Raw genomic sequence first — 60,948 nt, 5'->3', positions numbered from 1 at the left:
TATACTCAATATTTATTGTTCATAAATAAAAATGAACATAAGGAAAATATTAATATTTGAGAAGTGTATAGCCATACTCCACACTCCACTTGTAATGATTTCATTAGTCATTACTCCATTATTCTCTAACTAATAATTACAATGTTCTAAGCATTTAAATTTGAACTATTACTCTCTCCGTGCAATAATAATTGCACATGTGGGGTACTATTATGGGGTATTTAATACTATTCATTCATTTTATAAATTTATTGGATAATTTCACTTTAGTACCTAATTTGTCTTTATAGTATTTCTCTGTTACATTTTTTGATACATTCTATTTATTATAATCAAAAGTTGATATAGTAAAATTACTCTTTTATTTATAGTTTTTAAGTGTGAAAAGTCAAGTGGACAACTATTATTAGAGAGAATATTATTTATATAGTTAAGTCTTTGAAACATTTTATCACATAATTTTCCCTATATTCCAACACTCCCTCCGTCAATTTTTAATTGTAATGATTTCTTTTTATAGAGTCAAACAATAAGATTTTGATTAATACTTTATAATATAATTTTTTACATCTTATTGATATGTAAAAAAATTGTAATTTATAGTACTTTTTGTATAATTCTTGAATATCTTTTTTTTGTTTAAATAATCGAATTAATGTAATTTATTTTAATTTAAAAAAATAAGTTAAATTAATTTTCAAAAAAAACTCAAAGTAACAATTAAATGTGAATGGATGGAGTATTACTCTACTATCCTCTAACTAATTTCGCTGAATTTAAGGATTAGTAAATGGAGTAAGATCATAAATTATTTGCCCATTTAAATTAATTTTCAAAAAACGCAAAGTAACAATTAAATGTGGACGGATGAAGTATTACTCTACTATCCTCTAACTAATTACGCTGAATTTAAGGATTAGTAAATGAGTAAGATCATAAATTATTTGCCCATTTAAATATAATGTCGTTTGTTTGTTCAAATAAGTAGGCAAATTCTAACAACTCTCTTTGCTATATGATTGATGAACGTTTATTATTAGACTAATTACCCCACAAGGTAATACTTCTACTTAATTATATTACTATCACCTTTCTAAATTAGATGAACATCTTATTAAAAATATTTATCTCATATTATCTGATCACTTATTATATTAGGATGAAATTCATTATTTTTTTCCTATTTTACCCCTATAATTAATATGACTTTGGGAGTTTATTTTGAAGATTTAATTTTTTTTTCAAGAGGCTAATTATATGAATAAAGGGCAAAATAGTAAAGTTGATCAATATATTAATAGTCTCTTAATTATCATTTAAAACAAAAAGTGTCTAACAAATATGGACAGGAGGGAGTATATAGATCTTAGTCTAGAGAAAACAAATGTGGAAAAGTTTAACAACTTGACATATTTAAATTCATAACCGCCGCATAGAATAAGACAATTAGAAAACTCTATAAATTTAATTTGTGTTACTCAGTGGATTAACTCATCACCAATCAAAATTAAAGCTGGAAAAATATATAATTACTTTCTAAAATTCAAAATGTTTGCTAAAATTAATGTTGCATCATTCTTAATTATACTTTTTGTGGTACTAGTTGAGGGTAGTAACATGATGGAGAGTATTTTTGAAGATCATGAGAATTCAATTGGAACTAAATGGGCTGTGTTAGTAGCTGGATCAAATGAATGGTATAATTACAGACATCAGGTAATATATACATATATTTAATATTAATGTGATAATACACGTGCTAATTTCATACGAATCAATATTGAAAACGTTTCATATATTCCCTAGGCACGAGACCCAACTTGTCGAAAAGATAGTTAAGGATGAATAAGTTCACTTATGATTAAAAATAAAGTAATGAAAAGACATAAGTTTGTATGCAAAACCACTAAAAGAATTGTTTCTAAGATGGATTAATTTCTTAATTTGGGTAAAAAATTTCAGGCGGATATATGTCATGCTTATCAATTACTGAAAAAAGGCGGTTTAAAAGATGAAAACATTGTTGTATTCATGTATGATGACATTGCTTACAATTCCGAAAATCCTAAACCTGGAGTTATCATAAATAAGCCACATGGCCCTGATGTGTACAAGGGAGTACCCAAGGTACGTACGTATGAGTTCTGAGTTTTACAATGACGATTTTAAGTGCCACTGGCATATAATATTTGAGCAAAAATTGATGAATTCAACCAAACTCGTAATTGAACTTCTAATTCCACTCTTTGATGGTAATTAATTTCTTAAATCTAATGTGACTGTATATAGATATGATTAACTTTTTTATGAGATTTATATTTGTAGGATTACACGGGAAAACATTGTAATGCTCAAAACTTTTATGGTGTTGTCCTGGGAAACAAAAGTGCTCTAACTGGAGGCAGTGGAAAAGTTGTAAACAGTGGTCCAAATGATTATATTTTTATTTACTATGCTGATCACGGTGGTTCTGGTGTAATTGGTAAAGTTTTTTAATTTTCTTACTCCGACCAAAACAAAATATTGTTCACCAAAGTATTTAATTAATCTAATTTAGTCATATATTTAGATATGCCTATAGAACCATCAATTTATGCCAAGGACCTAAATGAGGTCTTGAAGAAAAAACATGCTTCTAGGACTTACGAAAAAATGGTAAGTATATATATACATATATATGTTATTGCATATATGATCGATGTATGGATAATGAACGTAGGTTTTTAATTAATTAGGTATTTTATCTGGAAGCTTGTGAGTCTGGAAGTATGTTTGAAGGTCTTCCTTATAAAGGTTTGAATATTTATGTAACGACTGCATCAAAAGCCGATGAAAATAGTTATGCTACATATTGTTCCCCAAAAGGTTATGAAAGTACTTGTTTGGGAGATTTGTTCAGTGTTTCTTGGCTAGAGAATAGGTATGTATATGTTTGTTACATTATTTAATTTGACATGCTTATTATAGAACAAAATATTTTTTAAAAAATATGATATATATTATATGTCAAATTAAACTAAACTATACTTCGTGATTTGTATAAATCAGTGAATTGCAGGATCGACAAGTTGAAACCTTGAAGAAGCAGTATCAACGAGTAAGATCACATAGTTGTTAATTTTATAAATGCTAACTTGTCGTTGAATTTTATTTTTTTTTTGGAATTCGATCAGATTCGTAAAAGAGTGTTAAACAATGGTACAGAAGGTTCCCATATGATGGAATATGGTGATCTACATATACATGAGGATGCTCTTTCCATATATATGGGTTCTAATTTCCCAACACATACTTCTTCTACCAAGAATAACTACGCCTCAAACTCGAGACATGTTAATCAACGGGATGTTCAACTCTTGTATCTCATATCCAAGGTGATTAATTAATCTTACATCACTTTAAATTTTGTAACTACGTAAAACAATGTTTAAATATACGACCAATGTTACAGTTTCAGAATGCTCCTGAAGGGTCTAGAAGAAAATCGGAAGCTTATAGGAAACTAAGTGAAGTTATATTAAAAAGAGAACATGTAGACAATAGTGTAAAACATATTGGACAAATTTTATTTGGAGTTGAGAATGGTCCAAAAGTGCTCAACATTGTTAGACCTGCTGGACAACCCCTTGTTGATGATTGGGATTGTCTTAAATCCTTTGTAAGTATATACTACACGTCTCTATGTTATAACAATGATCATATATACGTTGACAGTGTAAAGAAAATTAATGTTACATTGATGTGCAGGTGAAGATATTTGAGTCGCATTGTGGATCATTGACTAGGTATGGTAAAAAATACGTTCGTGGATTTGCTAATATGTGTAATGCTGGAATTCAAAGGGACCAAATGGATGCAGCTGCTAAACAAACATGTTCTTCTTGATTAAGGAATTAATTAATTACTGATCATGTAACTTGTATTAAGCAACTTCATTATTATTAATAAATCTTATGAATATTTATATGTTATAAGCTAAGTCATGCATGGTTTGCTTTGATGATTATGTATATATTGTAGCTTGATTTAGGTCACTCGTTTTAAGAAAATTGCAGCTTAATTAATAATATATTTAATGACCCAACCCAAACACATATTGTTCATTGATGTTAAATGGAAGAGAAAATAAGTTAAGGCCTTTAAGTTCAGTTTAAATAATCATTGATGAGGTAGAGAAAAATTAAACAAACTATAAAATCAGTAATATTTTTTGTGAGTAATTTTTATTGGACTTTTGAGAGAGGAAGTCTCGCTTTAGTCACCTAGTGAGTCTTTTTAACTTTAAAAATTAATGATGATAATAGCTAAAACTTTATAAAAACAAGACTTAACCCATCGGTGATCCCCTAAAATTGGCACTAACTTTCATTTAGACACTAATTAAACTTTGTTCATTTTAGACACTTTATGTAAGGTTCTATTGTGTCATTTTGACCTTTTTTTTTACAATCATCCAAATATAAAGGTGTGTGTAATACACTTGCTGATGATGTGTCGAAGTGACGAATCAAATAAAGACACGTGGTATATATATATATATATATATATATATATATATATATATATATATAAAGTTAATAATCAAATAATGACTTTTGAGTAGAAAAGAAGGCCACAGATTTGATGACATGTGTCATTTTAAAATCAAACAATAAGAAAAAAATAATTACCCCGTGCTCAACCCCGTCGTCTTCTTCACCCCACCCAACCCAGTTTCCCTCTCCACCCTCACCCACCCCAACCCCTACAACTCCTCCACCATACCAGCCACCAGATCTTCCTCTCCACCCCAACCGCAACTATTCCTCCACCCCACAAGCCACCATATCGTCCTCTCCGCCACCCACCACTCCAACTTCAACCTCCACCCACATCAAATTTTCAAGAGATACTTCCAAAAGAACTTAATTAGTTTGAAAAAATTATCTTACAAAAGTATGATGTTTTCTTCTTTGACTACTAGAAATTTGACCTAATGCAATGCTTATTTGGCAACAATTTTACAATCGTGGCAATAGATTATGTGTTGCGACAGTTATAACCGTTGCAATATATCCTTAGATCTAGTAGAACAATTTCTCATATAAAACCGTGGCATCATCTATATAATCACCTTAATAGAGAATCTATGGCCACACACTTATTAACCGTGGCAAAAAAATAGTCTGTGGCAACGGTTTGATTAAGTGAAAACGAAAAAGAATTGCCCAACCCACGAATTTTATGTGAAAATTTTATTTCCCTCCATCAATTTAGTCTGTGTCCTGCTTTTTTTTTCATTTTAGTGAATTAAGTCCTCTAAAATACATTTCCAAAAAACTTAAACACTTCATTTCTCTAAATTTCCAGAACCCAATGACTCCTTCATCTTCCACAACAATGTTTGTGCTTCGGTGAAGAGAATCAGTGGTCGTCTTCTTCGATGACTCCTCCATCTTCTACAAAAAAACATTTAGCTTCTCCTACGGTGGTCATTTTGGTCGATTTGAAGTGTTCATCTTAAGTGGAATTCATCTCCAAAAGTAGTCTTCTTCAACATTAAGCTTCTAGATAAAGAGGTGTACTATTTTAAGGTGAATTCTAAGTCCTCATTGTCACTATTTCGTTTTAGATGTACTATTTTCCAGAATTTGAAATTCCATTGAAGGGGCTTCTAAAAAATTGTAAAGAATAACAAAAAGGTTTGTTGAAATGTCTGTTATTTGTTCTGATCTAGGTGTATTATACATAATCCATTTGTAGTTTAGACTTTGTAACTCAAATTTTGTGAAGATTCTATAACTCTGTGAAAAAATCATTGAGAAGTTGGGTTTCAATTTTATAAAAGAACTGTTGTTTTGTAGGTTATTTTGTCCTAGGACTTTGGGTATTTTGATTTGCATTTTGAGTTTGGCCTATCTATGTGAACTTAAATTTCCCATTGATCGAAAGTTTGAAGTTATTATTGTGAAATTTAATTTTCATATCATTATGACTGGTTCCCAAGCTTACTGGTTTTTGGAGTTATCCCAAACAAACAGAGAATACACAAAGAACAGCTATTAGTGTCTTTCTAAGTGGATTTACGTCTTTACTGCTTGACTTGCCAATTTGTTGCTAACCCTTTGCATGACATGCTATTGAATCAGAAGCAAAGAGTAGAAATGAAAGTAGCCTTTAGAGTAGTTGTATTTGTATCCTATGTGGAACTTGACTTTCAGGAAGATACGTTGGATATTTCTAATTGGAGTATACCTCTACAAATGAAATTCCAATTGAACGGACGGATGCCTTCTTTACAAAAGTAATGCACTAGGTGTAGGATAAAGGACAAGATGCATCTAATCAAACGGAATTCAAAACTGCACATTACATTCAGGCACGGAATCCACTGTGAGTTAAACCATAGGGCATATGCACATCTCACCAGGATTAATGGTATATTCAAGCAAGTCTTGTTCACTATTATAATAAGGGTTCTTTCTCACCTAAGGAGTCGTAGCAGTTACAATAGTAGAACCCCAACATCGTATCTTTTATCATAAAAAGGTGATCTATCTAGCTTTAGTTTCCTCATGTTTTTGGGTGGCTAAGCCATTTTTAGTTTTATTAATGGTATGAAGTAGATGCATCCCTCCTTCTTTCCTCTAGCCATTTGTCCCATTCTTTCTTCTGGGAGTGAATTTTATGAAATTTAGCTCTTGTTATAGTAAATTGGATGATGTTGTAGCTAAGTATCAGATCTTTTTATTTTTGTTTCAAATATTCATGATAAATTACCCAATTCTCTCTTCCAACGTGGTAACCTGTGCTACCTAGATAGTTATCTCGTTGTCATTCATTCATTCGGAAGATTATTATTTAGAAGGACTTGTAAAAAGTAACTTATAAGTCAAAAGTTTAAAAAATTTATATACAAGACTTGTTCAGAAATTTGTTTTTGGAAAATAAGGGACTTCAGATTTAATATAATATCTAGAATTGGTTGTTTATTTGAAAGAATATAAATACTTTTGAAAAGGTAGAATAACATATAATAAATAAAATCTTTTAAAAGATGATAAAAGATAAGACTAATTGTTAAAAATCACTTAATAGATGAGTCACCAAATTTATTCTATTGTTACTCATTAGCTCTATGATCAGTACTAGCTGAAGCATAATACCAATGTACTATAGAATAAATTGAGGAATCAAACTATCAAGTAAAATATATGTTATGTATTGTTGTTTGGTTAGTAGTTTAAAGTGATCTAAAATGATCTCATCAGGACATTTCTACCATTTTTGTGAATTAATTTTACCTTATTATCTATAATAATTCTTCTTCTGTGTTGTAAGGCAGGACCTACCATGTACTATAGAATAAATTGAGGAATCAAACGATCAAGTAAAATATAGGCTATATAACTAAATTTCACTTACCGAATGACATAAATTAGATAATTTACAATCATGATTTAGATAGAAACAAAAAAGTACAAGAATATTTTCAAACTTTGAAAGGTAAAGTTTTGTTCATAGTGCTTGTACTCATGATTTTTTTTTTAATGTTTTGCTCATGTAACATAGGGTATTAAATGGAAGTTGGAGATAAAAGTTGGATGGATCTCCAAAGTTCCACTAATGAGTATATCCATGGAGTTAATGTTTTCCTGGATAAGGCATTTGAATGATCTTCTCAAAAAGATGAAACATTATGTCCTTGTAAGAAGTGCTTTAATTGTTATTGGCATTGTCGAAATATGGTGGAGGATCACTGATTTGTCATGGTTTGTTCATGGATACACCAAATGTGTTTTCCATGGAGAAGGGTTTTCCTCAAGAAATACGCTACATCCAACCAATGATGATGAAACATTCGGCAGACAAGACGGTATTGATAAACTACTTCAAGATACTTTTAGAAATGTAGCGGATGACCCGAGGCATGAAGGACTAAGAGAGGGACCATCTGAAGATGCAAAGCAATTCTCTAAATTAGTTAAAGAAGGGAAAGAAGACTTGTACCCGTGGTGTCAGAACTTTTCTATGTTGGATTTCACCATTCGGTTGTACTTGTTTAAATGCATTCACAAGTTGAGTAATGTAGCCTTTTCAGATTTGTTGGACTTGATAAAAGAGGCATTTTCCTTTGCTCAGATACATGAGTCTTTCTACAAGGCAAAAAAGGTGACAAAAATTTAGGTCTTCATTATGAAAATTCATGCATGTCGTAACGATTGCATGTTATTCTGGAATGACACTGTAAAGTTAGACTAGTGCTCAGTGTGTGGATTATTTAGGTAGAAGGACTTGACTAATAAGGTCACTAAAATTCTAGCAAAGGTTTTAAGGTACTTTCCTTTAAAGCCTAGGCTTCAGAGCATATTCATGTGTTCTGAAACATCTATAGCTATGAGATGACATGATATAGAATGACTCAAAGATTGAAATTTAAGACATCCTGTTGATGGGGAAGCTTGGAAGGATTTTGATTCCTTGCATACGGATGACTTTGCTAGTGATGCTAATAACATTAGATTGGGTCTTTCAAGTGATGATTTTAATCCATTTCGAACTATGATCATTTCCCATAGCACATGGTCGGTTATGTTGATGAATTATAACTTATCGCCATGGATTTGCATGAAGTCGAAGTATATAATGTTGTCAACGATTATTCAAGGTCCATCGTCTCTTGGAAATGATATAGATGTATACTTACAACCACTGATTGCAGAGTTGAAGGAACTATGGAAAGTGGGAATGGAAACATATGATGTTGTAACTAATCAAACATTCATATTGCGTGCATCTTTATTGTCGACAATTAGTGATTTTCTAGCATTGTCAATGCTTTCCGAATGGAGTACCCAGGGAAAATGGGCTTCCCCACTTGCAATCATAATACTTGTTCCCAATATCTCAAACACAGTCATAAGATGTGTTATTTGGGTCATCAAGCATTTTTACCTCATGATCATCCATATAGAGATAAAAAAATCCTTTAATGGTAAAGAGGAGCATAGAGTTGCACCTACTCCCTTATCAGGCGTACAAGTTCTTGAAGAACTTCGTGAATTCAATAATGTTTTTGGGAAGGACCAAAATAAAAGAAAACGAAAGAATGATGGTCCATGGAAAAAGAGATCCATATTTTTGATTTGCCGTATTGGGCGACCAACAAATTGAGGCACAATCTTGATGTGATGCACATAGAGAAAAATATTTGTGACAGTTTTCTTGGGACTTTATTAGATATACTTGGAAAGTCCAAAGATCATATAAATTCTCGCTATGATTCGCATAAGATGGGGATACGCAAAGAGCTTCAACTAGTAAAAGATTGTGATACTAGAAATATTCATTTGGCTAATGTTTGTTTCTCTATGTAACCAGATGAGAAAAGGTTATTTTGCACTGTTTTAAAATATGACAAATTACCAAAAGAATTTGTCTCTAATATATCAAGTCGTGTGCAAGTTGAAGATATGAAAGTATCAGGATACAAAAGCCATGATGCTCACGTCATTTTGCGTTACTTGATCCAGGTTGCTGTTAGAAAAGTGTTGCCCAAGAATGTGTCTTTGGTCTTAATTAGGTTGGGGATTTTTTTAGAGCCATATGCAGTAAGGTTATAAGAACAAGCATTGTTGATAAGCTGAAGGCTGAAATCATTGATATAGAATATGAGCTTGAAAAGTTTTTTCCTCCATCTTTTATTGATATAATGACACATTTGCCTATCTATTTAGTGGATGAAATTAAGCTTGGAGGCCCGACTCGTTTGCGTTGGATGTATTCTACTGAAAGAACTATGTGTGACTTCAAGGGGCTTGTTCGTAATCGAAAAAATCCAGAAGGGGCAATAGTATAGGGTTTTTCAGCTTTAGATTGTTTGACCTTTATTTCGAGATACCTACCTGAAAAGGTGAAGGCAACATTTAGTAGGTACCAAACCGAGGATGATGAGGACAATCAAATAGAGGAAGGTGATGCTTTATCTTTATTTCCTAAGACAGGTCATCAAATCGGAAGTATGAATAAAAGGAACCGAAAGACTTTTAACATGGAGAATCATGAGAAGTCTGAAGCTCATCGATATGTTTTTTTCAATACCAGAGATGAAAAAGTAGAGACATTCATCGAGTAAGATAAAATAGTCATTTGTTTCTAAGCATCATTTATATTTATGATAATGTACTTTACATTGTTTAAATTGCATATCATTCTTGCAGGGAACACAAGAATTTAATTTATAATCTTATCAAAGGAAATGCATGGATAAAAGCACAAATCCATAGTAGAGAATTCAGTGATTGGTTTAGGGATAAAGTTAAAAATATAGAAGTTTCCAATCATTTAATGGCTAGCTAAAGGACCTAATTTTGTGGCTAAAAGATACACTGGATATTTCATTAATGGACATATATTTCATACAAAGACACGGGATGTCCCTTGCAAGACTCAGAATACTGGAGTTACTTTGTCAGCATCAACATAGTTTTGCTAGCGCTAGGGACCAAAATCCTATCGATGGAATGGTTATCTATTATGGAATTATTCAGGATATCATTGAGATTTATTATTGGGGTTGCTTTAGTGTTGTACTTTTTCAATGTGATTGGTTTCATAACGAAGTTGATGAATATGGATTGACTCGGGTATACTTCAATAAACAATGCAATACAAATGATTCTTTTGTACTAGCATCTCAAGTGCATCAAGTTCTTTTTATGTGGAAGACCCAATTGAGAAAGATGTATATTATGCAAGACATAAAGTTCCAGTGGATTTGTATGATTTAGAGGAAGCGAATTGTCCTAATATTAAAGAAACATTTTGGAGAGAGACTAACGATGACATTGGTTCATCAGAAAGAGTACTCGATGTAGATGTTAGATGGTCAAGAGAAGATCTCCTTGTTGATATCATTGATCTGCCTATCTTAGCACAACATTCAGAAGATGTAGCTATAGAAACACTTGAAGAGGAGGATGACTTTGATGATACTGATTGGGATTAGATGGAAGCTGATGATTGACAAAGGATCTTTTGAACTTGTTCAATACTGTCGCTTCTATATTTTTATGTACTGTGTAATAAATTCCTTTTTGAGTTGCATCATATAAAGTATAAATGTCGATTGTACTCTACTTGGTTTCTGCCTATTTGCTACTGCTAGTTGCTTGATTTTTGCTAATTTGTTCTGGAATATTTTCTTGTTAATGTTGGTACTATAGATATATTAGTTATTAACATTCTTTATTTATTTATATGTTATACTTCTCTTTGCATCTTCTATCATTGCTTGTTATTCCTCTTCAGCTTGAATCCATTGCTTGTTATTCCTCTTCCCCAAGATAGAATCTTTCTTGTTGATTGGTTGAAAAGTGATCCACTAACCAACATTTTTTTTCAAATAAGAAACAAAAGGAGCATAGTTCTTTACACACTACTGACCCTATTGTTGTTTGTTCTTCTGACTTTCATTGATTATGTTATTCACTTTTGAAAATTCTGCACTAAGAGGCTTTTTATGTCTTATTTTTACAAAAAATTTGGATAGTCATGAGTCAAAAAGAGTCTTCAAAAAGGAAAAAAAGCAAAGACATATGCTAAAACTGACATTATCATTCTTGGAAAATAAAAAAACGACGGTTATTGACAACAAATGAAATTGTTCAAGCTATAAAGTTAGAGAAATGACAACTGCTTAAGTTAATAGAAGAACAAGCAGTAGCACCACAACCAACGTTGGACCCACAAGATAGTGTCACGTAGGTAAAAAAAGGATAGAAAACTATTATTAGAATAAGTTTAGGAGGATAATAGGACCTTCGTATAGTATAAGTGTGTCTCTGAGATTTCGAGCATAGATTGAGGGGGTACTTGTGCATTATCCCAAACTAATTACTAGGAGTACTTGTAATAAGTTAGTTTGTTTTGGTAACCTATCTGTAATCACTGGTACTTGTGATATTGTAACCACTTAATTAATTATATTATATATAAAATATCCTTTTTATTCAAAAAAAAAAAGGGAAAATGCGCAAGCATTCCCTCAACCTATGTCCGAAATCCCAAAGACACACTTATACTATACTAAGGTCCTATTACCCCCTTGAACTTATTTTATAAGTAATTTTCTATCTCTTTTCAACTTATGTGGGACTAGCTTGAATAAAAACATCAACCAACATTGGGCCCACAAGATAGTGCCACGTAGGCAAAAAGGGTAAAATATTAATAAAATAAGTTCAGGGGGTAATAGGACCTTAGTATAGTATAAGTGTGTCTCTGAGATTTCGGACATAGGTTGAGGGGGTACTTGTGCATTATCCAAAAAACAAAAAACATAAAAAAATAATGTGAAAGTGACATTTTGTTTATATATTCGTCAAATATGTACCGCGTTAATTAATAATAAATATGTATTAAAAATAAATTATTGTGTATATATATTATAGGAAACTTACATAAATACACTATAGTAGAAAATATTTACCATTTATAGTAATAACATATTTTTTCACTTGATCACTTTTAATACATTTGTAATACAATTTTAATACATATTCAAAAAATAATTTATTATTTACATATACTACAAGTTTTATTGATGAATAATATATTTATCACATATTTTAATACATTTATAATACAATAATGTGTCGATTTCTTTTCAAACAAGCATAATATATTCTTAAAAACAATTATAATACATATATATTTTATACGTAATTCACTTTTAATACATATTACAGGTTTAACATAGCGTTGCTATAAATGGTAGTAATAAAAAAATATCGCTAAAATCAGTAATTATTTATTAAAAGGTATCAATCTAAGTAATTTTGTTCTATATTATATTGTTAATTAGTATAAAACATTTTTAAAATTAACGTAAATCTTTTAAGATAAAAAATGTACTTAAAAGAGAGACATGAAAATTCAACATTACATGGCGAATAGTCCAATGGACCTTTATACTTGTATGAGTTTGTATTCTAGCTCATTCTACTTAATATTTTGCCAACTGAACCCTTAAATTCTATTTAATATGAGATTTTTAAATCCTTTGATCATTGATCAATCTTATATGACATTATTTTGTTGATTCAGTTATAGCGCATGGTTTCACATTTTAAAAAGCGAGTGAAAGCAATGAATTTGCTTTAAAATAATTAAATTTAAAAAAAAATAAACTTCCAACCTTTTTCTCCTCTTCTCCCTTTTCTGAGAATACAATGCAGATCTTAGTGTCCCTTGCGAGGTTATTTTCATTTGCATTTTCACCTTTTCTATCCGTTGAACTCCGTTAATGATTAAGTGTTTTAGTGAGTTTTCACGTTATCCATGGAAGTTTCAGATGTTGACAAGAAGCCTGATTTTTCTCCGGTGGCTATAGGTCATCCATGGTTGTTATGTGATGATTTTGCTTCAATTTGAGATATGACAATTCTGTTCATAGATTTTTTTGTGCTGAGATCTGGATTTGGTTGTGAGTGGTCTTCTTCTTCGAATTTCAAAAATCTGCCATAAGATCCAACAATAAGAAAACATTGTTCATATTAGTTTTGAGATCTGGGTTTGAGTTTGATTTTCTGAGCTTCATAGTCATTTTTCAAAGAAGACAAGAATTAGGAAAAAGGAGATCAATGATAAAAAAAAATTATTTTTTAATATTGTATTTATTCTTTTGTGGCCACTTTTTAGCCTTCCCAAATTATCTTTTCAATTGAAGTTTAAGGAAGAAAGAATCATGAGTATTTGGTTCTTATTAGATTATTTTAGTTTTTTTAAAAAATAAATATTATTTGCCTTTGACTTGGTCATTGTTGGACCTTAGTTGAACACTTCTTTATTTTTTACGAATAAATGGGCATGGTCCATTAAAAAAAAGGAAGAAGGAAATTGATTCATCATTTGAGCTATAAATTTTAAATTTTCATTTTTTTCTTTTTATTGGAGGTTTTAGGTCGAGGAAAAGTGAGAGAAATAATAATTATTTTTAAAAAAAAAATTGAAATCTTTATAATTTTTATCTTTTATTTGAATGTCATATTTAGTTAATAATTTAAAAAAATGTTAAAAAATATAGGCTGAAGTCATAGGCAGCCCCTTGAAGTTGTCCGCATAATTCACTTAGACACCTCAACTAGGACATGTTTCAATTGAACACTTAAATTGTTCAAAACATATACCCATTAAACACAAAAAGCTTATGTGGCAAGATAAGTGTAATTTCACTGTCCTTGAGCGCGTGAATAGATCCCAATATTATTATTTTTATTTTTTTAAAATTGATTTTGTAATTTCTTGAAACTTAGATATATTATTAAATAACTAAAATTAATAATTTAGTTCAACAAGGATCTCTTAATAAAAAAAAGGAAAACAAAACCCATTATCCTTCAACAATCTTCTTCTTCAGAGCACTCTGTCTTCTTCAGTCTTTAGAAGATCTTTGACACTTTGTTTTGGTTCCGCTTTGTTTTGGTTCCAATTTTTTTTCTTAAAGAGAAACTGAATTCTTACTGACCAAATTCCTAAGCCACCATCCTCCGCCTCACCCCTTCCCCATATACTTTCTTTCTAGCATTGTTCCGTCATTCTCGATATGATCAGCATTATCTTGGAGTTTTAGAAGAGAATTTCATAAAATAATAATAATAATCAAATTATGTCAAAAATAATTTCGGTAAAACATTATTTTTTCCGGCAAGGCTAATACGAATCTGAAGTTATTTTCTTAAAATTGTTAAAAAAATTAATAAACCTTAATAGAGGAATTAAAAAAATATGTGAATCTGAATTAAAGTTTTTTAAAAAAAGAGGTGAGATTTGGAGAAATAGCACAAAAATGCTAATGAATTTTAGAATGAAGGAGACGGGGCAGGTGTATTAGTGGGAAACAAAATCCTTGTGTGAATTGTGAGGGGAAAAGTGGAGTTACCATTATTATTGAAGTGTGTAACGGGTATGGAGGTGATGTAGTAGGGTTACTGCTATGCAAAGAAGAAACAAAGAAGAAAGGTTCTTTTCATATTTCTATTTTATTTATTTTTTTGGCTAAAAAAGTAGTTTTATTTTATTTATTTTTTTAATGTTATTAAAGGGTCAATGCCATATGTCTTTTTTTATTGGTTATTGTACCATATCATCCGCGAGTGTATGTAACTTCTCTCTATTTTTAATTGATTGTCAGAAAATGTTTAGTAGGAATATATTTTAACTAATAAAAGTGTTCAATTGAAACAAACCTTAGATAAGGTGTCTAACTGAATTATGCGGACAACTTTAAGGGGTTGGGAATGACTTAGGCCAAAAATATACTATGACATGACATTAACATATATGATGTGGATATGATATGTCATTTATGTTAGGGAGAGTGAGCTAAACACATGTTTGGAGGGGTTCAAAAATTTCATTTCAATTAAACTTAAGGATTTAGTTGACAAAAAGTCAAGTAAAAGAGTTCAGAATACAAACTCATACAAGTACAAGGGTTCACCAAACCATTTCGCCACATTACATTAACAATGAAGGAGAAAAAAAAATATATGAAGTGAAATTTTTTTGTCATTAATACTAAAAGTCAAATTTTTTATATTGATATACACCAAAACACATTCTAACCAATAAGTAAACAAAAAATAAATTATATTACTCCTTGCGTTCACTTTTATATGTCATATTACGTTTTTCGAAAGTCAATTTGATTAATTTTTATAGTTAAATTAGATTGCATTAATTTGATATAATTTTTAAAAAATTTAGATATTAAAAAATTATACAAAAAGTATTAAAAATCGAATTATATTACATATTAATATGATAAAAAAATATATCGTAAATATGAATAAAAATTCTTATAATTTAACTTTTTAAAAAAATCATAATAATTAAAAATGAAGAAAGAACATATATATTAGCATAATAACGATGATAAAGTTGTCATGCAAGAAAATTGAAATCATGTCTTTAGTTTCCTAACGACTAACGTTGATTCCTGCAATATAATGTATATTTTTTTTATGTCATGCACGAAAATTGAAATCATGTCATTAGTTGGTATTGGAATTAGTTATTAATTAATATTTAATTATTTTAATTATAAATTTGATAATAATGAATATGAAAAAATGGAAAATTATATTTAATTTAATCTTTTTTTCTTAAAGGATGTGAAACATCTTAACAATTGAAATAAAGAGAGTGTAGTGTTTTAGTTTTATTGATGGATGAACTTTAAATGTTATTTTTTAATTTCATGATATTAAATATCGGGAAACTTTCACATATAGCTACTTAAAAATAATTAATTACTCTCCATAGCTATAGTTTGATTATTACAATTTGTAGCTACATGTTATATGGAGGAGAGAGGAGAGAGATGAGTGAGACTAGGAGAGAGAGAGAAGAGAGGTGCGAGAGAGGGGGAAAAGAGTGGGAGAAAGGTGAATTGTATATGAATATTGGTTAGATAATAGGAGAGAGGCGCGAGAGAGGGGGAAAAAAGTGGGAGAAAGGTGAATTGTATATGAATATTGGTTAGATAATTGTATATTATACATATGTATTTGTATATATGGCAAGAGAGGGAGGAGAGAGACGAGCGTGACTGGATAGGGAGGAGAGAGGCGAGCGAGATCGAGAGAGGGAGGAGAGAGGCGAGCGAGAGAGAAAAGAGAGTGGGAGAGAGGTGAATTGTATATGTATATAATTCTATATTATACATATACATTTGTATATAGGGCAAACGAGATTGGAAGACGGAGGAGAGGCGAGCGAGATTGGGAGAGGGAGAAGAGAGGCGAGCGAGAGAGGGCAGAAAGTGGGAGAGAGTTGAATTGTAGATGTATATAAGTTAAATAATTGTATATTATATACATATTGTATTTGTATATTCTGGCGAATTATACATATACTAACATGACTAATTATACAAAATCGAAGTCAGTTCGCGTAATTAATGTATAGTGTTAGTTGCAAGTGATAATTATAACAAACAATAATTATGATGAATAATTAAATAATATAAATTTACTTTGTTGAATGATTTTTCCAAACTTAATAATTTTACTAGTAATATTATAATTGCGAAAAATGGTGAAAACATGATTTTAATGTTTTACACTCTCCCCATTTCAGTCACGAACCCTCTTTCTCAAAAAAAAAAAAAGCCGCCGCCGCTCCACAGTCGAAGACCTCCGTTCAGCCATCGACCCTCTGTCGCTACTCCACAGTCGAAGACCTCCGTTCAGCCATCGACCCTCTGTCGCTACTCTACAGTCGAAGACCTCCGTTAAGCCATCGACCCTCCGTCGCTACTCCACAGTTGAAGACCTCCGTTCAGCCATCGACCCTCCGTCGCTACTCCACCGTTGAAGACCTCCGTCGCTAATCCACAGGTACGTCATAATCTGTCAAATTTGTTTTTGTTTCATTTGGGATGTGTTTGGTTTTTGCACATTTAGTTGGTTTTATGTTAATGTGCTGATAAAAATAAGTGTTGTTGTTGCATTCTGGTAGCTACCTCTACCTCTAGAAATGTGTTAGTTGAGTTTGGATCGATGTGTTTTTCTCCTTTTCTGATTGTTTTATTCACTTTTTCTTACTTACAAGTTGCATCTTTTTGCCTTATTTTTCAATGTTTGCTTTGCTGTTAGATGGATTGCTCTATCAGACTTCTTTTAGTGGGCTGTGAAAGGCCTGGAGATTGCTCGGTCAGACTTGTTTTTGTTTGGGGGGGGGGGGTTGGTTGTTTGTGGAAGGCCCTAAACATTACATTGTGTTTATGATCAAGCCTACCGGTCCTTCGGAACGAACAATCATTCCCTTGAAACTAAAGTGAAAATGCCTCTTTAAGATTATAGGACACACAAGAAGATGCCTAACCTTCGGTGTGGGATGAGTTACAACTTAAAACATTTGATGAGTACAAGTGAAAAATATGAGTACTCATGATTAATTGGAGCGTGCATAGCGTAACATGAGGTCTGACATTATAAAAGAGAATGGGTCTAACTTCGACACCATGAAGATAAGTGAATTTTGAGTATAGCTCAACCTCAAAATTTAGCTCACAAAACTTATCCAATAAAATAAAAATAAAAAATACGATCAAATTTTTGAGTTTGTCCAGTAAATTGATTGAATAGTGATAGCCACAATTAAGTTCATCGAGAGGATTATGACTATTGTTAATCAAGGATTAATGAACGCTTAATCATTATACCAATTGAAATCAATATTCACTAATCACTTTCTGACTTTCCAATCTTGAGTAACCTAATGATCTTATAAATTTGGCCACATGTAAGTAAGCTCTCCCCATTTTTTAAAGTTATTTATTAATTAAAGAGAACAAAGGAAAAATATAACACAAAGTACAAACAATATTGACAAATATCCTTCATAAAAAATGAAAGAGTCTTTTATCTTAAAAAGGACTATGCATTTTTGTTGACAGTTGCAACGACAAACATGTGATGTCGTAATTGTTTTAAAAATAATTGAGGAGTCAATGTTCTTGAAAATTGGAGTTCACAGGAAGTTGACAAAGCTATCAAGAGTATGTCGATGATGGTCCTTGGTGCAATCTTTTGGTGTTCATGGACAGGGAGGAACAAAGATGTTTTGATGGAATTTCAAATTCTAGAAATCTTTTGCTAAACAAATGTCTTGTTAGCCTTTTTAGTTGTTCCAAATTGACCACCTTAAATAATATAGAACTCTTCTTGGATTTTGTTAGCTCTATAGTTTAGAAAGAGGCTACAAATCCTTTTCTTACGAGCTTAACTAATCTATCCTTGTAAAGCTTGCATCTTCTTGATGCCTTTAAATGTATCTACTTATTCATAAAAAATAAAAAATAAAATTGAGTATTGAAATTTAAAATATAGTATATCCTACTATAAAAGAAAATAAGATGGTCAATTATGGACAACAAAAGAATATCCTTTAAGGTAGAAAATTATTTAATGAAGGAGATGCCAAAGGTTGGCATTTATTTTATGTTTGGTAATAATAAATACAATATTTGTCCTTTTGCCGTGGAGTTATGTATTGGGTTTTTTTGTAACAGTCAAAAGTCTCCAACAATTTACTTTATTTATGATGCACATCTTGCTCTCTATATGGATTGTCTTCTTTTTGTCAATCATTCTTAAATCTTTATGCAAAATCTCACCTTTTATTGTTTCTTTTGGCTCCTTAAGGTTCAGTTTTGGACTAAATTTTTTAACATTATACTTGCTTCAATTTCATGTATAGGGAACAAGTTGTAAGTGCATAGATATAGTTCAATTAACGGTTCCAATATCCAACAAAGTCGAGCCTATTGGCGCCAACCTCTCCATCTCCTTAGTTAAAAAAAAAGTCAATGTATTATTTCTTAGAAAATCATAATTATTGTATTCTAGACTATTTTTTTGATTCAATACACTTGTATTTTGCTTAGAGTTTGTTTGATTTTTTATAGAGTGCTTTAGTGATAATGAGTTTGTTTAGTATAAGTACCAATACTAGTTAATCCTATTAATGACAATTGAATTTCTTGCAAGATCAATTTGTGTCCACCTAGTGTTGTCACTTAGCTTTAATTTGGTAATAATGTGTTTGTTTAGCATAACTATCAAAACTATTTGATTCCATTGATGACAAAATTGATTTCTTGCAAAATCGAATGTGTCCACCTAGTATTGACATTTAGCCTTAATTTGCTGATAATGTGTTTGTGTAACATAAGTGATAACAATAGTTGAAACTATGACAAAATTGATTTTCTTGCAAGATCAATTTATGTCCACCTAGTGTTGAAGCTTAAGTTTTAATTTGGTGATATGAGTTTGTTTAGCACAAGTGTCAACACTAGTTGATCCTATGATGATAAAATTGATTTTTTTGAAGATCAATTTATATCCATCTAGTATGAACACTTAGCTTTAATTTGGTGATAATGTATTTGTTAAGCACAAGTACCACCACTAGTAGATCCTATTGATGACAAAATTGATTTTCTTGTTAGCTTAATTTGTGTCCGTCTAGTGTTGTTGCCACTTAGCTTTAATTTGGTTTAACTGTTGGAGTTAGTTTGTAACAAAGTATATTTGTTTGATTTGTCCTAGACTTCGGTTTAGTTGTTGACATTAGTTTGGAACTAGTTGGTTCTATATTAAAAAATTTACGTTATTTTTTTTGTACTTAATAACATAACGTTCACAATTTGTTTTTTAATTTTACATATATTTATTATTAATTAACGCAATATACAAGTACAAAACATGTACACTTAAATAGTAATCATAAAATATATAACAAGTTTATTAAAAAAACTATTCTATTTACTTTATACTTAGATGCAAATAAAACATATACTCAAGATTTACCAAGAGCGATTTGGAAAATTGTTGTGCAGGAATAAAATAGAAACATATAGTACTAATTTTGAGCTTCAAGTTTCAGCTCTAAAACCCTAAACCTCAAATTCCATCAAAATTCTGGAGAAGAAATGGCGTTTAGATCCAAGGAAATGATGAAAAAGATAGTGAAGAATATAGGTGGAGAGAAGAACTTGGCATCTGGAGTTAAAGAACGGCTTGAGAAATGCGTGCCAAATGCAAAAGTTGTCATGGGTCGTGCTCAGCGTGGCCTCTTCGCTGGCCGTCACATTCAGTTTGGCAATCGGGTCAGTGAGAAAGGTGGAAATACGTGAGTTTCTTCTTCTTCTTCTCAATTTGAAAAGCGATTTTCTATTTTCTATTTCTAGGCTAAATGTCAGATTTTGATTTGTTGTGCTCTGTAGATTCTGTGATATCCTTGCTCAAATGTTCTTCTGATTTTTTACTTCACATATTATTATTAGTTAGATATGTTTAGGAATATCTCCATTCTCCCATTCCCTCAATTGAAAGAATATTATTAGTTTGTTTTATAGTTGTCAATGGCACTATATTGTGTCAAACATAGTGGTTTGAATAGTTTTCATCTAAAATGTACATTTATTTTTTGAAAGTTTGTGGTAAACTGGAAGTTGGGTGTGACTCTGTAAAATATAGTTCTAAAAGTGAAGTATCCTAAGGGGCTAGAAGTTGTTATCAGAAGACATCTTCTGTTTTACAGTGTAAAGTCATCTTTTATAACGCTTACCATGAATACAGTGGCAACCACTTCAAACAATTTATTTATAGCCAAAAGTGATTTTATGTCTTGTTCTGCTCAAGACTATATGAGAATTCAGGAGAATTGAAAGGATTGCTTGGGTAGCAAAGACACTGTTTATCACCTGTTTCACATCATCAAGAGAGTTTCATGTCATAGTGCTAGGGAACTCCTAGTAGTTCAACCACATAGATCATGTAAAGGCATTTGAACTGACTAGCAAATAATAAGTTTGGGTTTGGGTCCTTGATCACAAGGCGATCATCTTTTCTCATAAGGACGCCATTTGAAAAGGAATATCAAGCCATACACAAACCTGCAAAGCCTTAAATTTTTTTTGTAGGCCTCCAATTTTCATCCTCAGGGTATAAGTTCTGATAGAAGGCCAGTATTCTTTGATATGTTGTTTATCCTCAATAACTGTGTCTGCAACCTTCAATCTTTCGATGCAGTTATATCTCCTGTAGGACTTGGAAACACTTTGGAAAAACATAATGTTTCTACCTCCTTCCTTAAACTACAAACATCTATTTTTGTCTCCAAGAAACCTCCTCTACCTTTGCCAGCTGTTGGACTTCGGTTTCCAAGTTCATCATGTTAATTTTCTCAATTTAATTTGGTATTTATAGTTGTTTGCTCTAGAATCAGCAGAGGCTCCAAAGCATTATTTTTCTTATTTCTACTTAACAAAGACTTTTCTGTTTCATATGGAGGAAATATCCTCCTTCTGATGTTAAGAGTTTTTTAAAAAAAATACAAAAGCATTAGGGCTAAGTAATAAAATGTGAAGCAAGGCAGAACTAAACAACATGAACAATAAAACAGCTGACTGACCGATGACTACAACAGATATACTGAACAATATTCTAGGGCTGCAAGTGATCCTTTAGCTAAAAGAAGTGTCCATCAATGCTTTGGTTTGATAGATGTTCCAATCAATGCATCTAGAATACCGTTGTCTGTCCAGATGATATAAGGTGACTTTGCTGATTTAGGAGATGCAGAACAAGGGGAAAAAGATTCACAAGCCCGATTTTCCTCGTATCTACAAATATGATCATAAAAAATCAGTTCTGGCATCTCTTCCACTTTGACATAATGCTTCTTTGGGCTTTCTGGATGATATGCTGATGACTTTGACTTCATTTGATGGTTGAAGTGCATGTGGAGATTCTCCAATTTGCACTGGGATATCATCGTGATCTAATCCAATTTCCTTCAGAAAACAACTCATGTCCATGGCCTTTCCCTGTGCTTTGTCCCAATTTTGATGATTATGGAGAAATTCCTCTTCTGCAACGAATGGCTATTTGCTTGAGTTTGTAAGATCAGCTAGTGCTTGCCTGCCATCCTTTTTCTCCAGAGCTTCAGAATAGTTCTCTTTTCTTCCTGCACCAAATTTGTTTCTAGAGGTAAATACGATCTTTCCCAATAGAAATCAGATTCGCGGAAATATTCTTCTTTGATGCTTGTACGGCAGAAGGCTTTGCCGAGTTTGATATATCCATTATCAACTAAGTGCTTTTCTTCTACCTATCCCTCCTCACTTAATTCAGATGTAATTGCCTGTAGTTGCTTGAAACTTTTAGTTGGCTTGCAAATGCTGGTATTTGTAGTCTGCTGCCTTTGGATTGTAGGTCATATTTTTAACTGCAGTGTCATATGTGGTGAATCATAATAAACTGTCATTCTTTACTTCCCCCAAAAAATAAATTGTGATTTGTTTATTTGAACAGGTCTAGGAGGACTTGGAAGCCTAATGTGCAAGAGAAACGGCTTTTCAGCTACATCCTCGATCGCCAAATTCGTGTGAAGGTTACAACTCATGCCTTGCGATGTATTGACAAGGCAGGTGGTATTGATGAGTACCTGCTGAAGACACCTTACCATGAGATGGACACTGAATTAGGCCTGTTCTGGAAAGCTAAGATTGAGAAGTTGTACGAGGAGCTTGGTAAAATGGAGGTAGTTTTCTTTACACCCGAAGAAGAAACAAAACTTGAAGAGCAATTTAAGGAAGTGAAGTTGGAAGAAAGAGCAGTCCGTAGGGAAGCCAGAAGGAAGATGTATGGTTGGTCACCAAAATCAGAGGTAAAAGCAGATTCTGAAGGAACTGACGGAGAAGGAAGCTTACCAACTGATTTCCATGAAGGGATGGTCGCCAATGCTTGAAAACACAGAGAAAATGTTGTTGGCTTCCAAGGTACTTGCTGATATGAAGGGCTTCTTTTGTTGGTCGTAGTGTCTTCGTGTTCCTGATATTTATTCATATCCATGAATTTTGCCTAGCATCTGCTTTAGTGTAATGTTTTTCTGGATATATAATAACCAGAAATTCTGCAGCTATCACAATACATGTAGTTGGCTTAATTAAATTACTCATCTTGCAAGTTCATACAGTACTCAAATTTCAAGTGTTCAATGCTCATCCCAAGGGTACAAAGAAGAAACACGATTTTTTATCACTACACTTTTAGTATTTGTGTTATCTAACTTGTACTATTTGAACACTCCTATAAAGTATATATAAACTTTAATTCTGATTTTAGTAATCTTCATATTGGAATGCTCTTCAATCTAAATTAGAATATAACATTAATTCATCACCTGCATGATGAATAGCCAAAATTAAGATAAAGTTAATATGAAAAACATTCCTAATAAAGCCCCTTGTAATTCCAGATTTAAGATTGACAATTTGACATTATCAGTTTTCTAATAGGACTTTTGTGAAAGAAAAATGACTTTGTTTTCTCATTTTCGGTTGTTTGTAGCCTTAAAGGGTTTAATTTATTTAATTGGTGTTAAAATTATCAAATCAAATCAAATATAATATACATTTTATCAATTTGGGTTTCATTTAGTTTAGAGATTCGATTATTAGCCATACATAAAAATAAAAGAAACAATTCAGATAATAAGTCATTCAAAACGAAAAATAGTTAGAATGATTGAAATTACTGAGTGTTTTGAATGTTTTCACTTTGGATATTTTGCTTCAGTAAGTAAATTATAAAGAAAATTTTACTATCAATAAGTAAATTATAAATAAATTTTGATGAAAACACATGCATGATCTTTAAAGTTGTTTATAAAAATAATATATTAAGTATGTATATATCAATGAAATATGTGTACATAATGTATCGGTTCAGTTATTTCTTTGATTTTTTATTGAATAGACCATAACAAACAAATACTATCGATTTTCAAAAATCCAAATCAAACCCAAATAAAATTGATCAATTATTTTGATTTGGTTCGATATTTTGATTTGGATCATTTTTTTCGATGTGTGAACACCTTTACTCACAAGCCACAATTTTTTATTGCTTCAACCATTACATTACAATAATAACTAATCAATTAATTATAGGGATAGAGATTTAAAAGGTGTAGCTAAATGATTCAAGAGTGAATTTTTTTTTTTACAATATCACAATTAATTTTAAAATGGAAAAAAGTAAAAATAAAAGATTGAAAAAAGGATAAATCAATTTAAGGCCATAAAAGAAATATATCACATCACCTTGTCCTATATATACATTGTTGCAACTGTAATACCAAATCATATGTGAATTAATTACACCACATCATTTGTACAAAAAAAATTAAATCTTTTATCTTGTCCTTTAAGTTGCATCAAGATAAATATGTTTGGAAATGTGCTCAGAATAAATCACCTATAAAAAGTGTAACAAATTCATCAAGAACTCTAAATTAAATTTTAAAAAATAAAATTAACCAAAGTAGAAAAGAAAAGTGAGTTCACTTGTTAAATTTATAACAATTATAAAATAAAATGAACCAGGGAAAATAAGATGAATTAAAGATCAAATTCACGCACATACACTTGATGAATGAAGAACACAAGAACTTTCAAGAGAAAGAGATGAGAGATCTAGAGAGAGAAAGAGAAAATCCAATATTTCGTGGTAACACCCCGTGAGTAAACTTTCACAGCAGTGGGGTATATTTATATTCATTCGAATATCTTAACTTTCTAATAAAAAAAGAATCACTATTTCTAATATATATATATATATATATATATAAACATCACCCTTCATGAATAAAAATAAAATTAATTACTTTCAAATATTTAAATAAAATATGACAATTTTGAGATATATGACAAAACCATGAAGACCAATAATAAGTGAAAAAGTAAAATTTCACTACATATTTTTAAGAGAAATATCACGTAATATATAATTACCTTCATAGTGTTACCAAATAGTGAATATGTGATACTACATTTGTTGTTGAGTTACTCTCAATCTTGTTATCTTTATAAATTAAAAAGCTATGTATCATTCATTTATTCAAGAATTATGAGGGTCAACAATGTTAGTTAAAGATTTTAACACATAATTTGTGTAAGATCTGATGGGCGAGCCCCAAGCGTTGGGCGTACTTAGGGCATACAGTCAGGTGCTTAGGGCGTAAGTCTCGTAAAACTAAGTTTCACATTGAATCTCTAGGCGTTTTGCTAGATCTCCGCCCCATGGCAAGCCCCGAGGCGAGTCGCAGAAAAATCTTTAAAAAGTCTGCTCCAAACCAATATATATATATATATATATAAATTAGGTTGTAATGACTAATTCATAAATTAATCACTAATTAAATATCACTACTCCTATAAAAAATTTATATACATTTATTAAGTTTTATGTCTTGTAAATGTCTACTTTGATTGTAAAATTAGTTAGCTATTGAAAAATATATTAGTAAGATTTTGTTTCTAAGTCATTTACCAATTCAATCTAAGTATCTCAATAAAGATATACCATAGTTGACTGATTGAATTTAATAGTTTCAAAAGTTATTGTTTACTAGTGAATTAGTTTACGCTTCGCGCATTATAAAAATATTGTCAATTTTTTTTTAATATTTCCTTAATTTTTGAATATCAATACTATTAAAACTTTGTTTAGCCTTGAATTTTGAACGCGTTGTTTCTTAAGCTTTAAGCTATGCATAATATTTGTATTGATGTATAATATTACGATACACTATCTCTTCTTTTAACCAAAAAAAATAATAATTATGCATTATTGCTATTTATTTTCTTTAATTTTAAATTTTTTAATTATGTAGAAATACTTGAATTATGTACAATAACAATCTATTTAAATTGAAATAATTTATATTTTCTTTTAAAGCTGATTCTCGAAAGGAAAAGATGAACTTAAAATAAAAACATAATGTATTCATATTGAAATGAGTATAAATCTAAACTTAATTTTACTTCGTTCATTAATCAAATACACACACATATAAGGATCGTAGGACATAGATTTTCAATTTCATGAGAAGATGACTGACTTTTTATATCTTTGGTCATATCAATGAAAAAATTCAAAGAAAGTAAAAAATTTTGGAATATTTTTAATTTTCTTCTCGTATACACGTATAATTATAATTGGTAGAACTTATAATAAAATAACATGTTATTACTGATAAATTTTTAACTTAGCCGTCGACATCTAAGCAACAAAATTATGTTTATATCATCTAGAATAATACAACATAAATGAGTGAGAAAACACATTATTAATATAGTAAATAATTAACACAAGAATTCAATAGTACTTGTTTATTTTTTTCAAGAAATTTCATAAACATTTAGAAGAAGATGAGAGTAACAATGTTATTGCAACATAAAACAAAAAAAGATCATATCAATCAACTAAAAATAATAAATAACTTACCAAACAAAATAAGATAAAATTATTGTTCACCTATGATTCCATTTTATAGTCATCTGTTTTCAATTTGCAAAACAAAAACACACACACATATCACAAGTAGCAATATAATATTATATAAATATTTTAAAATAAAATAAAGAATTCAATGAAAATAGTCACCAGACAAAAATACAAACATATATCACAAATAATTATATAATATTATATAAATAATTTTAAAAATAAAAATAAAAAACTTCAAAGGGATTAACCTGACACGAAAAGGGGTTTATTAAATGATGGGTTAAAGTGAATTTTGATTTTTATATATATATATATATATATATATGTAAAGATTAAAAACATTTACATTTAAGAACATTCATTTTTTTTGTTGCATACGGTTCAGAAAATGTTTCTTCTTCTGATTAGTTGGTTAGAGGCTTTTGAAGTTTTCATCATGGTTAAGAGTACGGGTGGCAGGGGTATCGGGCCATCCCGCCCGGACCATCTCCTTATGTTTAGGGTGTTTAAGGGGTGGGGGATGAGGGGACTGATCAGGGGTCGGTTCACTCCGGCGTTTCGGTCGATCCAGTTCGGTGAATCGATCGGTTCACGGAATTCACTTTTTTTTTTTAATTTTCAAAAAGTTACCATTTTAATCCGTTGGGGAAACGGCTATTGGGCCCCCCAACGGATTTTTGTCATTTTTGTGTTCCCAAACGCCCGCTACCACTCTCTATTTTTAAAACTTTTTTTTAAACCCTCAAGTTATAATAATTTCATTTTTTAATCTATTTTTAATATTGTAAATACACCTATCCCCTACTATTTCTTACAAAATCATCTATTCTCATTTCTCTCATCTATTTTTCTATATCCTCTCAACTCTCAAGTGTCAATCTTAATTTTTATTCCATTTTAATTCTCATATTATTATAATTCATATATTTCAATTTTCAAGTCGAAATTTTCATATTATATCAATATATATAATTATATTATCTCATATTTGTTATTAAGTATTCATTGGAGTTTCAAATTGCAAGTTACAATAAACCACAAGCTTCAACAATCGGTTTAACGTCTGCTATTAACGCAGACGTTTGGTACATTCGTTTCATAATATTTATATTTTATTTTTCGTCTTTATTTTTGTGTTATTATTATTTTTATATTACACTTTATATATAATTAAGTATGAGTTCTAGCAAAAAAATTAGCGGCAAAGAAAAGAGAAAGCACAAGATAACGAAGAAAGTAGACCTTTTAAATTATTTAATTTTGGTAAAAAGAAATAGTAAAGAAAAAAAGAGTAGTAAAAGTGGTGGTACTTCATCTAAATCAACGAGTAGAGTTAGATTTAACATAAATGATTCTACTTATGTTGATGATACTTCTTATGATATTGATTCAAATGTTCAACTCGATCACGAAAATTTAGAATGATGTTATGGTAATATTAATCCTAATGTTGATGAAAATTCAGGTGAAGAAGTAGAAGCTGATTTGGGAGAAGAGGAGTTAGAAGAAACACCTACTAGTCTGGTGACAGAAGTTCCAAATGAGACTATCAAGTTATTATTTATTTTTTAATTTTATTCTTCCTCTATATTTCTCAAGCCCTTTTCTATTGACATTTTTATTTTTTGTTTTTTTGTTTATATTTTAACTACTCATTTTTCTTTAGTTTGTATTTTAATATTCCTTAGAATTTGTATATTAATTTTTTCTAATGTCAAATTTTCCCTGTCAAATATTTTATCATATTTGATATAAGAAAATATTGTATAAATATTTTCCCTGTTAAATAGTTAAACATTGTTCATTATTTTGGTCACGTAAATATAATTTTATATATCTTCAAATTAATTAAAAATATTGATACGCCATTTTAAAGGTTATTTTAATAATCAAGATACAAATTTAGTGATCATATTTTGTAAAAAATATTTAAAATATGTTTATGCAATAATTCTTTAAAGTATTTTTAGGAATAAAAAGGTTAACTATTCAAACACATTTTATTTTAAATTAGTTCAAAATTTTCTTTCAAAAACATGTTAAAACAAGTTTAGCATTTATTATTGTTTGTAAAAAGTTAATTAATAGAAACTCTTCATTTTAACACAATTATATAAATATCTTTATGGGGCAATTTTAAAAGTAAAAGACATGTATGGATTCTTCTAGATTTTCATTTTGGTCGTTAATTATACAATTATTACTTCACGCTTAAATAATATAAAAATTACTAAAATGCCATTGTTTAATAGATATTTTTGGTTTAATGAAAATTTCACACACACAAAAAAAATCTAATGAAAATGTGGATCCAAATTAAATATCAAATCATTAGGATACACATGTCATTTAAGAATAGATATTTGGTTATATTGTTATTATAAATCTATTACCACTTTTTTTGGTGTCATAACATAAAAATAAACATTCTAAAATATTTGTGAAATGACAAAATTGTCCTTGGTTGTCCTCAACTTGGCTCTTCTATATAATAGAAATATATATAATTTTTAAAAAAGTAAACTTACCCAGCAAACCTATAGCCCACGTACTTGTGAGTTGGGTCGATCATTTTCTGGCTTACACCAAAAATGGACTAGCTTGGCTTGACCCGTAAAATATCAGAGCCTGAATGGACATATGGGGTGGGCCAGCCCATATTGATATTCCTAATCGGTCAAATACAGATTTAAATATAATTCCTAATAAGATATGATCAAACAAACATTTATAGAAAAATTATCATAAAATTGGTCAAATAAAAGTTTAAGTATAATTCCTTATAAGATTTATCAAACAAACATCTATAGAAAAATTATCATGCTCATAATCTTTAAGCAAAAGCTAGTGCAATAAATAATTGAGTTCTTTGACATATTTGCTATAAATTTGTCATACACCAAGCTCAATATTCTCCACTCTAGTTTATTAGTTCCTTTGTTAATTTTAAAAACAATGATATCTAGGTATAATATCGTTGGTGTATTTTTCCTTGTTTTGGTCTCAATATTTGTTAATATTGAAGGTCGTAGTATCTCTCAATTCTTAGCTCAAAAAACAAAAGGAACCAAATGGGCAGTCCTAATTGCTGGCTCCGCTGGCTGGACTAATTATAGGCATCAGGTTATCATCCTAAATTATTTCTTTTTAGGTAATATATATCGCCTAACATTTTTTTATGATTCAATTTCTTGTAAATGTTAATTCATAGTCTTGACAATGGATAAATGACATTATTGGTTTGATTGGCTTGCGACGATGTGAATGTTTGACGATTCATTTGTGGTGACTGGAGTGGTTTGATAATATTATCATCAACATCTATCAACTTGTTGTATTTTGTGGATCTATTATTGACTGTTTAAGGTTAGACAGGTCTTGATATAATTGAATTAGATTGTTCTACAACTACTGCTTAAAGATGAGTTACATTGAACCAAAAAAAAGAATCAAGAATTCCACAAAATTTGAAGTTTGAAAAATCTGACTATAAGTGATTTGATTTGATTTATAAATTTAAAAATCTGACATTTTGATTTGACTTGAATTTAAAACTCTTTTGGCATTAGAAAGATATTAAACTGCTACCAACTTGAAGTCTTAAATTCCGTTATTTTTCAACATTTTGTATTTAATAGACATCTATTGAATGAAGTCAGAGAAACTACTCCCTCTGTCCCTATTTTACTTGTCCATAATTCCTCTTTTAAATATCCCTATTTACTTGTCAAATTTGACAAATCAAGAAAGGACAATTTTTTTCCTTATTATACCATCATTTAAACTTCTTGAATAATTCATAGTTTTTATTCATTCTTTTTGAAATCATATTTAATAAGGGTAAGTTTGTAACTTCACTGTGTTAATTATTATTATCTTAATATGTGTGTCTTTATAAAGTGAACAACTAAATAAGGACAGATATAGTAATAAAGTCCAAGCATGTGTTAAGTACCTAGAATTTCTCATCCCCCCACCCCCCAAACTAAAAAAGAAAAAAACAACAAGAAATGTGTTAATTAAAGTAAAAAGGAGAAATAAGAATTATGTACCCACTTTGTTTCAATTTAACACATTTTTAATCCGTTGAAAAAAGGTTAACTTTCTACAAACGAAAATAATTTAATTTTAAAAAATACTCTTTGAATTTAATGTTAATAATGATTTATAGACATAGTCTACAAATTTTAATAATGTTGTTTTCTGTTTTAAACTTTGTATTAATATTAATATCAGGCGGCATATAAAAAAAATTGATTGTAATGTATGATTTCAGGCTGATGTGTGTCACGCTTATCAAATACTGAAGACGGGTGGTCTTAAGGACGAGAACATCATTGTATTCATGTACGATGATATTGCTAACAATATAGAAAACCCCAGACCTGGTGTCATCATCAATAACCCACATGGCCATGATGTTTACAAAGGTGTCCCTAAGGTTTGTTCTTTTTTGTTTAAATTCTTGGAAATTTTTCAAGATTATTAGTGTTTTGTTAGCTTATGAGGGGTTTTGTTATGTTTGTCGAGGCAGGATTACGTAGGTGAAGATGTTAATGCTATAAACTTATTCAATGTCATCCTTGCCAACAAAAGTGGTGTTGTCGGAGGAAGTGGTAAAGTTTTGAAGAGTGGCCCAAATGACCATATCTTCATATACTATGCTGATCATGGTGCCCCAGGATTTATTTGTAAGTATATTCTTTGCATTAATTTTGTTTACTCAACCAATACAACCTTCTGTCCCAAATTTAAGTATCATACTTTACTTTCTGGTCTGTCGAGTTTCTTTTTATGTTTAGTAAGTTTTTTGATTTTGATATTTCATATACAATTTTAACACCACAAGATTAAAAAGTATTAAATTTTGTAACACTTAAATTGAAGCTTGCATATTGTGATAATTTGAAACTGATAAGGATATGCATATTGTTTTCTTGTTTTTATTATTATCAGCAATGCCAAGTGGAGAATTGATTTATGCACATGAACTATTTAACGTGCTAAAAAAGAAGCATGCTTCAGGGACGTATGACAGACTGGTAACTTGCATGCTTTTAGTCTTTCCCTTTGCGCGAATGTTTGATCAGTGAAATTTAAAGTCTGTATTTTATGTTGGATGATATTCAGGTGATTTACCTAGAAGCCTGTGAGTCTGGAAGCATGTTTGATGGTATTCTCCCCAAAGGACTTAATATTTATGCCATGACTGCATCTAAACCTGATGAGGCCAGTTTTGGCACATACTGTGGCAATGGTACTTCTCATACTCCCTGCTTTGGTCAGTGTTCACCACTCGAGTTTAAGGGTATTTGCTTAGGAGACTTGTACAGTGTTGCCTGGATGGAAGATAGGTATAAACAATTTCTATAACCTTTGTTCTCGTAGTCCACATTGTTAGAAAGAAGTATAGATTCTTGGATTTTGTTTCTATAATTTACACTTGGAAATGACGTATTATGTCAAACTAATAATTATTGTTTGCACCTATGAACAGTGATGTACAAGATAAAAAAACTAACACCTTGCATGAGCAGTATAGTTGAGTAAGAGTTTATACTGTTATGCTTTAAGCAATTTGTTTGGGCAATGCCTATGTTTTCTTTTATTCCATTTTCATGGAAGACTTATGATTTCATTTTGTCACTTAGGTTGCAAAAAGAACTGCTGCCAACTTAACATATCGTAACTATGGTTCCCATGTCCAAGAATATGGTGATTTAGTGGTGAGTTTTGATCCTCTTGTCGCGTATATGGGTGAAACTTCCAAAAATCACAGTCATGACTCTGTGGATGCAAAGTCATTCTCGACATCATCATCAAGGAATGTGGATAAGAGAAGTACTGAACTTTTCTATTTGTTCACCAAAGTAAGTTCCTACCTCTTTTTAATGGAAAATTCATCTTCCTACACATGATTTCAGCAATGTTCTTCCTTAATGTTTGCAGCACGAAAATGCTCCTGAAGGCTCAGATGAGAAATATGATGCTCTTGTGAAACTAAATGAAGTTATGTCACATAGAAGTCAAGTGGACAACAATGTAAAACATCTAGGGGAGCTTCTTTTTGGTGTTGAAAAAGGTAATGAGGTATTACATACCGTTCGACCTGCTGGACAACCACTTGTTGACAACTGGGACTGCCTCAAGTCCTATGTAAGTATTTAACTTGGCAAAAAAGACTATTTTTTGTGGTATTTCAGTTCATTTTTTTTGGTGTTTTTGTTCTTTTGATGAGGATATGACTACCATAATAGGTGAAGATATTTGAGGCACATTGTGGAAGATTAACAGCTTATGGAAAGAAACATGTACGTGGCATCGCCAACATTTGCAATGCTGGGATTACGAGTAAGAAGATGGCTGCTATGTCTGCACGAGCATGTTCAAATTAGTAGAGAATACTCTTGGCAGTTGGCAAATACTATGTTTTGCCAGTTTGTGTTATGGCTGCAAAATTTTCTCTTTTAGTTGATAGCTACATATTAACAATCTATAAATAAACATGTGGATTCCCATAATTTTTTTTCCAGCCAATCTGGAATTCAATTTATCAAAACAACGAAAAGGAATGATCCATACATATGTAACCAACTAGTTAGAATAAACACTTAGTTATGTCCAGTATTTGCAGGAGTATTTTAAAACGATTAGATTGATGAGATAATGAAAGTTAGTTAGAAAAGTTAGTTAGAATTCAGTTAGGAAGAGAATCTTCTAGTTACAACTTCTTTACTTGTATATATATGTACATATCTTGAATGTAAAGAACAACACATTGAATAAAATTTTCTTCTTCTCTTCTCAAATCTCCATTAATGGTGATCTCATCATGGTATCAGAGCACAGTGACGAATTCTGTGTCTAACATCTCCATAGCTTGAAATCATCTCATCAGCTCTTCTATTTGCTGATAAAAGTTTGTTGCACGATCTGGTTTTCATTCTGTGATTAGATCTCTGTTGTAATCTTGGAAAAAGAATCTCTAGTTGTCATCTTCGAGTTTGAACTCTGTTAATTTCTAGAAATCTGCTGTTGAATCAATGGTGATTCCAAGTGAAGGAACTGTAAGTGAAGAAGTGCAAATGCAGGGAGGATCTTCATCTTCTACTGAATCTGAACGAGTTGATCACAATCATCCTTTGTTAATTCACCCATCAGATACTCAAGGTTCAATTCTTACCTCAATCTAACTTTTAGGATCTGAAAATTACTCTCTATGGAGTAAATCCTTGAAACTTGTACTTCTGGGAAAAAACAAGTTAGGATTCCTGTTAGGAACATGTAAAAAGGATATGTATCCTGTTTCAATGCATGATTGGTGGGATAGGTGTAATGCCATTGTCTTGGGATGGATAATGAATTCTGTTTCTAAAGGTTTACTGAGTACAGTCATCTATGGATCTGATGCACATAGAGTTTGGGAAGATATGCGTGACAGGTATGATAAGGTCAATGCATCCAGGGCTTACTTTCTACATAAAGAAATTGTTACACTATCTCAAGGTACTACTTCTGTATCAAGTTACTTTTCATGACTTAGAGAATTGTGGGATGAGTTTGAAACTCTAATGCCTCCTCTTCATGTGCTTGTGTTGAAGCAAAGTTGTATGCTGAACATTTTCAGTATCACAAACTTTGGCAATTACTAATAGGACTAAATGATACCTATGCTCATGCTAAGAGTCAAATTCTGATGATAATTCCTGTTCCTAGTGTTAATCAAGCCTATGCTATGATCATTAATGTTGAAAGTAAAAGGTTGAATGGTATAAGTACTGGATCATCTCTAGCTGATTCACATTCAGAGGTTTCCCTTATGAGTAACAAAGTATCTCAAGGTCAATACTCTGGTGTAAATAGTCAAAATGGAAGCAATGGTGGTTATAGGCAGAGAAACTATGGTGATGGTAGGCCTAATGGGAAGGCTCATCTGGTTTGTGATTTCTGTCATTTTAAAGTCCATAACATGGAAACTTGTTATAAGCTCCATGGATATCCCAAGAGGAAAGGAATCACCTCTAATTCTTATGCCAACAATGCTACTGGAAGCAATCAAGGTAATGAGGTAAGAGCATTTGATAATCATGCTTCCTCTACTAATACTACTCCAACAGGCACACATGGTGGTGTATCCTTGTTCACACCTGAGCAATACTCACAGATTCTTCAGATGTTAAACAAAGGAAAAGAGATAGAGCCTACTGCTAATGTGGCTACTACTAGCACTGCAGGTATGATAACAGCCTTTATGTCTGATGTGGTTAACAGAAATTGGATAATTGATACTGGAGCTTCTAATCACATGGTTCATAATGCTAGTCTAATGACTCAATATAGAAATCTTGACGATAAGAGTAATATGTATGTCAATCTACCTATAGGAAGTCAAGCATCTATTAGTCATATTGGTGAATCCTTAGTACTTACAGATAAGACTGTAAATGGTGTGTTGTTTATTCCAGAGTTCAAATACAACCTACTATTTGTATCTCAGTTAACCAAGCAACTGAAGTGTGCTGTGATATTTTTTCCTGACTTCTGTGTCTTTCAAGATCTCTCAAATGGGAAGGTCCTGGGGATTGGTAGAGAAGATCAAGGTTTATATCTGCTTCAGACTGGATTGGATACTTCAGCTGACATTGGTGGTTTTCAGGCTCATAATTCCACTACTGAAGTTCCTAATATAGACAAATCTAAGGTGACTAATGCTAGTTGTAATTCTCTATGTGATCTTTGGCATAAGAGACTTGGTCATGCTCCTATTAAAGTACTCAGTAGAATAAAATGTTTACCTTCTGTATCTTTGGAATATCATCATTGTACTGTATGTCCTCTTGCAAAACAATCTAGACTTCCATTTCCTGTTAGTGTTACTACTTCTGCTGCTTCATTTGATATTGTACATGGAGATGTTTGGGGTCATTACAGAGTTTCTAATCATGATGGCAAGAGATATTTTCTTACATTGGTGGATGATAAATCTAGATATACTTGGATTTCTTTGTTACATACTAAGTCTGATTGTCTTATAGTTCTGAAAGATTTTGTAAGTATGGTGAAAACTCAATTTGGAGTCAATGTTAAGTGTGTTAGGACAGATAGTGGAACTGAGTTTGTTAACTTTCAAGTGTCTAGTCTGTTCAAGGAATGTGGAGTTATACATCAGAGTTCTTGTGTTTATACTCCTCAACAAAATGGAATTGTTGAGAGAAAACACAGGTCTATTCTTGATATGGCCAGGGCATTAAGGTTTCAAGCAAGTATTCCTTTGAAGTACTGGGGTTGTTGTGTGTCTACAGCAGTATATATTTCGAACAGACTGCCTTCTGTAGTACTACAAAATAAGTCTCCTTTTGAAGTATTGTTTGGTAAAATACCCTCTCTTCAACATATGAGAGTCTTTGGTTCCTTATGCTATGCTACTACTCCTAAATATTTGGATAAGTTTTCTCCTAGAGCTATTCCTACAATACATTTAGGCTATTCTTCATCAAAAAAGGGGTATATATTATATGACCTGAGCTCTCACTCCTTTTTTGTTAGCAGAGACACAGTGTTTAAAGAAGGTATATTTCCTTTTAAAGATCTTCAATCTTCTCCTTCTCCTGTGTTTCCTGTTCTACATTTTGTTGATGACTCTTCTAGTCTTCCTGAGTCTGTTACTACTTCAGATACTTCAAGTGATACCTCAGTCTCTACATCATTTCTAGGTGAGTCTCATTCACTTTATGAGATAGGTGTATCAACTGAAAATCAACCTTCTTTAAGAAGATCTACCAGACTCTCAAAACCTCCTAGTTGGTTGGATAACTATGTTACTCCTAGTACGAAAAGTGCATGTTTATATCCACTTTCAAATTATGTTTCTTATTCTAGACAGTCTCCTTCATATAGAATTTCCCTTGCTGCTTATTCTACAATTACTGAACCTAAGACATATAAAGAAGCTTGTTTGGATCCTCAATGGGTTAAAGCCATGCAGACAGAAATTACTGCACTAGAAGATAATTATACTTGGACTATTGTTCCTCTTTCACATGATAAGACTCCTATTGGTTGCAAATGGGTGTATAAAGTGAAATATCATGCATCAGGGGCTGTTGAGAGATATAAGGCAAGGCTAGTGGCCAAAGGGTATAGTCAGCAAGAAGGTCTAGATTACACTGAGACCTTCTCACCAGTAGCTAAGATGGTAACTGTGAGGTCAGTGGTGGCCTTAGCTGCTTCTAATGGGTGGTTTATATTTCAAATGGATGTTCACAATGCCTTTCTTCAAGGAGATCTTCTTGAAGAGGTGTATATGCAGGTTCCAGATGGTTTTGCAATCCAGGGGGAGAAGTCTATGGTTTGCAAATTACACAAATCTTTGTATGGTTTGAAGCAAGCACCAACGCAGTGAAATTTAAAACTAACTCAAGCATTGAGTAGTATGGGATTTACACAATCTCATTATGATTATTCCTTGTTTACAAAGAAGGTGGGAAATGAGTTGCTTGTTATTTTGGTATATGTTGATGATCTATTAGTAACTGGCAGTAGTTTACAGCATATACAACAAGTCAGGAAAGATCTGCAACACAGGTTCAAGATGAAAGATCTTGGTGAGCTAAAATACTTTCTTGGAATTGAGTTCTCTAGAACTAATGATGGTATCCTCATGAATCAGAGAAAATATGCTTTAGGACTTGTATCTGAACTAGGATTAACAGGTTGCAGACCTGCTTCTACTTCTCTAGAAACTAATCACAAGTTAACTTCTATTGAATTTGATGAATGTTCAGGCAAAGTTAGTAATACAGAAGATACATTGTTGGATGACTTTGGAAAATATCAAAGGCTTATAGGGAGGTTGTTATATTTAACAATGACCAGGCCAGATATAGCCTTTGTAGTTCAAGTGTTAAGTCAGTTTATGCATTCACCTAAAACATCTCACATGGAAGCTGCTATTCGAGTAGTGAAATATATCAAAGGAACAGCAGGACTTGGTTTGTTCATGCCAAGTAGTAAAAGTTAAGAATTAACAGCATATTGTGACTCAGATTGGGCTGCGTGTGTGGAGTCGAAAAGGTCTGTAACTGGATATGTAGTGAAGTTTGGGAATGCTGCAATATCATGGAAAGCTAAGAAGCAAAACACTGTATCCAGAAGTTCTGCAGAGGAAGAATTCAGGAGCATGGCTACAACAGTTGCAGAAATAGTTTGGCTGAAAGGCTTATTCAAGGAATTGGAAACGGAGATCAGACTGCCTATAAGGTTGTTTTGTGACAGCAAAGCTGCAATTCAGATAGCAGATCATCCTATTTTTCATGAGAGAAATAAACACTTCGATATAGATTATCACTTTGTTAGAGAAAAGATTGTTGAAGGACTAATACAAACTCACTACATAAACACCAAAGATCAGCCAGCAGACTTACTCACAAAAGGACTTTGTAAACCTCAGCATGAAGCTTTTATTAACAAGCTTGGAATGAAAAATATATTTTCTTATTCTAAGCTTGAGGGGGAGTGATGAGATAATGAAAGTTAGTTAGAATTCAGTTAGGAAGAGAATCTTCTAGTTACAACTTCTTTACTTGTATATATATATGTACATATCTTGAATGTAAAGAACGACACATTGAATAAAATTTTCTTCTTCTCTTCTCAAATCTCCATTAATGGTGATCTCATCAGATATTAGTATGTCCGCGCACATCTAAACACATATATTAGCCCCACAATTAACACCCCTCAGTAACATGTTATACTCAACCCAATTAAAGAAAAGGTTACACAACAGCAAAGTGATCCATTGATGATAAATTATGATTTAACAAGTTTGGATCTTATGCCTGACATCAATAGTGGCCTAGCTCTTACCATATCCAAACTAATATACGGATCACATGTTACAGCTACCATACACTTAAGTTGAAATAACAAATATTTACTCTAGTGTAATTTTACTATTAAACTCCTTCACAAAAGATAGTTAAGTCCCTCTTGCATTATAATAAACTTTTCTTGATAGGTTTAATAAATTCATATAGAATAGGGTCATTCTTTCTTGAACAGAAATTTTATGTTCGAGAAATTTAGAATAGTCAAATTTCAACTTTATTTACATTAAAAAAAAATCCATATCAAATGACAAGATATGGTGACATGTTGCGTGCACCTCAGCTTATCTAATATATATATAGTTTATTACGGCTTCCATTGACTTTAGTATATGCTTCTGTGAACTAAAAAGAAACTATATAATATATTATCCAAGCTCTGATAATACAATTAAAATTAAAAAATAGAAAGAAAAAGGAAGAGTGTTGTTATTATGGAAAAGGTTCTGTAATGAATATGTACACATTTATAGAGTTATCATGTGAGACACGTGGACGGCTGTGATTCTTTTTGACTTTATATTGATGAGACGATAGTGTAGTTGATGAGTCCCATTAAGTGGGACCAATATAAATTTTGAAGCTTCTTGCGTAGCTGCTGATACAGCCTCTCCTTTTGCTATTTCTCTTTTCATTATTCGATTTTAATTTATATAATTCACTTTATTTTTAATCAATTTCAAAGAAAAATATATTTTTACCTTAAGTAAAATTTAATTATAAACTATTTATTTTGTTCTTAGTTAACTAATTTATAATTATATAAATTTTAGTTTATATTCTTTTTAAAAATTTTATATCAAATCAAATTAATTCATATAAAATGATACAAATAGAGCAATACTTAATTACCTAAAGTCTTTTTCATTGTTAGAATCTGGACGGTTTGGGGGGACTATAGGTTTTTTTTTTAGTGATTTGAATTTACAGTCATAAGATTAAAAATGTTAAGTATCTGATTATAATTGGTTCCTTTTTTTTTTTGGCACAATAGCAGCTAAGCCGTATTAGATAAAATTGAATAATTATTGAAAATTACTAAAATTGTCTCAACATCTCTTTAACTATTTTAATAAATATGCGAAAGTTAATAGCAAAAACTATAATATATTATCATAAAGCTATTTTCATAAAAAATATAATATTTGTTGATCAAAACTTAGTTCAATTAAAAATAAAATTGAACACGAATAGTAGCATAGTACAGTACTTTTTAATCGATTAAACATTGTTTATACGTTATATCATTAGTAACTATATAATCATGTTTATATTTTGTAAAAAATTTCTCTTTTTTTTTTTTAAGTTATCACAAAAAATAGGTAAGATATAAATAATGTGTTTGTTTTGTAAAATATAAACCTATCAGTTGAGTCTTGTATTTAAAAGCTATAAATTTATTATATGAAATCTACCAATTAAAGTTTTTGAAAAAATTGAAATTTTATCTCATAATTTCAAATTACGAGATGAAATCGTATATAAGGACTTTGGCTCCCTTTATTTATATATTTATAGTATGATTTATTTAACTAGTGAAATTATTCGTGCTTCGCTCAACTATATAAAATATTTATAAGATAATAATATGAAATATGTAATATTTAGGTTAGTATCGAATATATAGATAATATTAATATTTCTTCTCGTTGTCTGCAATAGAATTTTTTTAAACATATAAAATATGTATATATATATATATATATATATATATATAAGTAAATGAAATAAGAAATAATATGTTGAAATAACAATAATTGTATTAGGTTGAGAATATTTTATATGTTTTAATTTTCTCTATCTTTTCTACGAGTACTGATTTTCTATTCAAACTCTGATTTCGTCAAAACAATTTTTTTTAAATTTTATTATTACATTTGCTTATTATAATTTTTTAAACATTAATTAAATGCTTATAAGATTTACGAAAAATGAAGCATATAAAGTTATGATTCATATTTCATATTAAACGTTACAAGTAAGATGAAAAGACATGAGTTATAAATAATTCAAATGTATAATTTTATTAGCCACTAAATGTATTACTAATTATGTATTGATTTTATTTGTTTAATAAAAAAGTAAAAATAAGGGGTGAAAATACAAAAAATGAACACAAAATATATAATAATTGGTGACCATATAAAAATTATAAATACATTTCAAAGCAAAAAAGAACGGTGACAGATTGTTACATACGCAAAAAATGACATCATGAAAATAATAATACATTTTTCAATTAATTTTTATAATTATAATAAAAATGAAACTAATCATCATAAATTTTGTTGTTGTTGTTAAAATGAAATAATTATATATATTTTTTAATGACATAGAGACAAGAGAATACTAATGGATCAAATGATTAGCATTCACAATATAATACATTTAGCTAAATTATTTATATAGATCAAAATTTAAAAAACTCTAGCAAAAGTAACTAAGTTGCTAATACAATTCAAAGTGAAAAAATAATCTCTGATTATGCTTCATTTTTTTTCCTTCTAGCATCTTTCTTTGCAAAGAGATCCACCATCATGTTTTGATCCATTTGTCAAACTCTTCATATATGCAACTAACCGAGTAAAAAAATCATATACCAATTAAAAATAATTATGTCAAAAGGAAGAACGAAATATATACTATATTTAATATATTTGTATATTATCTTTTCAATAGCAATAACAATACTGATAATAATTATTTCTTGAAATCTAACAAATATTATAATCAAACTATATTATATCTGGAAAACTAACTATTAGAAATAACAATTGCATACGGACAAAACATTGTTAAGAATAACAGAGATTCTTTTAATTATATTTACTTGATAAATTATAATACAAATATAAAAATATTAAGAAAGCATGTCTAAGTACATAAAAATAAAAAGAAAGACTTTAGAATGAAGTATATCTTACCTTCATATACTTTTTTTGGATTACATGTTAGCTAATTTACAAACAAATATTATAAAGAGGAGAAATTATAACTATGTATGTGAATCTTCATGAAATAAATATAAATCTATATAGAAAAAATAAAGGAAATTAAAAAGTAAGGAATTGAGAATGATATATTATTAATTTCATGTACTATTTTTTATATGTTAGTTTCATTCACTAACCAAATACGAATTTATATAGACAAAAATAGAGAAAATAAAAAATAAAAATTTCAATGAAGTATTTCTTACCTTCATGTACTTCTTTTTTGTTACAAACCAAACCTATATGTTGAAAAAAGAAAGGATAATTGTGTATGTGTATCATGAAACTAATAAAAATTTATAGGGAAAATAAAGAAATATCATAAGACATCTTAAACTTATAAATTTAATTTTGAGGTTATGGATATAAAAATTATGAGAGTTATGAATATTATTAAAAGTAAAAATTAAAGAAGGGCAAGTCATGGATAGTAATTTCTAGTGAATAAATTAAAAATTAAAAATAAAAATACTTAAAAAACAAAAAAGAAAATATTATGATTTCATGATTAGGAATGAGATAAACAAATAGAAACAATATAAAAGAGTTTTTTTATGAATGTTCATACATTAATAAAAATATTTACTTGTATAAATAAAGTAATATATTTTTACAACAAAATAATTAAATTTAAATTTAAAAAAATCTAAAATAAATAAATTATGTTTCTCCTTTTATTACAAGTGAGATAAATAAATAAAAAAAGATATGAAGAGTTTTTGTTATAAATAATTCACCATTAATAAAATATTTATTTGTAATAAATTTATGTAATTTTTTATGATATATAGTAAATTTATTTTTAGAAAAACAAAAATAAAAATATTAAATACAAATGAAGGTCATAAGGAGGCGTCACGCCCCCAACCCCCAACCCCTAGCCCCTCCCCCCTCAGTACTCCATCCCAAAAATCAATTAACAAAATTATTAATTTTATCATTATTTTTTTATTTTTTATTTTTTGAAAAAAAATTACTACCCGCTCCTTAGACCTCCCTCCACCTCCCACCGCCTACTAGCCCCTTCCCTTTACCCCCTACCAGCCCCACCTCACCCCTACCCCTACCATCCCCTTTCCCAAATTAAATGTAATTTTTTTTTATAGATTTTTTTTAAAAAAATAAACTTTCTTACTATCCAATCCTATATCACGTTTTTTATTTGTTTTTACCCATTTAACTATCCACTTTTAACTGAATAATATGGTATTACTCGTTTTTATCCATTTTTAAATGAGTTGGATATCAATTCATTTTAAAATGGGTAATATGAATGGATACCCATATTATATATCCATTTTGCCACCACTAGTCATACCAAATATATGGATAAAATTATGATTGTATACAACTCTCTTCACTTACTATTTAATTTTGTAAATAAGAAGAGCTAGAGTTATGTACAATAACTCAGACTAATGAGTTGATGGGATCTATATATGCATGTAGTAGCGGCTAAAAGCTCCATCATTTTCTTCTAAATAAACAAACAAAATTGAGCTTGGATGGAACTCAACAAGACTACATAAATGCAAAAAAAAAGTTTGATAGCAATTCTTTTTGCAACCTGAGTGACAAAATGAAATCATAAATCTTTCATGAAAATGGAATAAAAGAAAACATAGGCATTGCCCAAAAAAATTGCTTAAAACATATGCAATATTTATCCATAACAATATAAACTCTTAGTCGAATATACTGCCCATGCAAGGTATTAGTTTTTCAATCTTTTACATCACTGTTCTTAGGTGCAAACAATAATTAGTTTGACATAATGCATCATTTCTAAGTGTAAATTATAAAAATTGTTTATACCTATCTTCCATCCAGGCAACACTGAACAAGTCTCCCAAACAAACACCCTTAAACTCGGGAGGGGGACACTGATCCCAGCAGGCTATCAACAGGATTACTCTTGCCACAGTATGTGCCAAAACTATCTTCATCAGGTTTATATGCAGTCATGACATAGATATTAAGTCCTTCTAGAATCACATGATTCTAGGTAAAACACCTGAATATCATCCAACATAAAATACAAATTTTAAATTTCACTGATCAAACATTTGAGCAAAGGGAAATAAGGCTTGAAAAATCTAAAGCAAGCAAGTTACCATTCTATCATACGTCTCTGATGCATGTTAAATAGTTCATCTGCATAAATCAGTTCTCCACTTGGCATTGCTGATAAACAAGAAAATAATTCTACATATCCTAATCAGTTTCAAAGTATCATAAATTGAAAGCTTTGATTTGTAACGTGTATTAGCATAATTTTCCAATTGTCTAACTATGTCATTAGATGGAAATTTTCCCATTATCCATATATTTCTCTAACCAAGTGTATAACATTCAATCGGGATTTCGGAATTTTTTATTAGAATGTTAAATTTTCACAACTTCAAAATAGGGTCTCGTTTCTCACACAATCACTCAACTATTAAGTTTATTATGTCAGAAAGTCACATTTCTTTTTGATTCCAATTCTTTTCAACAAACAAACTGACTTTTGAGATAATAACTACTTCCACCATCCCAATCTAAGAATCATGAAGTTTAAGACTTTTAAATCTTGTGGTGTTAAACTTGCATATGGAATATCAAAATTGAAAAACTTGCTAAATATAAAAAGAAACTTGACAGACAAAAAAGAAAAGTAAGAAACATAAATTGAGACAAAATGTGTATTAGTTGAGTAAACAAAATTAATGCAAGGAAGATACTTACTAATCATTCCAGGGCTACCATGATCAGTATATTATATGAAGATATGGTCATTTGGACCTCTCTTAAAAACTTCCCCACTTCTCCCAACAACACCATTTTTTTTGGAAAAGACGACATTGAAAAAGTTTAGAGCATTAACATCATCACCTAGATAATCCTGCCTCAACAAAAAGAGAAGAGAAAAGCCCTCATTACCTAACAAGCACTCTAATAATCTTGAAAATTCCCAAAAACTGAACACAAAAAGAACAAACCTTAGGGACACCTCTGTAAACATAACGACCATGTGGGTTATTGATGATGACAACAGGTCTAGGGTTTGCTGTTCTTCGCAACAAATTTTCGTAAGCGTTGAAAATCGACTGCTAGAAAAATAAATAAAAGAAAAATGTGATTTTATTAATGAATCTTGTGAGTATAATTCTGTTGTTCTCTTGATTCTTCTCTCCTAAGTTTCTTCATGATATGAGGGCCTTCAGTAGCATATTTCTCGAATGTAGGATGATGTAGACCTCCTTGAGATGTATTTGATCTCCAGGAATGTCGAAAAATGCTTCGTCGTTGCAAGTTGATATCCAGGAAGAACTCCGTTGATCAATCCTTTGAAGAGATATGTAGTTGATGTTGTAGCTTATGTAGACCCCCTTGAGATGTATTTGATCTTCGAGAACGTCAGGAAGCACTTTGTCGTTGCAAGTTGATCTCTGGGAAGAACTCTGTTGATCACTCCTTCCGAAGTTTGGCGACAAGACTTGAAGTAGTCATGAATGTGTTTTCCTTTTTTTTCTTTTTTTGAGACTTCTCTGCATGTAGGTTTGCTGAATTTTGACGACAAAAGCTGAAGTCTTCATGAGAAATGACCACGCCGATATGTTGAGGTCAATCTTTACCAAAGTCTTCATGGCAACAATCTCGAATTTGTAAGAGATCTTCTAACTTTCGGTTGTTTATCAACTCATTTTTACTTGAAGTGTTTCAAGCTCTTGAAAACATATCGTTTGATACTTCTTCATAGTGTGGTAATTTTATTGGGTCATTACTATGAAATAACCGTCAATTCAATAAGTAAGGATAGCATCCACAAGCTTGACTTGGTGATAGAGATCCCGTGGGTTCAACACAAATTTTAGGCTTTCACTTGAATAGAACGCAAGAAACTCAAATTCTTATGACAGCGAGTCGATTCTCCATCGAGCATACTTTTTCATGTAGTTTCCGAGAAAACTTTACCATAATTTTTTTATGGAACTTCCCTAATTTTATTCCCATGAGAAATTTTCATAATTTAATTCTGATGAAAACTTACAATAATTTGGCTTCTATGGGATTCCCATAATTTGATTCTCATGGAAAATTTCCATAATTTAATTCTCATGAAAACATTCCATAATTTGTAGGAATAAAATTGGTTTCTCCTTGTTTTGAAAGCTATATATATACCCGTATTTGCATTGTCGTATCATCAAGTTCAATTGAGTCCTTCAAATTCTTTTCTATCTCTGATTTTCGTCATCCCTTTTCCGCTCTGTGCGACTTTTGTAGAAAATTCATATCTCATTGTAGGAATACTCAAATTGCGATCCGTTTGATTTTCTCAAACTAGACTCGCAGAGCTAGAACATATCCGAAATTGATTTTCTAGTTGTCCCCAACTATCAATTGATTCAGGATCCAAGTCCATATACCAATGAAAGGCGTTTTATTTTAAGAAATGCACAAACAACTTGAAAAGAATATCATCATGTGACTGTTACCAGTCTCGACAAAATGGGCAATATGTTGCCTTGGATTTCCCCTTCCATCAAATTGATGCAATTTTGGTGGTTGATATCCAATTGACATTAGTATACCCTCAATTCGCTTAGAATACGACTTTGAATATCCTAAGGAACTTTGTGACAGACCACCATATTGAGCTTTAATTGTATTTGTGATCATATCTTGTAGTTGTTGAACTGTTAGAGTGGCAATTGAAGCACACTGTTTTGCGCTTTGAGAGTAAACTGACTTGGTGAGACAATCAATATCAACTTCTTCTAGAGTTTTTAGATTGTGATGTGACTCTTTAGAGTTGTAGAGAACTAACTTGCTCATAAGATGCGTGATTTGAAGATTTTTGTCATCAATAGACTTCTTCAAGGCTTCAATGGTTTTCTCCATCATTGAGAACTTCTCATCCATGTCAGTTGCGTCAACCATAAAAGAGTTAACCTTTGTTGAAATTGAAGAATCTGTTGAACTTTTAGATTCACCAAAGTTGAAGTAGAATGAGAAAGTTCATCAAACAATTTTGATGCAATGTTACCCCAAGGGATTTCAGTTTTGAATGTCATTCGAGACTTGCTCTTTCTTGGCATCTCCAAAGAGGTGAAATATTTAGATTCATCCAAGGCACTTGTATTCAACTTGCGTAGAGTGATTGGATCAACATCACTAAAATAAAAAAAATGTGGCAACCGAAGAGTCCTTTCTTGAAACAACATTGATCTTCATGAAGGCCACTGTAAAGTTGAACTTGTTGTTTTTGTACTTGTAGGAGGAAGTGATGAAAAGCATAATTGGTCCTATTGGGCGTGTCCAATTTGTTCGCAACAAATTTTTGTAAGCGTTAAAATCGACTGCAAGTAAAATAAATAAAAGAAAAATGTGATTTTATTAATGAATTATGTGAGTACAATTCTGTTGTTCTCTTGATTATTCTCTCCTAAGTTTCTCCTTGATTCGAGGGCCTTCAATAGCGCATTTCTCAAATTTAGAATGATATAAACCTCCTTGAGATGTATTTGATATCCAGGAATGTTGAAAAGCACTTCGTCGTTGCAAGTTGATCTCCGGGTCAATCGTTTAAAGAGCTATGTACTTGATGTTGTAGCTTATGTAGACCTCCTTGAGATGTATTTGATTTTGAGAACACCGGACAACGCTTCGTCGTTGTAAGTTGATCTCTGGGAAGAACTTCGTTGATCACTCCTTCGAAGATCTATGTATTTGATGTTGTAGCTTTCTCCAATTGCAGAATGCTTGTTGAAGTCTTTTCTCCTCCCCCTTGAATGTCATGTATATCCCCTATTTATAGTTGTAGGGAGTGGACAAGGTTGCTTGTGATTGACCAAATAATGTCATTTTGACATTTGACGCATTTTGATTCGTTCTTGCATTTGACTGGGACTACCACCTCATTTGGACTCGTGGCATCACCTTGTTGGTCTTAGATGCCTAGTCACTATGACACGTGGCATGTGTTTGGACTTCAAGGTGAAATGAACCTTGGACTTGAATTTAATAAAAATAGCCTTATTTATTTGTAAGGCTCAAATTAATCATTCAACCCAAATAAACATGGATTTAATTCAATTTTTGTATGATTTAAATCCGATAAAGTTTGTGTGTCTACAGATGCCCCCTAATTCAAGTCTTGTCGACATAGAGGCCTTCCGAAGTTTGGAGACAAGATTTGAAGTAGTCATGAATGTGTTTTCCTTTTTTCATTCTTTTTTGAAGACTCCTCTGCGTGTAGTTTTCCAAATTTTGACGACGAAAGCTGAAGTCTTCATGAGACATGATCACGCCGATATGTTAAGGTCAACCTTTACCAAAGTCTTCAAGAAAACATTCTCTAATTCGTAAGAGGTCTTCTGACTTTCGGTTGTTTATCAACTCATTTTTTAAAGTGTTTGAAGCTCTTGAAAACTTATCGTTTGATACTTTTTCATAGTGTGATAATTTTATTTGGGTCATCACTACGAAATGATCGCCAATTCAATGAGTAAGGATCGCGTCCACAAGCTTGGCTTGGTGATAGAGATCACGTGGTTTCAACGCAAATTTTAGGCTTTCACTTCAATAGAAAGCAAGAAATTCAAATTCTTATGATATCGAGTCGATTCTCCATCGGGGATACTTTTCCATGTAGTATCTGAGAAAACTTTACCATAATTTGGTTTTTATGGAACTTTCCATAATTTTGATTCCATGGAAAATTTTCATAATTTAATTCTTATGAAAACTTACCATAATTTGGTTTCTATGGGATTCCCGTATTTTGATTCTCATGGAAAATTTCCATAATTTAATTCTTATGAAAACTTTCCATAATTTGTAGGAATAAAATTGGTTTCTCCTTGTTTTGAAAGCTATATATATACTCGTATTTGCATTGTCGTATCATCAAGTTCAAATGAGTCCGCTCAAATTCTTTTCTAACTCTGATTTTCGTCACCCCTTTTCCACTTAGCGTGAATTTGGAAGAAAATTCATCTTATTGTAGGAATACTCAAATTGCGATCCGTTTGATTTTTTGAAACTAGACTTGCAGAGCTACAACATATCCGAAATTGATTTTCTAGTTGTCCCCAACTATCAATTGATTCAGGCTCCAAGTCCATATACCAATGAAAGGCGTTTTATTTTAAGGAACGCACAAACTACTTGACAATAAGATCATCATGTTACTGCTACAAGAATCGACGAAATGGGCAATATGTTGCCTTGGATTTCCATTCCATCAAATTGCTGCAATTTTGGTGGTTGATATCCAATTGCATTAGTAGACCCTCGATTCGCTTAGAATACAACTTTGAATATCCTAAGGAACTTTGTGACAGACCACCATATTGAACTTTAATTGTGTTTGTGATCATATCTTGTTGTTGTTGAATTGTTAGAGTGGCAACTGAAGTAGACTATTTTACTCTTTGAGAGTCAATTGACTTGGTGAGAGAATCAATAACAACTTCTTCTAGAGTTTTTATATTGTGATGTGACTGTTTAGACTTGTAGAGATTTAACTTGCTCATAAGCTGCGTGATTTGAAGATTTTTGTCATCAATAGACTTCTTCAAGGCCTCAATGGTTTGCTCCATCATTGCGAACTTCTCGTCCATCTGAATTGCATCAACCATAATGGAGTTAACCTTTGCTGAAATTCAAGAATCCGTTAAACTTTTAGATTCACCAAAGTTGAAGCCAGAATGAGAAATTTCATCAAACAATTTTGATGCTATGTTGCCCCAAGGGGTTGCAGTTTTGAATGTCATTTGAGACTTGCACTTTCTTGGCATCTCCAAATAGGTGAAATATTCAGATTCATCCAAGGCACTTGTCTTGAACTTGTGTCGAGTGATTGGATCAACATCACTAAAATCAACAAATGTGGCAACTGAAGAATCCATGCTTGAAACATCATTGATATTCATGAAGGCCATTGCAAAGTTGAACTTGTTGTTTTTGTATTTGTTGGAGGAAGAGATGAAGAGCAGAACTGGTCCCACTTGGTGTGCCTAATTTGTTCGCAACATATTTTTGTAAGCGTTGAAAATCGATTGCAAGCAAAATAAATAAAATAAAAATGTGATATTATTAATTAATTTTGTGTGTATAATTTTATTGTTCTCTTGATTCTTCTCTCCGAAGTTTCTCTGTGATTCGAGGGCCTTCAGTAACTTATTTCTCGAATGTAGGATGATGTAGACCTCCTTGAGATGTATTTGATATCCAGGAATGTCGGAAAATGCTTCATCGTTGCAAGTTGATCTTTGGGAAGAACTTTGTTGATCAATACTTTAATGAGATATGTAGTTGATGTTGTAGCTTATGTAGACCTCCTTGAGATGTATTTGATCTCCGAGAACATCAGAAAGCGCTTCGTCGTTGTAAGTTGATCTCCGAGAAATACTTCATTGATCACTCCTTCGAAGAGCTATGTAGTTGATGTTGTAGCTTTCTCCAATTGCAGAATGCTTGTTGAAGTCTTTTCTTCTCCCCCTTGAATGTCATGTCTATCCTTTATTTATAGTTGTATGGAGTGGACAAGGTTTCTTGTGATTGACCAAATGATGTCATTTTGACATTTGGCGCATTTTGATTCGGTCTTGCATTTGACTGGGAGTACCATCTCATTTGGACACATGGCGTCACCTTGTTGGTCTTGGATGCCTAGTCACTATGACACGTGGCATGGGTTTGGGCTTCTAGGTGAAATGAACCTTGGATTTGAATTTAATAAAAATTAACCTATTTATTTGTAAAGGCCAAATTAATCATTCAACCCAAATAAACATGGATTTAATCCAAATTTTGTATGAATTAAATCCAATATAATTTGTGTGTCTACAGTTGTATTGTTAACAATATCATCGTACATGAATACAATGATGTTCTAATCCTTAAGACCACCAGCCTTCAATCAGTGGCTGAGCCAGGATTTTTATTAAGGGTGTTCATATTTTAGTACAAGTAAAAAAATAAGCCTTGATGGTTAGATTATAAATATTGGCTTAAAAAAAGTCACACCTCAATTTGGAAAGAGTGAGATGATATTTCTATATGGTTGACATTTTCATCTTGTCGTAGTTGATTATAATTTTGAGTCGCCAAACTTGTTTTGGGTACTTAAAAAAAATATTTCTCCAAACTCATTGAACTCCAAATTGAAATAGTAAACAAATATACTGAACTTATTAAAATCGTCCACAATATACCAAATAGTTGAGATGCTCAAATAAATAAAGTAGTTTCTAACATAAAAATAAGGGATAACGCCCAAGTACCTCCTCAACCTATGCCCAAAATCCCAGCGACACACTTATACTATACTAAGGTCGTATTAACCCCCTGAACTTATTTTATAAATAGTTTTCTACCCCTTTTGAGACTACGTGACACTAGTTTGAAAAAATAAGTCAACCATCATAGGACTCATAAGATAGTGCCACGTAGGCCGAAAAGGGTCAGAAAATTAATTAAAAAATAAGTTCAGGGGGGTAATAGGACCTTAGTATATGTTGAATGCCTTGAATCGGACCCGTTACAACAGAAAGGACGGGGGTATACAATGTTGTTGTATTGGGCCCTTAATTATCTGTCAATTCTATATGTTGGGCCCAAGCCTGTTAGGGCGTAGCTTAGCAATATATATAGACGCTATGACAAACTCTATTTTGTAGTTCTGTTTTTTGCCTCTCCATAATAAAACTGCTCCCCCTCTTCCCGTGGACGTAGCCAAATTTATTGGTGAACCACGTAAATCTGTTGTCTTGAACGTGAAAATCGACAAATTCATAGGGAGGAACAGTTTCAGTTTATGGCAGATCAAGATGCGAGCTTTGTTGAAACAGCAAGGCTTCTGGGCGCCGTTGTCGAAAGACAAGAACACCGTCGTTACTCCTGAGATGGCGATTCTGGAGGAAAAGGCGCACTCGAAGATCATGCTATGTCTCGCGGATGACGTCATCACGGAGGTCTCGGATGAAGAGACTGCTGCTGGTCTGTGGTTGAAGCTTGAGAGTTTGTACATGACAAAATCTCTAACCAACAAGCTGCTTCTGAAACAACGTCTATTCGGTTTACGAATGGTTGAAGTTACACAACTCAGGGAACATTTAGAGCAATTGAATACTTTGTTATTAGAATTGCGTAATATCGATGTGAAGATCGAGGATAAAGATGCTTCCCTGTTTCTGTTAGTATCTCTCCCAATGTCGTTTGAGAATTTTGTTCAATCATTCATTGTTGGGAAAGATACTGTGTCGCTGGAAGAAGTCATATCGGCCCTTCATAGTAGGGAATTACGGCATAAGGCTAACGGCACAAGTAAGGACATACAGCCTTCCGGTCTGTTGACCAGTAGCGGAAAGGGAAGGAAAAACGGCGGAAAGAAAAATAAGCCGATGTCGAAGGGTGCAAAGCCGGATGATGTTTGTAATTACTGCAAGGAGAAGGGACATTGGAAATTTGATTGTCCGAAGAATAAGAAGCAATCGGAAAAATAATCAGTGTCTGCTGCTGTTGCTGAAAAAGGCACCAATTCTGAAGAAGACACTGCCCTAGTTGTGGATAAGAACACTCATCATTCAGATGTGTGGGTTCTCGATTCTGGGGCATCCTATCATATCTGTCCTAGGAGAGAGTGGTTCACGACTTATGAGCAGATAGACAGAGGCAACATCTCGATGTCCAACAGTTCTGTCTGCAAGGTGGTTGGGACAGGATCGATCAAGATAAGGACACATGACGGTAGCTTCTGCACATTGAACGAGGTCAGGCACGTTCCATTGATGACGAAAAATCTTATATCTCTCAGTCTTTTGGACAGCAAGGGATTCAGCTGGTCGGGAAAAGATGGAGTCTTGCGGGTCTGGAAGGGTTCAAATCTGATTCTGAAAGGTGTCATGCGTGGTACTTTGTATTTTCTACAAGTTTCCACGGTTACAGGTTCAGCCCATGTTGTATCGTCAGAAGTTCACCAAAAGGATATGACTAAGTTATGGCACATGAGACTTGGTCATATGGGTGAAAGAGGGATGCAAATTCTGTCAAAGGAGGATCTTCTTGCAGGTCATAAGGTTAAGAGCCTAGAGTTTTGTGAACATTGTGTTTTTGGAAAACTACATCGCAACAAGTTTCCAAAGGCCATTCACAGAACAAAAGGCACACTTGATTATATCCATTCTGATTGTTGGGGTCCATGCCGTGTTGAGTCTTTGGGAGGCTGCAGATTCTTTGTTTCCATTATTGATGACTACTCAAGGATGACTTGGGTGTACATGATGAAGCATAAAAGTGAAGCTTTCCAGAATTTCAAGGAGTGGAAAATTTTGATGGAAAATCAAACAGGGAAGAAGATCAAGAGGTTGCGAACTGATAATGGGCTGGAATTCTGCTGGTCTGAATTTGATCAATTCTATAAGGATGAAGGGATTGATCGACATCGTACAGTCAGAAATACACCACAACAGAATGGTGTAGTTGAGCGGATGAATCAAACACTTCTGGAGAGAGCAAGGTGCATGCTCTCTAATGCTGGGCCAGATAGAAGATTCTAGGCAGAAGCGGTTAGTACAACTTGCTACTTGATTAACCGCGGACCACATACAGGCATACAGTGCAAGAAACCTATGGAGATGTGGTCAGGAAAAGCTGCTGATTATTCAAATCGGAAAGCTTTTGGTTGTACGGCTTACTATCATGTCAGTAAAGGTAAGTTAGAACCAAGAGCTAAAAAGGGAGTATTTGTGGGCTACGGAGATGGAGTGAAAGGTTTCAGAATCTGGTCTCCAGCAAAAAAGAGGGTTATTATGAGTAGGAACGTTGTCTTTGATGAAAGTTCTCTGCTTAGAGCCATTGTGAAGCCTACAACTACGTCAGAAACTGGGAGTCTTGATAAATAGGTGGAGTTTCAAGTCATTCAGAATGACAGCGATTTAAAAGAACCTGAAGAGGAGGATCAAGAGCCACAGACAGAAAGTGATATCCCAGAATCTATGCCATCAGATATCCATCAGAGTATAGCTCAAGATCGGCCAAGGAGGGTTGGAGTTCGGCCACCTACGAGGTATGGTTTTGAGGACATGGTGGGTTATGCACTGCAGGTTGCTGAAGAGGTAGATACATCTGAGCCGTCTACTTACAAAGAAGCCATTTTAAGTCCTAATTCTGAAAAATGGTTTGCTGCTACGGGAGATGAGATGGAGTCCCTACACAAGAGTCAGACATGGGATCTGGTCATACAGCCTTCGGGGAGAAAGATTATTACTTGCAAATGAGTTTTCAAGAAGAAGGAAGGGATATCACCAGCAGAAGGAGTCAAGTATAAAGCCAGAGTTGTTGCCAGAGGTTTCAACCAAAGAGAGGGAGTGGACTACAATGAGATCTTCTCACCAGTGGTCAGACATACTTCCATCCGAGTGTTACTAGCGATAGTTACACATCAGAATCTGGAGCTCGAACAACTTGATGTGAAGACAGCGTTTCTACATGGAGATTTGGAGGAAGAGATATACATGACTCAGCCGGATGGTTTCCAAGTTCCAGGGAAGGAAAATCACGTCTACAAGTTGAAGAAGTCCTTATATGGACTTAAGCAGTCTCCAAGGCAGTGGTACAAAAGGTTTGACAACTATATGGTGAAGTTGGGCTATACTCGGAGCTCATATGATTGTTGTGTCTACTACAATAGGCTCAAGGATGATTCATTCATCTATCTGGTGCTTTATGTAGATGATATCCTGATAGCTGTAAAGAAGAAGTATGACATTTAGAAGCTGAAGGGTTTACTTAGTGCTGAGTTTGAGATAAAGGATCTGGGAGACGCTCGGAATATTCTAGGGATGGAGATCATTAGAGACAGAGAGAGAAGGAAACTTTTCTTGTCACAGAGAAGCTACATTCAGAAAGTCTTGGCGAGGTTTGGCATGTCTTCATCTAAGCCTATTGATACCCCAGTGCTATCAATATCCATCTCACTGCCATGTTCGCTCCACAGTCAGAAGAAGAGAAGGAGTATATGTCACGAGTCCCTTATGCCAGTGCCGTAGGAAGTTTGATGTATGCTATGGTCTGTACAAGGCCAGATTTAGCACATGCAGTCAGTGTAGTGAGCAGATTCATGGGACAACCAGGGAGAGAACATTGGCAGGCTGTGAAGAGAATTTTCCGGTTCCTTAGAGGTACATCTGATGTTGGTCTCATTTATGGAGGTGATACTCAGTGCTTGGTTACTGGCTATTCTGATTCTGACTATGCTGGAGATGTTGACACAAGAAGATCGATGACTGGCTATGTGTTTACCCTTGGAGGTTCTGTCGTCAGTTGGAAGGCAACTTTGCAACCTACAGTGACTTTGTCTACTACGGAAGCGGAGTACATGGCCTTGACAGAGGCTGCAAAAGAAGGGATTCGGCTGAAAGGGCTGGTTAGTGATCTTGGTCTGCATCATGATCAGGCTACGGTGTATTGTGACAGTTTGAGCGCAATTTGTCTAGCCAAGGATCAAGTCCATCATGAGAGAACCAAACATATTGACGTAAGGTATCATTTTCTGAGAAGTGAGAAGAGAATCAAGGTGAAGAAAGTAGGAACTGCTGATAATCCTACTGATATGTTCACAAAGCCGGTTCCACAGAGCAAGTTTCAACACTGTTTGGACTTGCTCAACATCAGAAGCTGTTAATTGCCCTGCGGGGCAATTCTTAGGAAGAGGGAGAGGCTTGGCACTATCATAGTGCGTCTGAAGAATCTGTTCGGAGAATTCAAGTCAAGGTGGAGATTTGTTGAATGCCTCGAATCGGACCCGTTACAACAGAAAGGACGGGGGTCTCGCTTAGCAATATATATAGACGCTATGACAAACCCTATTCTGTAATTCTGTTTTTTGCCTCTCCATAATAAAACTGCTCCCCCTCTTCCCGTGGACGTAGCCAAATTTATTGGTGAACCACGTAAATCTGTTGTCTTGTTCTTTCGCGTTTATATTTTCTCGTATTATCTCAAATTTCGCACAACAGTATAGTATAAGTGTGTCTCCGAGATTTCGAGCATAGGTTGAGGGGGTACTTGTGCTATCCCCTGAAAATAAAGATATTCAAGTCTTTCAACACATGATTAGAAAAAACTAAACTAAAAGGAAAAAGAATTAAGAAATAACTTTTCATGAATCACACTTTAATGGAGGCTGAGGATGAATTTATACAATGATTAAAGATTTCAATTTCTTAAAACTTGCAAATATGTGTGAAAGTTTAAAAGAGAGAAAGGTAAAGTGTAAAGTTGTAAAGAGTTTTTGGGAAAAGAAGAAGACAACAAATTAAAAGGAAAAGACAACAACTATGAATATAATCTTTTTGAAAAGAATAAGAAAAGCCAAAATAGTCCTTTTATTTTTCTTAACTTAAAAAGGGTAATTTTTGTACTTTTTCTAAAGAGAAAATAAATATTTAAAAACAAAAATTTTAAGCCAGAGATCGATCCCACGCGAGTTTTGCCTAAGAGAAAAAAAATAGAATTATGAAAAAATAAAAAAGAATCACCACAGTGGGGCTCAAACCCGGGATGCAGTGATAATTATGCACAACCTTAACCGTTGGGTTGTCAACCTTTAGTGTCAAGGTTGTTCAAATTTTAATATATATCTAAAAAAGTTCGATATATAGTATATATATTCGAAAGAATTTTCCAACGAAGGTTGGTCAGATGACCAACCTTTCCATGTCATAGCTCCGCCCCTGCCTTCAATATTTGGTAAGTGGGACATACATCAACCTGAAATCATACAATCAAATTACATTCACATTTTGGTAGCTATGATGAATTGTTTAACTTGACACAAAATTAAAGCAAAAATAAATATTCTTAAAATTTGTTAATTTTTATCACTCCTGATCAACTATAAATCATTTATTATCTATGAAATAACATACATTGTTTTCATTAGTAGAAAGGTAATTTTTTTTGAAGGGATAAAAAAGTGTGTTAAATTGGATTAGAGTAATTTTCTTTAGCCCATATTAAGTGAATTGACAATTTTTTTTTATAGATCATATAATTAACTTTTTTCAGAGTTCCAGATTACAAAAAAAAAAAAGTATGGGTATATAGTTCTTATTTCTCCTTTTTATTTTGATTAAATGTATTTCTTGTTTTTTTTTGGGTGAGAATTTCTTGGTACTTAACACTTGCTTGAACTTTGTTACGCTCTGTGACTTCATTCAATAAATGTCTATTTAACACAAAGTGTGGTAAAATAATGCGTTTTGGGACTATAAGTTGGTGGTAATTTGATATTATCAAATACAAAAAGAGTCTAAAGTTTTAAAACGAATAAAAGTATTAGATTTTTCAACTTTACATTTGTGAATTTCTTGATTTTTCTTTTCTTTTTGTGGTTCAGTGTGAATCAACTTCAAGCACTAATTGTAGGTCAATCAAATTCAATTATCTCAAAACCTATATGAAACTTAATCAATCAATAATAGCCACATGATTCACAAAATACAAGAAAACTGATAGATGTTGATAAAGATACCATCACATCACTTCAGTTACCACAAATAATTATATTATCAACCATACACATCGTAGTAAAACATTCACACCAATAATGTCATCTATCCATCATCAAGATTAGTAATTAATGTTTACACGGAATTGAATCATAAAAAAATTGTTAAGCTATATATATCATATAAGAAAAGAATAATTTAGGATGATAACCTGATGCCTATAATTAATCCAGCCATGGGAGCCATCAACTAGGACATCTCATTTGGTTCCTTTTGTTTTTCGGGTTAAATTGAGATATACTGCGACCTTCAATATCAACAGATATTGAGACCAAAACAAGGAAAAATACACCAACAATGTTATACCTAAATATCATTGTTTTTTTAAATTAACAAATAAACCAATAAGCAATGGAGAATATTGAGCTTGGTGTATGACAAATTTATAGGAAATATGTCAAGAACTTGACAATAATTTATTGCACTAGCTAGATTATGAGGATATTGATTTTTGTGTAAATATTTGTTTTATATTTAAATAGTTAATTGACTTTATCTTTAAATAATTATTTGACCAATTTGACAGGATTTTCTCTGATATTTAATTTATTTAACTTCTCTAGGTTTTAGGACATTTCACTCACAAAACTTCAAAAAAAAATTCAAGCAAAATGCATGAACAAACACAACTTCGAAAACTAAAAAATTTTGAACTTTAGCTTTAAAATTTTATGATTGTATACACTCTTTTCACTTGCCACTTTTCAAAATTTTTTAAATTAGAAGGGCTAGAATGGTGTACAATAACTCATGTTAATGAGTTCGTGGGATTTACATATGCATGTAATAGCAGCTAAAAGCTTCATTATTTTCCCCAAATAAACAAACAAAATTGAGCTTGGATGGAACTGAGTAAAATATAGCTTTTGCCAACTGCCAAGAGTATTCTCTACTAACTTGAACATGCTTGAGAAGACATTCTCTCACTGTAACCCCAGCATTGCAGATATTAACGATACCACATACATGCATGTTTCCTTCCATATGCTGCTAATCTTCCATAATGTGCCTCAAATATGCCTATTTTCAGGAATAAGCTAGTCATATTCTCATCAAAAGAAAAAAACACAAAAAATGAACTGAAATTCCACAAAGAAAACAGTTGTTTTTTTGGCAAAAGTTAAATACTTACATAGGACTTATTGACACTCCCGCTCATGATGATAATAGATTCTTTGTAACTGTTCCTACTGATTGTAGTAGAATGTTGTGGTTGTTTCTTATCAAATTGAAGAGTGATGTTCGTGTTCAGGTACGGTTCAAGTATATTGGTGGCCTAAAGCGAAAATCAAACGGGGCCTTAAACTTGTGTTGTTAATAACTTTTATTTTATTGATTTCTTCTAGTTTTCAATTAATAATATAACCATTTATATTTTAAATTATTTTTCATGAGATATGGTACTTCAAATATGTCAAATTTCTTCTAATATTTCTTTCATTTTTCATGAAAATTTAACTTTTTTCTACAAGTAGAATTCAATATTTGTTAAAAATAATAACTTATAACCTATTATCATATATTATTATAAGTGAAAAGTTCCTAATCTCAAAGTTGATTTACCATTTTGCCTTCACCTTATTCCTAAAATAAATTTATATTAATATCTATTTAATTAATTAAATATTAAGTAATAGTTATATTTAAATTCATGCATCAAACAAGATCTTAATGCAACATATGTTCATGTACCAATTAAATATGGGGAATGAAGAGTCCAATAACCTTTTAGCTTAAATTTGTAAGATAAGTGGGGTTAATGAAAAGTCTATCAAACACACTCACTCCACATTATTTATATCTTTCTTTGTGATCATCTTGCATTCTACAATAGGTTAGTCAACATTAGTTGTTAAATTCTCATAACCAATTTGTAATTATAAAAATTCTTAATATTTTGTTTATTCATATTCTTTAAAATTTAATGCATATTCATTTCTTTTTGTCGAGAAATATGTAAATTATGATAGTTACAAAATGAATATACTCCAATAGAATTTGTAAGTGAATTTTTATTTTTCATATCTCCATCAATTTGAGTTTTAAAATATTACTTCCTAATTGATTACTGTATTTTTGTATTCACCCTTTCTTCTATCTTTAGGATATATATAGTAAGCTAATCACATTTTGTATTAATTATTTTGATGATAAACATGTTAAATCTCATAGAATAATAATTATGTCTTCTTCATCATTTGATAATCATTTATCTTTTTAAAACAACATATTTGTACTTTTTCCTTTTATATGTAATCTCAAATGTTAAAAAAATTCATGTTCTTAATTGTTACCAAGAGGTACAAACTAAGTGCAAAAGTAAAAATAAATTAAAAAATAATGTATTGTAAAAAAATGACTAAATGTTACGTTGAATAATATTGTTTTAGATTCATATATATATATATATATATATATATATATATATATATATATATATATGTATGTATGTATGTATATATATATATATATATGTATGTATATATATATATATATACATACATACATACATATATATATATATGTATATATATATATATGTATATATTTCAAGCAATATAGTGTGCGTGTATATATATATATATATATATATATATATATATATGTATGTATGTATGTATATATTTCAAGCAATATAGTGTATCTTTATTCTTAACGTATTCATACTTTCTTTTCTGTTTATCTTTACTATTATTATTATTATTATTATTATACATATGATAGATTTTGTACATCGTAAGTCGAGTTCTAATAAAATGTAATTCAATTAGTATGAAAATATATATATATATATATATATATATATATATATATATATATATAAATGTGATGTCTTTTATTATGAATTTCATGTCTTTATTTACTTCTTTTTTCGTTTGAAATTGTAATTTTTTCTATAAATTTGATGAACACCACCCAAACATTTTGTAATTATATTTTTCTTTATACTATCTTTTTCTTATAGACAATTTCCTTTTTTATTATTAAAACTTATGTTTAGTAAATTAAAATATATTAATTCCTCTGATATAATAAAAAAATTATTTTTCATGAAATATTTAAAATATTAAATCTCCAACATCTAACACAAGATTTTCATTTTATATTTTGTTCAGAGTTATATTTTTATGTCAAACTTACATATGAAAGGACTTGGATTTGAACTTAGCTATATAAATTAATTTTTCTAATATCAATTAGGGGTCAAACGTGCAATGCACGTTCCGGGTACTAGTTATTTTTAAAAATAAGGCCCCTTAAATTTGGGGGCCTAAGGCGCATGTCTTTTTTTAACACTGTTGAGCCACCCCTGTTCGTGTTGTGTTGATAAACTTCTTCGTTTTGGTGAAATCTCAGTTTAATTCCTCGGTTACTATCAAAACTTGTAATAGTTCTGAATTTGTTAGTGTTGAATGTTACAAATTGTTCACCAACCTAGGTAATATTCATCAAAGAACTTGTATTCACACTCATCAAAAAAATGGGATTGCTGAGAGAAAACATAAACTAGAAATAGCACGGGCACTCAAATTTCAGGGCACATACCTACAAGAATTTGGGGTCATTGTATTCTTGGTGTTGCCTACATCATTAAAAGGCTTCCTGCACCTGTATTGCATGGTAAGTCTCCCTATGAAGCCTTTCACAAAGTAAA

At 31.6% G+C, this 60,948-nt stretch overlaps 3 protein-coding genes, 2 long non-coding RNA genes and 1 pseudogene across 6 annotated transcripts; 5 read left to right on the top strand and 1 right to left on the bottom strand.

The window, feature by feature from the left end:
• The first annotated feature begins 1,514 nt into the window (after positions 1-1,514).
• On the top strand, positions 1,515-3,960 carry VPE2 (vacuolar processing enzyme VPE2). Its single transcript, NM_001353768.1, has 9 exons — positions 1,515-1,716; positions 1,963-2,127; positions 2,326-2,482; positions 2,570-2,655; positions 2,736-2,920; positions 3,049-3,097; positions 3,174-3,374; positions 3,452-3,658; positions 3,748-3,960. The coding sequence occupies exons 1-9, from the start codon at positions 1,549-1,551 to the stop codon at positions 3,883-3,885; spliced, it is 1,356 nt and encodes a 451-aa protein (NP_001340697.1). The 5' UTR covers positions 1,515-1,548; the 3' UTR covers positions 3,886-3,960.
• Positions 3,961-4,722: 762 nt separating this feature from the next.
• LOC109120843 (uncharacterized) lies at positions 4,723-11,178 on the top strand. The gene is made up of 3 exons (XR_003247641.2): positions 4,723-5,573; positions 7,552-10,110; positions 10,200-11,178. It is a non-coding gene; the product is annotated as an uncharacterized lncRNA (long non-coding RNA).
• On the bottom strand, positions 6,558-15,489 carry LOC138337772 (uncharacterized). The gene is made up of 2 exons (XR_011211179.1): positions 13,178-15,489; positions 6,558-8,135 (listed from the first exon to the last, which is right to left on the bottom strand). It is a non-coding gene; the product is annotated as an uncharacterized lncRNA (long non-coding RNA).
• A 1,656-nt stretch (positions 15,490-17,145) lies between these two features.
• LOC101264655 (54S ribosomal protein L24, mitochondrial-like) lies at positions 17,146-23,440 on the top strand. 2 transcript variants are annotated; one of them, NM_001366801.1, is given in 3 exon segments: positions 17,146-17,381; positions 20,437-20,682; positions 22,869-23,440. In NM_001366801.1, coding segments are annotated over 2 exon segments (636 nt in total). In that variant the 5' UTR covers positions 17,146-17,381; positions 20,437-20,482; the 3' UTR covers positions 23,305-23,440.
• A 6,364-nt stretch (positions 23,441-29,804) lies between these two features.
• LOC101243806 (vacuolar-processing enzyme-like) lies at positions 29,805-33,244 on the top strand (annotated as a pseudogene).
• Positions 33,245-37,281: 4,037 nt separating this feature from the next.
• Positions 37,282-38,367, top strand: LOC138338052 (uncharacterized mitochondrial protein AtMg00810-like). The gene is made up of 2 exons (XM_069288516.1): positions 37,282-37,840; positions 37,895-38,367. Exons 1-2 carry the CDS (start codon positions 37,282-37,284, stop codon positions 38,365-38,367), a joined length of 1,032 nt encoding a protein of 343 aa, XP_069144617.1.
• Positions 38,368-60,948: the final 22,581 nt, after the last annotated feature.

Source organism: Solanum lycopersicum, chromosome 8, assembly GCF_036512215.1.
Source record: "Solanum lycopersicum chromosome 8, SLM_r2.1".
NCBI classification, from domain to species: domain Eukaryota; kingdom Viridiplantae; phylum Streptophyta; class Magnoliopsida; order Solanales; family Solanaceae; genus Solanum; species Solanum lycopersicum.
This window is presented reverse-complemented; position numbering and strand designations above follow the sequence as displayed.

Excerpts from the sequence above, each read along its gene's own strand:
- VPE2 (NM_001353768.1), top strand. The coding sequence starts at position 1,549 with ATGTTTGCTAAAATTAATGTTGCATCATTCTTAATTATACTTTTTGTG. Across the intron at positions 2,128-2,325 it reads TGTACAAGGGAGTACCCAAG|GATTACACGGGAAAACATTG; the intron begins GTACGTACGTAT and ends TTATATTTGTAG. Across the intron at positions 2,656-2,735 it reads CTAGGACTTACGAAAAAATG|GTATTTTATCTGGAAGCTTG; the intron begins GTAAGTATATAT and ends TTAATTAATTAG.
- LOC138338052 (XM_069288516.1), top strand. The coding sequence starts at position 37,282 with ATGGGATTTACACAATCTCATTATGATTATTCCTTGTTTACAAAGAAG. Across the intron at positions 37,841-37,894 it reads CAAAGGAACAGCAGGACTTG|ATTGGGCTGCGTGTGTGGAG; the intron begins GTTTGTTCATGC and ends ATTGTGACTCAG.